Below are 68,376 nucleotides of genomic sequence, written 5' to 3'. Positions count from 1 at the left end.
AGAATTCATACAAGAGCCATTGATATTTCAACAGAAAATAAGATCCTCTTTCAAAAAAAAAAACACTCTGAAAAGGCAAATGACATACTGCATGTATGCCCGAACCACAAATTCTGCTCGCAGAACATTACGGTTATCATCAAATTCAATTGTCTTATCTTTAATTTCAAAGGATAGGTTGAAGTAAAAAGCTATCTTCCTCCAACCTACAGCAGAAATTTGCCACTAAACAAAATCAGTCAAGCATGGCTGACATATAGACCAAAAAGAAATAAAATAACAAAAATTGGATGCTTTGATGGATTACCTGACTTTTTAATGTAACGGTATCCAGAAATCAGGGTGTAGTCATTTTTCTCGAGAATCTGTAGAGCAATATGATTAGTATCATTTAATCATGCTGCACCACACATTTTAAACCAACAGGAGAACTAAGTTTCCGGCTTGGTAATTTATTCTGAATTTATACACGTCCATAATGCCCATTAGCTCATCTTATACTTCAGAAATCTGCTTCATTTGAAAAATCTGTTGTAAATTTAGAAGTTGAATGCCAGTAAAGACAGTACTGACGCTTTTTTCTATGCTTGAATTAAGCATAAGAAATTACACAACAGGCATCCACGGGAGTTAAATTGTTCCTCAAATAAAAAAGGTATAAATTATAAGGATATCGCTACAAGAGTAACAGTGAAATGTAATGGAATTCGTCAAACTATTCAGCAAGTCCACTAGTATATAGGGGAGCTTGAGGAGAGTAGAGACCGAAAGAATACAGAGCAGCTCAGAAAAAGGAGAAGCAAGCATTGTATATATGACCTAGAAACTTAAAAAAAAAAAAAACTGATGAAATTAAAGCTTTAAATTTACCGCCATAGCTGCATCTTGATATTCTTTGAACAGTGAAACAGTCGGAAACCGACCAGACAAGCTATGCCTCGTGAAGCTCTCTGTTTCTCTGTCCTCGTGATAATCCGATCCAGAGGGAGTATTACCACTGGTATTAAATCCCGTGATTGCACAGCTTTTGGTCTCGGACGGGGAATGCAGCGGAGGCGTAGTCGGCGTGCGCTGCACGTGCTTCACCAGGGCTAAAGGCTGCGGACTCATTTCACTCAGCTCCGACGCACACCGAGGGTGCGATCTGGGGAGTTTGTGCGGCCTGTGGTCGTGTTGAACCCAAGGCTCCTGCAAAACCTCTCCGTCGGAGTAATTCTGGTGGCTCCTGGGGTTTTTCGGGAGTTTAGTTTGAGGTGAGGGAATTGGGAAGGGGATGGGGGAATTGTGCTTGAGCGGGAGGGATTTGCGAGATTTAGAAGCGGAGTAGGCGGAGAGAGAAGCGGCAGCGGCAGAGTCGATGACCGCCCATAGTGCGGCGTCGTCGAGATCCTTGTCGGCGTCAAAGGCGCAGTTGTTTGGCGACGCCATTTATTTGAATCTGGATAATCCTATTAGAGTAATCAGGTTGCTAATGGGCCTTATGCAAACTTATTGTAATGCAGCCACTCTAGTTGCCCCCCGATTCAACGGATCACAATCCCGCCTCATGACAGTTTGAATTTTAGGTTAAATACGGCGACGTAGCAGGGGGCTTTGAACTTGAAGCTCCCAAGCCAAGCACAGCATTTTCAGGTAAATTACATAGTCCTCCCTGAGGTTTAAGTAATTTTTACAAACGTCCCTTTAAGACTTGTGCTTTCTCCAAGGCATGGCAACCAGAGTGACAAACATCCTACCTTGCCCCCGCTCCCGCTCCCGCTCCCGCCCTATCTCGTTTCCCTCCACGGACGATAGTTTGATCATTCGAGTCCAAATATCCTCCTTTTTTTTCTCATAATCATTTGTCAAATACTGTCTGCTAAGCAAAAATTACATTAAAAACTAGAGTTTGATGATGCATTTTGATGAGATAATCTCTTCCAATTTGCACATCTAAATAAATAAAGATTGGCAAACATTGAGGCGTCATAAGTATGCCACAGAAATTCTTCAGTTTTTTTTTTTTAAAATCATTAAGCATTCATTTTTTGGTTTTTGGCAAGCAATTGCATAGTATTTCACTACAAATTGTGGAAGTTCTTTAACCAATTAAAGCCTCTTAGTACATAACAAAAAACAGATCAGAGTATACCTTCAACTTCTCGACATGGCAGCCTGGGTTGCCCATTTGAGTGGCAGGCGAATGGATGAAAAACAGAAAAGAGAGCTGTGGAAGGAAGAAAAAAAAAAAAAAGGGAAAAGGGTAAGAATTTGGTAACTTAGGCTTCTTCATATAGGTGTTTTATGTTTATTTAATACAACTAATCGATATTTTACGTTTATGACTCCTATTATATTAGATATATATATTTTATTTAAATAAATCAATTTAAGCGGGGGATGGGACAAGGGTATCCTCTCCCATCCTCATCCCATTACTCCCATGCGGGACAGGCTCCTACTTCGCAACGGATCTTCTGTTTCAAACCCTGTCTCACACCCTATCTTCTGTTTCAACGGAACTTCGCAACGGAAGCAGCAGCTCTTTAGGTGCTTGAATTAAGGAACTGGTTTGCTGAGCTAGAAGTCTGACTTCTTGCTTCATCATTGTTGTTGTAAAAGTCTCGCTAAACAGAAAAAGAAATTGCTTATGCTTGCAGGGAGAGAGAAAGATATCTGTTTTGATTGTTTATGATAATACACCATAAATGGCATAAGTGGTTATAGAGTTTATGATAATACACCATCAACCAAAATCGGTAAGTTTTATTTTTGTCAATGACCCAGTACGCAAACAACAAAAGCTAAGTTAACATAGCATCCAAAAATAAAACTCCATCTCTCGAGCGGAAGTACCCATTACCCAGGACTCAAAATTTCCAGAAGCGGAGTGTTTGTGCTTCCGTGTTTGTGCGGGAAAAATCTTCTTGGTGGGTATGCAACGGAAGTGCTAAAGCTGCAGGTTCACCTTGTTATCATATGGTGAAGATGATGACGAGAGGACTTCCGTTGTGCACTGAGTTTTAGGGCTTTTTTTAATTGATAATTGTGATTTTATGGGGCAGTTTTTATTTTAATCGGTTTTGGTTGCAGAGAATTAAGGTTTTTTGCCCGGTTAATCAATTAATCAATTTAACATGGTTCGGGCTGGATTGTTTGATAGTTTGGTTTATTTTGGGACACTTGTCAAGATTAGAAGAAGTAGGATAGGGTGCGAAACAGGATTTGGGACAGAAGATCCGTTGTGCTCCTACTTCCATTGTCATTCCTACTTTTTCATTACAACTCATTGCAGGAAAATGATTACTCATGAAATCCAGCAGGAATATATTGCAGTTGAAGTTTGAGAAAAAAAAAATGAAATCCAGCAGGAGAACGCTTGGAATACTGATGATATAACCTGGATCCTACCAAAAAAAAATGATATAACCTGGAAACTGGAAAGGAGACTCGGATTGTGACAAATTGTTTTACAATCTTTAACCTATAAAACTGGTAGTGGAAGATTATCGTTTATCTTTCCATATAAAACAGGAATGCCATAGCCTGTGGAGATTTCACCTTTATAGACATGAATATATTGGACTCACATGAGCATTTCAAAATCGTTTACGGGTTTCAAGTATTTGCGTGACAAATAGAAGACGGCCTCGCGTCGGACCCGCTTATTAGTTATTACACATTATGATGCAATTGAGTAGTAGTCGATCGGATAATTTAAAAAAAAAAAAAAAAAATTTCCTCGTGTGTTCAATCAAAAAACAAATGACTCTCCTACCTGTGCTAGTTCATCCTAGTAAAATTGTATAGCCAGTGTGGCCACAAACATCAGCGCTGCTAATACCTTTCCCGTATTTAAAGCGAACGCTGAGGAAATATCAGGGGAGTTTACGGAGTTCACATTTCCTGAAACTTCGTCTTTCACTTTGATGCTCGAAGAACAATTGTACCTTGTCCATCCAATTTTCTGGTTTTCAAGATCATACACAACAAGCTTGTTTGACAATATTGTGTCTCCCAATAAAATCAGTTCTTGTCCATCTTGTGTCTGCAATCCACCCCTCTGAAAACCGATACACCACTCATTGTCTTGAAGGTGGACGAAATATTCATGCGGCAAAACTGGCATGCTAACTGAGCCGGCAAAATGAAAAGTTATGGTTGGGAAACCATCGTCAATGTTGCCATTGAAGTAGAAGCATTTGAGCTGCTGCTCAACAATGTGAGTCTTGAAATTAGATTGCCGTGCGGTGACCTTTTCCATGATCAGGTCGTAGACTTCAGCAGGAAAATAAGCCAAGGTTGCACCGCTGTCGATCACCGTCTTCCGTCCTGTGTCAAAGAAGCTCTCAGTTGGGATGTCAAAAATTTCACCCTCTATCTCGGCTTTTTTCATCATCACATTGTAATGTTCGAGTAGGTCATCACCATCATCCGCCACCAAAGCCGTCGAATTTACCATGGGATCCACCACTTGTCCTATAACAAATATCCCTCCCCCATTCTTGGCATCCAGGCAGTGCGAAAATGTTTTCTTAACCTTTCCGGACTCAGCGAGCTGGGATATGATGGAGGAATTGGCTTGCCCGAAACCGACTATCCCGCTAACTCTGTCCGTGGATGTATCCTGTGTCCCTGATTGCTTAACTGAGCACCCGAAAGATACAATCCCGTTGGCGTTGGGATGCGTTTGAAGGTTCCCGGTGACCTGATCGAATCGGATGGTGTCCGTGACGAAGAAACCCGACATTGTGCTCTTATCAGCATACGTAATGGAATATTCACAGGGCTTTGGATCCTTGCAAGCCGAATACTGGTTGTTGTACATAAGAGCGCAGACATCTTGATCGCAAGTCACCTGCTTCCCACTTTTGGAGTCGTTCAAGTCATACACCGCCAACTCTATGCCGAGGCTGCTTTTCTTAGGACAGTTGTCGCAGCCGGCGCAATTCACCCACAGAATGTCGCTTCCGGTATCCACCTGGACGTAGAAATTCCTCGGGGGAGTCCCAATTGCAAGCTTTGTGTAATAGAGGCCGGAGCCGGTGACACGGCCATCACCGCCCAAGGGAAAATCCAGGGCGGCGAGTTTTCTTCGATGACGCTGGACGTCGTGGGCCTTGAATGCCGTCAATGTGGACCTCCTGCCATGCCCAAGCCCTCCGTATCTGTGTTGCACCTTCAACACTAGATTACCGCTTGCCAAACCGCTACGGAAAAGCAATGCAACGACCAAGCCCAGCCCCAACAGCAACACGCCATTGCTCCTCCGCAAATTCATGGTCAATAATGGGATTTTTTTTTTTCCTTCTTTTTCTCTCACTATCAAATTGGAAATCCCCGCTGGAGACAATGACAGAGGGCGGGAATTTGCCAATTATTAGTGGGGCGGCAGGCACGGGTGGGGAAGAGGGAACAAGTGGCAAATGCTGCTTGGTAAAACTTACAGATTAGAGAAACGTCGTGGAACCCTGGGGAGGGGAGAGATTTGAGTCAGAGTCTCCAGTTTCGATATTTCTATGGTGGGGCTGATAAGGAGAAGGTTCGTTTTTTGACCAGAAAAACTAGCGAATATTTGATTGGAATGCAACCTGTGGTTCAAGACAGAGAGCCGGCAAGTGCGTGCACTCTTTATAGGATTAATAATTAATTGCCCATCTCAGGAAAGAAACAAACGCTCCTAGTAGAGCCAAGAGTTGGGATGAAAATTAATTTCTTAAGGACCCCAACAAAAAATAAATAAATAAAAGAAGAAGAAGAAGTTAATTAAACCATTGCTTTTTATTTTTAGTTTTGTTTTCTAACTTTGCTTCATTTTTTTGCTCTCCTAATTAACTATATCAAATGAATTTGTTCCTGAAATGGTAACAACTAACAAAAATAGCATTTATATGCTTGTATACATTGTCACCAATTTTTATTTCTTTTTTTTTTTTTTTTGAAGCACCAAGTTTTATTTCTTGGACTTGGAAAGATATATAATTAAGAAATCTCAATATTTGTTGACACAGAGAGTAATTTCTTCTTGCATGCAATGGATTATTTTTACGGTGTACCAGTCAGTACTGAGCTCTCAAAGAATACTAGTGTACTCTCCACTCATTTAAAGAGCATTCATTTTTGTACAGTACAAAAATGATGCTTTGGCAGCCTTTCCTACAAACGGAAATAGTCAAAGTATTTTTTTGTACGTGCATTTGCCTTCAGCGCACGCATCTCACCAAGGACGAAGCGGTTTCCAATTCACATCCTATGTAACGTTGCAATCATGCAAAGAGGCATCCTATCCTATTCCTATCCGGACACACCTATATAAATTACACCCATTTCAACCTCAAATCCGTTGAAAAGTCTTTCAAGCCTAAACATACATCGGATGAAGAATATTAGCCATTTCTTGCTGTTGGTCGGCTGTCCCTTTGGACATGCAAGCAAAGCCGTACGTCCAGTAATTTCCAAAGGAAGTTGCGTGGCCCATTGAAGCGGACCATCCACTAATTAATACCAATAAGTGGAGAACTGGAGAGGGAATCAAAGGAAAGAAAGAAAGACCAAAAAATGCAAGGGGAAAATTAAGAGACCAAACAATGTCAAAAGCAAACAACAGCAACGCAAAAATCATTTGTTACTCCTTCCTTCTGTTCTCTCTTTTAAGGAAGTAAATTTTTTTACTACTAGGGTTTATTATGTCTACTGAAAGCAACAAAAATTTGATGCTGACACGGAGATTTGGCAGAATGGTGGTAGCAAGTAGTAGTAGTTAGACTAGCAGTGTATATACGTGCGATACGGCCAGGTCAAACAAGCCAAAAAAAAACATCAAATCAGCAGAAGTAGGCTTTTCCCAAGAAACATAACAAATCCGTTGAGAAATGGTTGACTTGGTAAGGTGTCGTGTCACTTAACAAATCCCCAAAAAACCGTTTGGCAGCGGCGGTAGTTATTAGCCTTCCTTGGGTGGACTTTTTTTTTCTTCTTCTTTCAGATTTTTCCCCACCCGATATGAAAAGGACGTTCGAGTTTCCATCGTCCCAGAAATGCCCAGTGAAAGTATTGCAATTTCTGGATTATTATATGATTATCTTTTTACTTTTCATATATATAAAAGAAATATAGACTAGAAACGACATCTGGCATGTCAATGATACCAAAGAAATATTAAATGAATGGAATTGAGGTATGGATGGAATATAATGGAATAGAGCCACTTCGAATTTCACACAAAAATAAGGCATGGAAGGGAGCCACTACGAAAAAGTTCCGGAGGAGGTTACGAAGGAAGCTTCTATCAACACACATGTCTACAATGAAAGTTACAAGCAAATGCGGAGTAGCACTAACATATCGTAGTATGCCAATAAAGTACGTAAAATCTTAACAGAATTTAATCATATATAAATTTAGGAAATGCTGGTAGTATATACTATCTCAATAGTACTTACTGGTATGAGAAGTTAGGGGTTTGAAACTTTGAGTGGACAAAGAGATAGAAGCCGCTGCGGGGGTGCAGGCAGAGAGGCAGGCGCAGGTGCTATAAATGACTGAGAGTAACAAATCTGCACCGGCCTTAAATACTACTTATGATTTAATAGCAGCAGGCAAGGATGACTGCAGTGAATGTTTCTTGAGACTGAGAGTGGAGGAGCGGTACTGCACGCACAAACACGCGTGTCCTTCTTCTTCTTCTTCTTCTTTTCTGTTTTTTTGGGCCACTCAACTACTGCTAATTAATCATCTTGCAAATGTCATCAGCCTAGGATACCAGCTATGTACATGTGAAGAAAGTTTGACGAACCTAATTAAGCTCAGCAGCAGTTAAGCTCCAAATTTCTGCTTTCTTGATGCTTCTTTCCTGGCTTCATTCAACAGAGTTGTTCACCAAATTGCTAATCAAATCTCCCAGCATACATTTACATTGCGCCTTTGAGCAACAAAGTCCCCATAAATACACAGGTATTGCACGCTTCATCCAGTCTGCATGATTAAAAAAACCTAGTGGATGAGACTGAAGAAAAAAGAGAAAAAAAAAACTAGCTGGTGATTCTTCCCAGAAATCCCAGTACAGTGAGTAGATTGACTCATTAAGCAGAAGACAGGAAACCACAAATCATGGAAACTTGCTGCGTTGCATAATGGCTGAATAAAAATATAAGGACAACCATGTTTAACTTCTCAATTTTCAGATGCTATACTAGAAAACACAAGCTCATGACTCCCATAATATTCGTGGCGGCTCTACTATATTTTAATATCCGTCTGAGAAAAATCACGTACGGATCATGAGAGAGGATGTTTAATTTGCTCCCTGCTTTGGAAGAATACCAATTTAATTAGTTTGGCATCTCACATTAATTACATTCAAGGAAGATATAAAGGTCCCATGAACAAACAAGACGACAACACCAAGCATATATATCCACCATCCACAACACAAACAACATATTCCCAGAAGCTGAAAACAGTATCATCCAGATCCAACTCTATTTCGCATTACGCTAAATTACAACAGAAGAAATCTATTATTATTATTACTACTATTAATGGTACTATTAATGCCCAGATCTCTCCCCATAAAAGGTAGTATTACAGCTAATCTTGAATGGTGAGTTTAACGGCAGTCTTTTCAAATTAAAGAGGGCACCTCTTCTACACTACAGAATGCCAAAAAAAAAAAAATTAAATTAAATTTCCCAAAGATATTCCATCATTGCCTTTGCTTTCCCCTCTATGAAGATTTCGGAAATAAAGAGGAAAAGTGAATATCTACAGTGTCTTTGAAACAGCATAGAACCTCGATTGGAAAGGACGTGGGGTGCAATAAAGCAATTCTCCACGTCTATGACTCCAAATCCTGTGGGACTATAGCATACGAAATTTAAATCATTGATTCTAGGAATTTCAACCAAGACTAGGAAATTAAGTACTAGTAAATATCTGATATCTTTACGTTAAATTTGATTTCTTACCGCGGAAAAATAGATAATCAAAGTTTATTCGGCCGAATTATGATCATGATCTCTTCGAGCTTTCTTGGTCTTGCCGTCCGCATCATCATCTTGAATCAGTGGAGGGAACATTGACTCAACCTCTGAGGACAGATCAAGATGGAGGGCTCGGCGTGTTGCTGTTGGAGAACCTTTTCTTTTAATGGATGCCGGGTTTGATTTCTGTGTGGTTTTCTTGGGAGCCGGTGGGCATCGTGTGATCACTGGGATTTTGTGACTGGGGGACGTTGGAGTTCTGAAACCCTCATCGTCATCTGCTACCTCCGCCGTGGATGCCCCTACTGACAGTGGGCATGGCTTTTCCGATTCCGTTGATGAAACTGATGTTTCACCACATTTATCTATTTTATCATCATCATCATCATCGGCGTCGAATTCTTTCTTTTCTTCTAAAGGATTTTGTGGAATTGAGGAGGAAATATTCTTGGGTGCAACTTCTTCGAGCCCATCTGAATTTCGCGACGTGTCTTTTGAAGAAATCTTGGATTTTGACCCTTTCTCTTCTTCTCCTTCTCCTCCTTCTTCATCTTCTTTAAGGACAAAATATTGTGGCCTTGACATACCCAACGACGAGTGTGTATGAAAATCTGGGCACATCAATTAAGATAAAAGAAGCTCAAGACCGAATTGAAATAGGAAGGTTTTCATTTGGGACCCAAGTGGAGAGAGGGCTATGAGGCTGGCTGCATCTATATGTATGTATGTATATTGTTGTAGTTAACTTGGACGAGAGAAAACTAAATATCTACACCACAATCTAATATGGTATTTAAATTTTCAGGAACAAAAATTGATGTGAGCTTCTTGGAGGATGGTTGATTGATGTAATCAGTAGCAGTAGTATAAAAAGTTGGTGTATAAACAATACTGGACTCTATTTGAAGGCAAGAAAAACTGGAAAAAAATAAGATGGTGAAGGGAGAGGGATAAAAATTACTGCTAGAAAGAGAGAAATCCGTTCAGGAAGGAAGATGGGGGTTTTCAAACCGAAAGCCAAAAGGCCAGGCCGAAGTCCGCTGACTCCGAAACTCTCCTCCTCTCTCGTCTCGACTCTCTTGTTGGCTGTGGCGAAGGATCCGATGCAAAGCTAACTATCAACTCCCTTCCCTTTTACTCTTCATCAGATTATAAACCGTTTTATGTCCCTCCCTTTCTCGCTTTCTCGTTCAATATTTCCCTTCTGAGAAAAAATCCGGGGTGCAGCTGGGCCAGAATCGGGTACGACCTGCTGGAACCAAGACTACCGCTCGAGTGGACCACGCAGACCGAAGATAAAAGTGCGAGGATGACCCACCATCCCACGTGGCGTCTGTTGATTGGCAAAGGGCCACCAGGGACAGCCAAGCTTTTTCTCCCATACGGGAGAATTTATGTAAGCCATTTAGTACGAAATCTGGAGTGTGCTTGCTGGGAATTACTAGTTGCTTTTGTTTTCTGATCTCTACGCACTTTGATGCATCTCTGCACGTGCTGCTGCTAAATGGGGACCATCTCTGGTTCCTAAATCTTCCAATTTCTCCTGATATTTTCACCCACCATCATTTTCTCGGCTGCTTACTTTTTTTTTTTTTCTTTTTTTTTGATAATTCTGATGCTTGTTTTAATGTACTAGCAAAACCCCCCATGCCTTCCACTATTACAGCTCAGAGGACCATCAAGTTTTTGTTTTGTTTTTTTTTTTGTGAATTCCCCAAAAAAAAAAAAAAAATTGCACCTATATATGGAGTGTACTTTGTACCACTCAGCTTTTCTTTCTTTCCTCCCTTTTTTCCTCTTTCATCAGTGGGTCGAACAAAATAAAAGCAAAACTATTGTAACGGCAACTCTTATGGAAAAAGGATGATGTTTTGGAGAGTATTTGGAAAAGTAATATTGTATCAATTTATTGAAAAAAAAAAAAAGTGTGCTTGAAATCAAATCATATGATGGATTGTTAGAAAACAAGCCATTTGGATTGTTAATTAGTTTTCTATGAAAAGTTTTAAAAATATTCTCTTGACACATTTTCTCCCTACTTTTTTATTGTACATACGTCAGTAATTTTTTTACAAAAATTCCAATCTAAGCGAGCTTAAATTTATAGATTGAAAAAATTCTTCACCATCTATCTTTTCATTATTATAAGTGAATGGCATTAAATTGCAATGCCCAATCACTTAAAAGAACTCCATATATCTTTATCTATCTCTTTGTGTTTTAAAGTACACCGAGCATATTTAAATTTATAATTTCATGTAAATACATTTTTGTGCCATGTTGCAATATGACCCCCGACTCTTACAAAATTATGCATGTTTTGTCCTAAACTCACTTTTAAATAGGGGTTCTGAATAAATTGGGGTAGATTATAGTAAGAGGGTGAATCTTTGCCGTCTGGCAATATGACACGGACTCTCAGAAATTGGTGAAATAAATCATTAAATCCAACCCATGTGTATATGCAGGCTGTTGCCTACACAGTCAAAGGATCAATTGAGTTGCGACTAGAGTGGCCTTAACGTAGATAGTATATATTGTTGATGTTATCCAATTAAAATTAAAATTTTGCTTTTTTTTTTTTTTTTTTTTTTTTTGAAGTTTCACTAGATTAGTTGCAACTCAATTTGAACCGCAAATACAGACCACTGAGGTTAAAAAAGCATACAACTTACTGTGTTATTAATTCTGGATTGAATAAATTTTTTCAAGCTTGTTCACTTTGTTTGCTGTGAAATGCATGCCGTCTATCAAATTTCTTTGCCATCAAATGTTTGAAACATTTCAAATTTCTTTGCTTTGGGTCCAATTGGGAAATGACTAAGGTTGGGAACTAATGAGTTGTGAATTTTGTCTATCTTTGTATTAGTGTTGATGTCATCATTTATGGGTTAGTTGTATGTAATCTTGAAGAGGCATGTTAGCTGGTATTGATCTTAGTGTTGTAGGTTGCTTATCTATTTTACACAGGCTTGGGATCTAGTAACCTAGGATTCTTCCTTGATAGTAGCAGTTGTTGCAGATTTGGTAAACCTTCCAAACTTATCTACGGAGTTAGTACTCCAATTTTTTTTTTTTGTCTACAAGTTATTTTAGGTATTGAACTGTGTAGGTCTAGATGGCCTTTCTTCCTTCCAACCCCCATATACAGGTACAACCTGGTTGAATTCCTCTTGCCGATTGACCCCTAAAAAAATGAGGAAAAAAATATAGATACTGTAATAGCCACTGATGCAACGGGCCAAAATATCGCGATACAAAATATCTATGACTCGAGGTGAGGGGCGAACATGAGCGTAAACTAAAGCAGGGAAGTGGTGTCGGAGTGCCATGGTTTTCAGCATCATCATAAACAGTACAACTTGTAGGAAACACCAACCCAGCCCCACAACCACCCATCAATGCGTGTAGGAGACGCTCGGATGATGAAGGCTTCGTTGACAGTAGTGAAACCAGCCGGCATTTAATTAATTGTGTTGGTGGTTTTTTAATTTCCCCAAAATCGTAATATTAGCAGCAGATTTGCTCCTCAATGCAGGATCAAGCGGTATCAACAAAACAAAACACGCACATGCATGCTTCATGATCATGATTTTAGCTCGCCTCGCATTTCCACCCACCGCGTTCCCCCGTCTCTCGATTATCTCGCTCTCCCGCAACTTCCCCAATTTGAACCCCCTTTACTTTTTTTCTTTAAAGGGAAGAAGCTTCCCCTTGCCGTCTAATCCTGTCAAGATTTTTGTTGAATTACCATCTAAAACTTAAAAAAAAAAAATCAGACCCGCCAGAGATTCTTGTACGTTAACATGCATTTCTTATCTGGTAACCTTGTCAGAGGATTTTTTTTTTTTTTGGCCAATAATTAGCTTATAATTTTTATGTCAAACATCCAAAAAAAAAAGAGTTACCTCTAGAGGTTTTCTCCAGAACCTGCAAAATTTTGTGCAGCGTGCGGCTGTTAAGTTCGTCCAATGAGTGACTTTCGTACTTTCATCTGAGTTTGATGCAATCAGATGAAAGTTAGGTGTCAAATCAATCTTCCCTCCTTCTATACTTTTGATGATTACAACAAGGACAAGTAGTATATGTATGCTGCAAATCAATTCAAGCTTTTCACTTCCGACGAGTTCTGCAATTTTTAGTTATTCTGGCATCCTTTGTAAACTTTCTTCATGGTTACATATTTTAGTTTTTCTTTCCCTACCAAATCCTGAGAACATTAGCGTGTGCTAATATGCTAAATGTCGATCATGGGCACCAGATAATGCTGAGTCATCAACCACCATTATCTACCACGCGGTAATGAAGCTGTTGAAATGAAGCTGTTGAAGTTTTGGTTTGAATCGAAAAATTGGCTGAACTACATTCTGTGTACATTTTTTTTTTTTTGGGTGGTTTCTGAGTTCTTCTAACTTACTTCTTGTTCTTTTTTTATTAAAAAAAAAAAAGTGATTTTTCCTCCTAATTTCAAAAAGAGTTGATTGTTCTAATGTATTAAAAATATACTTTTCAAATATATATAGATATATTACCATACTAATGCAGGATTTCATTTTAAGAAAAAAATATTTTAGCCAGACGAATGATAAAATGAGTCGGGGTTTTTGGTTGCATTTCTTTGGATTAAGGGTTCCCATTTCCCCATCTCTCATTTCATTTACTTCTTCTCTGTACAGTTCTCGAGAGTACAATGAAGCACAGCAGGAGGAGGAGGACGACTCTGATCATGTGTCTAAAATAATGACTTGCCAACTTGGTATGTCAGAATACCACCACCTGCAACAGTTCTGTGATCAGTTCCGTTAAGGTACAGAATACTACCTTTCGGAGGCTGGATACATTGATCGTACAAAAGTTTGCTGCCACTATTTTCATTGTCAAGTGACGCCTGTGTTTGAAAGTCACCCTTCTAAAGTCCAAACTGGATAGCGATCAAATTGTATCTTTGAGCCCGGAAACCAAATCTACTTGTTGACGGACTATGCCCATTCGTTTTATGCCTTCCGCCTGGAATACTCAAATACTAGCTATAACATAGAATATTGATCAATATTTTCTGTACTAATCCAAGGTTTTTTTTTTTTTTTTTGACTTTCTACGTTGCATTTTAACATATTTTAATAAGGAGGGCAGTTGAATTCTATGATCTCACACTCACAGATGCTGGTATCAATCAATAGTTGCAAGGCCTCCAGAAATTCTGGCCATTCGCTCTATTTCCTTCCTGAAATGTAATCCCCTCCTTAGTCCTTTCCACTCGTATATGGTGCCCGCCACCTCGCTCCCACTTCTGTACCGTCCTTGCAAGTCCAAAGCTCTGCAATTCAAAAATGGCTATCTCAGTCAACGCTGATGTTTGTAGGGTTCTCCATGTTCAACCGGACGATTTTGGTCATTATCAACTGCGCGTAACTTTCTTTGTACATCGTGTAACTTTTTTTGCACGTCGCGTAAGTTTAGAGCAAATTTTTGTGGGGTTCACACGTGACGTGGAAATCGAGTTACAACTTGTAATCTCAGTCGCACAAAATTTTGAGGCCAAATCATGGCCATTAACCGCTCAGGACGGTTGCACTGCCCATTTCCTGTTCAACCGGACAAATTAACCAGTAGCCCTCTACAGTCTACTCCCCCCTGCCATCTAAAACTTAAATCAATCAATGGTCAGAAATTGTCGGCAAGTGTAGCCTAGAATTAGATGGTGTTGGCCATTCCGCATTCTGTTCGCGCGGAATCATTGTGTAATTAATTAAATTCTCCTGCCACCAATGACGGCGGGTAAGATACGATGGATGGATGGATGTGTAAAAACAAAACTGGGAGACTCATTTAATAGCACTAATATTTGAGGGTCCAATCACCAATGCTGGTAGGTTCTGTTGCGGCGGGGAAACCAAGCATTTGGATGCTCGGGTCTGGATGCTCGGAACGTTAAAGCCAAGGCAACAACTTCGCAGACGTGAGCACAGAGACCATTTAATTGTGTTCTTGTGATCCTTCTCTCGTCCTTCTTCAAACTCTTCTATACTTACTTATGAAATAGGTTATAGAATAAATTAAGATCTCAATCTCCTAAAGACCACCAGAGGATGGACGGACTAGTTGTCCCTTGTTGACGATGCGTGAAGATAGAAATCCAGTCCAAAACCCACTTGCAACTCCAACTGTGGAGTGCTATATGAAATGGGCTGGGCCTAACTCCAAAGTGAGACTCTTCTTCTTGACTTGAAGCATATGACCATTTTTCATTCGACCTTTCCCAGAAATACACTGGTCTATAAAGTTATTTATTTAATGATAAAGTGATGTAAACATTGGTTCGTGGTTGAAGTTTTTAAGTAAAGCAACAAATTGTGAAGATTTTTTTTAAGTAAAGCATAAAACAAAGGAAATTAAAAATTGTTGCTAGTGGCTAGCAATAACCAAAAAGGGATAAAGAAGAAGAAGAAAATGAGCAAAGAAACAGTTTGAATAGTAATATATTCGTTTGCGTTATTAACACATTTTTCTATCACCGTCACCATAAAATAGCGTTATTATATATATTTTTTTCAAATAATAAGTAGCGCAAAAAAAAATATATATATATAAAAAAAAAAAAAGAATAGAGGCGCACAGCACAGCTGTCTCCACGACAGTGAAGGAAGACAGGTGAGGCGTGATCGTCGATTGATTCATAAGACACGGGCAAGGGAAGAGAAGAGAGGAATGGAGAGAGAGTGAAGTTAGTGGTCACTCATTATAAGTCGCATTTCGTTTGTAACAATTTATATTTGCTTAGCTCTTTCTCCATCTCCTGTTCATCCATTCCCTTCTGTTGTTTCCTTTTCTCATAGCGTCCTATTTTTGGAATCTCGGGGAAGTGATCCAGGCTCCAGAGCTGAGACATTATCTACTCGCACACATACAAGAGCGACAAAACAACATTCAATATTAACCATCATTCTCTCTCAGCTTCTCTCTCATTCTCGGGATTCGCAAAACCAAGGTCACCATTCAATCATTCTCTCTTTTCAATTTCAATCGATGACGCTTATTGTGCTTGCTCTTGGTGCTATTTCACTGATCTTGCAAACGCAAATCTTGAATCATCCCTGCTTTCTTTCTTTAAAGATCAAGATTTCATATAATGCACTTTTGTTTGTTTTTGTTTTTTTGGTGGCTTCTTTATCCGTCGATCTGCATTTTAGTTTTATAAGTTGTTTGGTTTCGTTATTTAACTTCTTTTTTTTTTTCTCTAATGCAAATCTAATTCAATCAGACGTGATGTGGAGCCAACGTGTTTGATCCGACTTTGCTCAACGTGGGCGATTGCTGAATTTCTTTATTCTAACAATTCTGGATTAAATTGCATTGTGCATTCGATCTCTTTGTTTTGGCTATCTTGTTTTCAGGATAACTTTCGGCCTAAAATATCCTGATTTTCAACGTTATCGTTGTTGCTAATCAAATCTTTAACCTTTTTCTATCATTGGCAATTGTATTACCAGCTACGAATATTGATTACGCCCCTTGCTGTAAATAGAGTATTATGTTCTCTGGAATTGTCTCAATCAGAATTTGTTGGTGGTAGGTAGAAAGAAATGGCAGAAGCCGAGGACATTCAGCCACTCGTCTGCGATAATGGAACTGGAATGGTTAAGGTAAACTTGATTTGCTTAATTTTTGAAGTGCAGTGCTTTTTTCGCTCCCCAATTAGCTTATCACTTTATACATTTGAATGGATTTTTATCTTGCTTCTTCCAACATGCATCTGGGATTGCTATTTCTTCCAACCTCTTCTCACCCATTTGTTTTGTTCAGGCTGGATTTGCTGGAGATGACGCTCCAAGGGCAGTCTTCCCTAGCATTGTTGGTCGCCCACGTCACACCGGTGTGATGGTTGGCATGGGGCAAAAAGATGCATATGTTGGGGATGAGGCTCAGTCAAAGAGAGGTATTCTTACTTTGAAATATCCTATTGAGCACGGTATTGTCAGCAATTGGGATGACATGGAAAAGATCTGGCATCATACGTTCTACAATGAGCTTCGTGTCGCCCCTGAAGAGCATCCCATTCTCTTGACTGAAGCCCCTCTCAACCCCAAGGCCAATCGTGAGAAGATGACTCAAATTATGTTTGAAACCTTCAATGCTCCTGCCATGTATGTTGCAATTCAGGCTGTGCTTTCCCTCTATGCTAGTGGACGTACAACTGGTAAGCAATTATCTGATTATGGACAGTCAACTTAAGTATTTAACCATGAAGGATTTTACAGCTAATAGAAATGCAATGCGTAGCTATGAAATTGTTGGGTTCTTTTGAAAAGTTATACCACGTGTCCTAGTTAGCTTGGAAACAGGATGAAGAGACTTGCATGAGATTGGGTTATCACATAGTTTAAATACTTAAATTTTTGGGAAGTATGAATAGTGAAAGTACAGACATCTTTCAAAAATTCTGTAGGAAAACTTGAGTGCTGCTACGGTGAATCTTATTTTTCACTTCTTATGTTGTCTTGTGTTGCTAATGTATGTTGTGGGCTACGCTGAAACTTGTGAAACGTATTTTCCCTCCATATAGTGTTCAAATTCAGGCAAATTTTTTTCAAGTGTTCAAATAAAGTACCATTCAGTAATAAACTACATTTCAAACGATGGCAAGTAAAACACCACATGATGGTAAATTATGCTTCCTACTTTTGGTTGCTTGTTGTGCAGGTATTGTACTGGACTCTGGTGATGGTGTTAGCCACACAGTTCCCATCTATGAAGGTTATGCACTTCCACATGCTATTCTGCGTCTTGATCTCGCTGGTCGTGACCTCACTGATTACTTGATGAAAATCCTCACTGAACGTGGTTACTCATTCACCACCACTGCTGAGCGTGAAATTGTCAGGGATGTCAAGGAGAAACTTGCATACATTGCTCTTGACTATGAGCAGGAACTAGAAATTGCCAAAACTAGCTCAGCTATTGAGAAGAGCTATGAGTTACCTGATGGGCAGGTGATTACGATTGGGGCTGAACGATTTCGTTGCCCTGAGGTACTTTACCAGCCTTCCTTGATTGGAATGGAAGCTGCTGGTATACATGAGACTACATACAATTCTATAATGAAGTGCGATGTCGACATCAGAAAGGATCTTTATGGCAACATTGTTCTTAGTGGCGGTACTACTATGTTCCCTGGCATTGCTGATCGAATGAGCAAGGAGATCACTGCACTCGCGCCTAGCAGCATGAAGATTAAGGTAGTTGCTCCTCCCGAGAGGAAGTATAGCGTCTGGATTGGAGGCTCCATTTTGGCATCCCTCAGCACCTTCCAGCAGGTATGGTGGTTACAACAACATGAATCTCTTAATATATTTTGATTTACATAATGCTTCACAATTTTGTGAGCGCGATTAACTCTGACTTATTTTTTCTGAATATAGATGTGGATTGCAAAGGCTGAGTACGATGAGTCAGGCCCTTCAATTGTGCACAGAAAATGTTTCTAATGAGCAGGAGGGATGGATGGATCCAGATTTTTTTTTTTTTTTTTTATAATTTGGAAGAAAATGCTACTTGCATTCGTATTCTAAGGTTATCATCTTTTGTCATTGTCTATTTTTATCTACCCCTTCTCACATCTCTAATGTGTTTGGAGAAGTGCTTTTTGTGGCCAGAAAGTTATAGTACTTCATTTTTTTCAAGGTAGTTTTCTTGGTGATGAGTAATGTTGCCCTGAAAAACACTTAGCAGCATGCTTTTCAGTCATTATTGTATCTTTATGTTGCCATCGTTAAAGATTTGGAGAACTCATATTCACCCTGATTTGTCTTATGATTATACAATGTTGAGTAATGTTGATTGTAAGTGGTCTGCTTCTTGCGCCTGGATGTCAATCTACTTCAGTTTTGGTATATATATATATATATATATATACGGAGCATAAACCTTTTCAATACTGTAACGTTGCTGGGCCTTACTTTAAGAACAAACAAATTGGGAAAGCACTTGTGATCCTCGGTGACATGTTTTCTATGCCAATCCAATGCCACCAATAGTGTTGTGTCAAGTGTCTTGTTATTATTTACACTTTAATTTTCTAATAATTCAACTTGGCTTGGTTTAATACAAGTTTAAATAATAACATGACACTTGACGCAACACTATTGATGACATTGGATTGACGTAGGAAACATGTCACTGAGAATCCCAAGTGTTACAGTTGCCGTTCCTTTAATCAGAGTCATTCTGCTGGTAGCGCTTCGCGTACACGCGTTCATCATTTTTGCCGCTGCAAATATGCTCACTTGTTAGCGCTGTCCGATATTTAGCAAAGTTGGGCAATGCTGCAAAAATGTTTTCAAGATTCATTAGTTAATAGTGTGCATGATGCATGCCACTCGGTACTCCCAAAATATTGTGCTTATATGTTGTTTGGCTAGACTAACCGGCAGGCAACATGTACTGAAGCTATTTGTTAGTAATTTATCCAACCCTTCCAAGCTACCCTCTAGGTCGCCAAATCAAAGTTAGTTTGCACTCTTGCAACACAATTGCATTTACTTTTGTTTTTCCAACTTCGTCTGATCTCCTGAATAGGACTGTCAATGGGGCTGGGTCAGTCCGAGCTCGGCTCATTCGGTCCGACAGAAAATCCGATGAGCCCGATCATTTAGTGAGCCGGTCTGAACTTGAGCCTAAAAATTAGGTCCGAATTAAATGTGAGCTGAGTTTGAGCCTTATTTATACCTATATATATAATATTTATATTTTGATATTATGTATAATTATATATCAAAATATATTTTTACTAAATACTAAATATATATATATATATATAAATTACAAAACACAAAAATACATCTAAAGACTTTTTCATGAGCTTTCTTGAGAGCCAATATTAGTAATGCATAACTAAATCTCTAATTTTTCTTATTGGTTAAGTAAATTTTTGTACTAGCATATTATTGGTTGATTTTTTTTTGGTCTACAAACACAAAAATCATTAAGCATATTTGGATTTAAATCACAAGATTATAAAAAAAAGTTTCAACTTTTAAAGATGTATTGGCTTATGATTGCATGTTTTATTACTATTTTTCATGCATTTTAAATGGATTAAATATAAATATTGTTGAAAAAATTTTTGGTTTATATACTTTTTAAGAACTATTATTTGTTCATGTTTAGTTTTAATATTATAGTCTTGTAAATGTTAAATTAGTTTTACAACTTAATAGTTATAGTAATTATATTAAGAAAATTAAAGAGTAATAAGTGAGCTTGGGCTAAGCCCGATTAAGGCTCACAATCCGAATATTATGTGAGTTGAGTATGAGCTTCACATTTACGAACCCGAAACTCATAGTTCGAAACTCGAAAATGTTTCAAATTAAATGAGCTGAACTTGAACTCATCAAAACCCGACTCATTAGGCCCGATTGACAGGCCTACTCCTGAACCTACACTTTGTCTATACCAAATGAAATGACGACTACTTCTACTGCTACTAACAATAATTGTCCACTAAAATTTGTTTTTTGGTCAGAAATTTACAAGAGAAATGGGAAAAAAAAAAAGGAATTTGAAATTTCCAATAACTCAGGAGAGGGACATCACGAATGTCCAACTAACTCGCTTGACCGAGGTCTAAATTGTTAGGAAAGAAAACTTGGTATTAGCTGCTACTGTAATAAACCATGATGAGGAACAGTCAGAGAAATTTTATGTTGGTTCGCACCAATTACATTATTGTAATTTCAATTGGTCTTGGACCAATCTCATGTTGCCAGTTGGATGGATACTTCAATCTTATTTAGGTTGCGTTTAATAAAACTAAAGTCTGAAAACTGAAGTCCGAAATCTGAAATTCAAATCCATTAAATTATTGAATTATTAAGTGTTAAATCTAATATATTTGAGTACATATCACATTCAGTAATAAGTGAATAGCTTATCACTTAATTTTAGGAACAAGTTTTATTTAGAAAATTCAGTGTCATTTAATTAATTCAGATATTTAATTTCTGGTTATCAAACGATTTAAATATCTTAAAACATGAATCCATTAAGTTTAAGTGCTGAATTAAGTTATCAAACAGGGTCTTAGATTGTATTTGATGTGAAATTAATGGGTTTTTACAATTTATTTAAGCCCCATTTAAGTTTCAGTGCTTCTAATAAAAAAATTGGAAGACTAAAGTACTTCTAATGGGTTTAGTGACCGTTATTATTTGAATTTAGAAATAGAGCTTTTGACTAATAAAGCGCTCTTGACTTAAGTTTAAAATTGGGGTTTTTATTCCAAAAAATAAAAAATTAACTTTAACAATTTTATTATAAATGTTTAAAAATTTAAAATTACACATTATCAAATGAAAAAGTAATTATGCAAGTATATATAAGTGGTTTTTTCGATAACTGACCGTAACCCGGACCCTTACCGCATGTTTTTCATTGGCTAAAGCTATTAGTAGTAAATTAGTAATAGAAGTCGGGACACTGGCGATTGTGAACTGCGAAGCCGTCTCCTCCTTCCCATCCCTTCCCATGGTCGAGTCCTCCTTGAATAAATTCTACCAAAAAAATTGAGAAAAAAAAAGAAGAAGAAACAAGAAGGGAAGAACAACGGCAAGGTTTTCTTTACCTATCCATTTCTTTTGGGCTGCCTTCCCGCTGCTTTTAAAATCCGTCCGAATCGATCCATAGATCAACGCATGAGCGCAGCTTTGCAGACCTGGTGCTTTTACTGGTAGTAATTTGTCTCTTTCTGAATTTTTTTGATCGCGGGAGAGAGCTGAGAATGGGTCGGAAAGCAGTTGCTTTGATTGTTAGTTCGTGGATAGTACCCATCTCCATCCTCGTTAATCACATTGTTCCTGAACCCTACATGGTTAAAACCAGTACTCTACTGTTATAAAATATTCTTATTTTACTACTTTCCTTGACGAACTCTATTGACTATTCAAGTACTGAGATGGAATGGTGATTGATTTGGTGTAGGATGAGATATTCCATGTCCCTCAAGCGCAAAAATACTGCAAAGCCAATTTTACCAGTTGGGATCCCATGATCACCACCCCTCCTGGCTTGTGAGTCTTGATTCTCTTCTTTTCTTCTAATTACTACTGGATTGTTTTAATGTGGTATATCTGATTTTATATTTATGGCTTGTTAGAAATTAGGTGTAGCATAGACTGAGTTTTGGTCTGATGTGGTTTGAGGAGTTAGCACAGTGATTTTTTTTTCTTTTTTTGTTTGCAGTGGTTGCATTTTGTTTTTGTTTTTCGAGACTTTCCGGGATTACTTGTTGGAAGCCTTAGAAGATTTTAGTTGTTGATAGATGTAAATCTTAGTTAAAGAACAAGGTACTGCTGGATGCAGTCACTGTCATACTCTTTGTCAGAATGCTATTGATATACTGTAGTGTTTTCTTGTGGTTCGAGAAACTCAAACAGCTACTGGCTGTTTTTCGTTCAAGCATTGTGGGTGTGATATATACATTTAAAACTTTTGCAGGTACTTTGTTTCACTTGCCCATGTTGCTTCTTTGTTTCCAGGAATTCACTTGGTGAATAATGCCTCGTCATTTTCTGATGCTTGCTCCGTTTCAGTTTTGCGCTTCACAAATGGCGTGTTAGCTGTGTTTTGCAGCATTTTAATCTACGATATAATCACCCATCTGAGGCCAGCTCTTACTGACAGAAAGGCTACCTTCCATGCGCTTGTTCTGACCCTCTATCCCCTCCACTGGTTCTTTACTTTCCTGTATTATACAGATGTTGCATCACTGACAGCAGTTCTTGCTGCTTATCTTTGTTGCTTGAAGAAGAATTATTGGATTAGTGCATTGGTAAGATTAGCTTTCTCTCTCTCTCTCTCACACACACACACATGCACATTCTTACACTCTCTCACACACAAACATATCCATGAGTTACTGGATTTATATATACAATTAGGGAAAAAAAGATTAATAATGAACTATTCGTATAAGAATTTTCAGGAAGTTAATTTAACAGGTATTGTATCTTGAAAAAGATTCCTTTCGCTCTTACAATGTTATGTTATCAGTCTTTTATTTTAGTTTTCACCAGTTTGTTTATTGCATAAAGATTCGAGCTTAGAATTGTGTGTCATATACTATCTTGAAAAAGATTAATTTCGCTTTTACAATGTTATGATATCAGTCTCTCTTTTTATTTGTCACCACTTTGTTTATTGCATAAAGATTCGAGCTTAAAATTGTATGTCATTATACTATCTTACATTTAAGGTTAGAGATACTGTCTCAAATATAGTGATGGGGTTAACAAAGTAGAAGCAGACAAGAAGTGATTAGGTTCCTAATATGCGACAGTTGCCTTCTCTCACAAGCATGCATAGGATGATGCAAAGTTATATTACTTGTGCTTAGGCTTGGATAAAACCAAGTTCATTTATAGTGCTAATTCCTTCATAAAGGGTGTTGTATTCAAATTCATTTTCTTTAAGTTGATTTGCCCTTCTTCTACTTTAAGTTCATTGACAAAAGCTCTAACCTTTATTGACCATCTATCTGTAGCTTGGTGCAGTTGCAGTATTAATGCGGCAAACCAATATCATATGGATTTTGTTCATTGTGTGCTCTGAGGTTATAAAACTGACACTTGCTCAGCAGAAAGATGATCTTCTTCCAGAAAAATCTAGTATGTCAGAAGTTAAAGTTGCTTCTTCTACCTCCCGTAACGGTGCAACCAGTGGCTCTAACTTGAGAAAGAGAAGATCTGGTCATGTTGATACTGTCAACCATTCAGTTGCGCCAACATCTGTCCATGCCATTCCTCATTCAGCAGGTTCTTTCTCATCCATGAACAAGTTTTATGATTCATCCTCCTGCTGGTCTTGGATACTGTATCTCTTTTACCATTTCAAAGCAGTGATCAAATTGTAAGGCTATCTGAAGATGAAACCTGAATGATACGACTAGTAGAATTAGAATCCAAATGGGGATTACCTATGCTGTCTCACGACCTTTGTTCATAGCAAAAGTGCTTAGTTAGGATTTTTCCTCTGTCCTGTGGGCTATATGTCCAATTTTCAACAGGTTTTCTGCTTTGCAATTTGTAGGGAAGTCTGTAAGATAGCAAGTGCTTATATACTTTTTGTTAGGTGTGTTTTTCTAACAGATGATTTGCTAACAGTGTTTCTCTTACAGGATTGTGCGAAGAGATGCAGAACATGCTTTCAAATATATGGCAGCTCAAGTGGGAGCTAGTCTTTTCCTTCAGCCCCTTCTTTCTAATTCTAGTGGCTTTCCTGGCATTTGTTTACTGGAATGGGAGTATTGTTCTAGGTACCTCCATCAGACTTTTGTCTTTTGCCCACATTTTCTTGTTATGAGAAATAGTATGGTTTTTCCTTTTTGTATATATTAAAACCAAATGTGAATGGAATGATAAGTCTGAATATTAAGAAACTAAAAGACTTGTGAGTCCAAATTGATTGTTTGTTTGAGACGGACTTTGCCACCGGTATATAAAAAGTCAGATTATGATAAGAATCTCAAACTCAACTCTCCTTGTGGCATTATTAAACTGTACATTGAGGGATTCACAACCCATAGAAACTTGAAACTATCAAGAATCAAGCAAAAAGAGGATCTAAAATTTACAACTTTTTTAGTTTTTGCCTTCAAAACAAGCATGAATACAACATAGTTCTGAATCCTCTTCCCTGCTGTGCAGGTGCAAAAGATGCTCATAAGGTGTCTCCACATTTTGCACAATTGCTTTATTTTAGCCTGGTGTCTGCCCTGTTTATGGCTCCTGTGCACTTTACATCAGGTCAATTTGTAGCTCTAGTCCAATCATTATGGAAGAAGAAGCCTTTTAGCTTTTTCCAGTTGGTTATTGCTTTAACCATCAGCTTCCTTTCAGTTCACTTCTTCAGGTTTGTCCATCCAACACTTGAAACTATTCTAACGAGATGTATAGAGAAAAAGCCCTTTTGGATGAATTTCCTCCATTCTTGCCTTTTCTTAGCCCTTTTGGTTAGAATTATTTTTCTCATCTCTTGCCAAATTACAGCATAGCACACCCATACCTTCTGGCGGATAATCGGCACTATCCCTTCTATCTCTGGCGGAAAGTCATTGCTTCTCATTGGATAATGAAGTACCTGCTAGTCCCGCTTTATGTTTACTCCTGGTTTTGCATCTTTAATACCTTGGGTTAGTAAACAATTGAAAGCATGTAAACAATTTATGTTTCCCTGGTGCAACTCTTAAATATAATTTTCTTCTATGTTGACAGTGAAAACTCAGAAGAAGATATGGGTGATCGCATATTTTCTGGCCTCAGCTGCAACACTAATTCCCGCTCCACTGATAGAGTTTAGATACTATACAATTCCATTCTTTTTCTTAGTCCTGCACTCTGACGTCGATGATACAATAAGTTGGCTTCTGATGGGGTTGCTTTATGTCGCAATCAATCTCTTTACAATGTCGATGTTCTTGTGGCGGCCATTCTATTGGAACCACGAGCCTGGGTTACAACGGTTTATATGGTAGGCAGTGAAGAATTGTTTAAAAGCTTTGGGGTGTTCGGGGGTTGATGCCTGACAGAGGATCTTGCCTCCGACAGCCGTTGGCGTTGGGAGGGATATGTAAACATGAATTTTGATCAGGTTCCGTTAAAGGGAACTTGTATGTTAAGTTCAATCTGAGAGAGAGAGATAAAAATTGAAATTATCAGATGTTGGGTTTGTTAGGAAATGTCATTCTTATTTCTTTGAGACTGCGGTTGTACGTGGAAAATCAGAGGATTTGCTGCCAAGAAATGTCATTCTTTTCTATGTACTTAATATAATAGAAGCGGGACTGTCACGGCTCATTTGCTAACCACGTGAGTCGGCGAAAATTTTCTTTCCTCAAAAAAATAAAATTAGTGAGATCCTGACAATGCGTTTAAAACGACGTCGTTAAGAGCGTGCCACCACAAATTTAGTATTCCTTCCTGGGACAAAAAAAAAAGGGGGGCGGGGGGGTGGTGGGGGAGCCAGAGCTAGCGCTAGACGAGAGCTGCGGCAGGCAGTCAGCAGTAAGTAGGAGCAGTAAAATGGCAAATCAAAATCAGCAGAGGTCTCTTCATCTTCCTCATCTTGCTGGTCCTCGTGGACTAGGCTCAGGCTGGTCCAAGAGAGAGTTGATCTTCCTAGCAGCCGTAGTCATTGTAACCATCCTCATCTTCTCCCATTCCTCACCCAAATATTCTTCTACCATCGTTGGTAATCACACCGATAAATCTTCTAATTCAGCTCCACCGTCTTCAGCATCTCGACATTCGGATTGGATTCCCTTCACCCCTTTAACCAATGCCCATCATAAAGCCGCACGTAAGTAGTATGTCCGTCTGTCTAATTTAATTCTCCGATAACTCGGAGACATTTATGCTTATACCATGATTGATCCAATAATTAAATGTTGAATGCAGTTTGCTTGGATGGAAGTGTACCGGGATATCATATGGAGAAGGGTTTTGGATCTGGTTCCCACGATTGGGTTCTTCATATCGAGGTTATTCTCAGTTCTACTTCTCTTTAATTCTCTGTCGTTGATTGCTATTAACATTTGTTTCAACCCATTTTCTTTATTATTTTTTTTTATGGGTCGTGTTGCAGAGTATGTAAATCTCAAATTTTATTTTGTTTTGCATGGGATTTGGTGTTCAAAATTAGGGTTCTTTTAGCACGACTTTTCTTCCATTCAAGTTTTTTTGTCACTTTGAAGTTCAGATTCCAGTCTCTGGCAAATTACCGCTTTCTTGGAGCATTCCTTCTTGCTACTGAAGGGGCTATCTGCATTCTGCAATGGGGTCAAACTAGCATTCTTGACTGTAACTTGGCCATCGGAAGAATAGTGTTTTAATTAAATTATGCTGGATTTAGCTTGAACATTCTTGGGGAGTGGTGTTCTTTCTGTATTTGCGAATTGTGTATCTTTAGCTTTTATTGCCTATAGGCCGACCTGGCTATCTCTCTTTATCTTGTTTTGATACCTCGTCCAGGGTGGAGGTTGGTGCAATACCATAGCTTCATGTTCATCTCGTAAGAAGACAGCGCTAGGTTCTTCAAAGTACATGGATGCTCCAGTTCAGTTTTCTGGGATCTTGAGCCATGACCCTTTACAGAATCCTGGTAATCATCACCTGTTGCTTCCTCTTCTTCTTGGAGACTTGTTAACTTTGGGAATGACTTTTCTATGACATTTTGACTCTGATATTATGACATTGTTCATGTTAAATTTCTGAGCTCATGCAAATAGACAGGCGTTGAGTCTTTTATGTGTAATTAGTAAAGCCTAAAAAGAACCAAACTGCTTTGTTGGGTCAATGAGAGTTTCTTTTAATTCCTTTTGGGTTTTTTCAGGATGTTAGGTAGGTGGGGGTGGGGGTTGGGGGCCGACATATTCTTTATCTAATATGACGAGAGGGAGGGGAAGATCAAGAGAGGAGAGAAAAGTGCATATGGATTATATAAAACAATTGTAAAAGATGATCCTTTACCTTCTTTCTCAGTTTTTGGTCTACTTTTTTCATGCAGATTATATAAAACAATTGTATAATGCAACAACTTTGTCATTTGAATTTATTACCTCCTCTGAGCCCTCCATTTTCGGAGAGTAGTAAAAAGTGGCCGGCAAGAAGTTGTAATTTCTCAACCTTTGTTCAAAAGCACTTTCTTGCATCAGTAACATTAAGGCCAATTTTATTAACACTTTCCTGTCACTTTTCACCAATCATGTAGCTGGAGGGCTGTTTTACCGGTTTGTGTGGAGAGGACATCTCAAGAGAGATGAGATAGAACAAAAATGAAAGAATAGGCCTTGTCCATGCTTTGCCAAGGTTACAAAAGTTACTTGTTATTTTAAATGGTTTCTTAAAAAACTGTGTGCTTTTGTTCCTTTGTTGTGTTCATTCTTAAAAACCTCATGCTTTTGTTCCTTTTTCTTCTTTTATTTTATTTATACTCCTATGAGCTTGAAATTCTCTTCGTAGTTGGTGCTTTCCTTGAATTTCCCTTTTCTTGTACTTGGCTACATATGTCATAAAGGATTAACCATGTCAGGTGTTTTCTGGGTTTCATGGAATTTTCAGATTTCTACAATTGGAATAAAGTCAAGATCCGGTATTGTGATGGTGCATCCTTTTCTGGGCACCCTGATGCTGAGTCTAAAGTAAGTTGTCCAACTTGTTTTGTATGCTTGGAAACCATAAAAAGATTGTGCATACTTCTCTTACCCACTTGGAGATGAAGAAAGAATGGTAGGAGAAAGGCTTCAGTGTGTTGTGTGTTAATCTCTATTGCAGAATGGACCAGAACTCTTCTTCAGAGGTCAGCTTATCTGGGAGGCAGTTATGGATCAACTGTTGTCACTAGGACTTTCAAATGCAAGACAGGTATTCTTATTTTTGTATTTATGCAATTTTATATTTATTGCTCAGTCCACAGCTTTTATTTAGCTGACTGAAAATCAGTTCTGAACATCCTTCTTTAATTATAAAGCTGGTGGTGTAGTAATAAAACAGATTATAACAGGAATGTGTCATCAGATACTTATTATCGAAATTGACAGGCTCTTCTTTCTGGGTGTTCAGCTGGTGGCTTGGCAACCCTCCTACACTGTGACAATTTCCAAGGGATTTTGCCAAAGGGTGCTACTGTCAAGTGTCTTGCTGATGCAGGTTTTTTTCTCAATGAGTATGTTTCAATAGATGATATCACGCCTCGAATGATTTTATATGTAATTTCATTGAACATTCTTTCCTTGTTAAAGTACATTTTGTTCGAGTGGAAGTTTCTATCTTTAGTGAAGCCATTCGTAGAATTATTTTGGGAGTGTAATGAACTAAAAACTGCCCATTTTGGTTGAATAACCTGAATGATTTTCTTAGAGAAAAGAGATGAAGTTTTTGCTAGCTGTAATATCAACTACAAATTACAGGATGAAATGCATCAGAACAGAGATTAACCTATCTGGGAGAAATTCCTTTAGATTTTATTTCCAAGCGATGCAAATGCCTTTACGTGGTTAGTGATCAGAAATTCCATGTTAACAAAAAGAAGAATTTGGGAACAAATTAAGAATTTCATATTCCATGTTAAACAACAAAAAGAGGAGCTATCTCTGACACAGTTAGATCTTTCTCAATCTTAGGCAACGTCTCAAGCATCCTACTTATTCTGTTGAAAACCAGCTCATAACCTTGTCTAAAATATTAGAGCCTGAAGAATAAAAATGAACCATTTGATGCTCAGTCTAACATAAAAGAAGGAAGAAGATGGAAAAGCGACAATTTTGCTGCAAGAGAACTCTTTTCTGATGCTCTAGTGAAATTTTGGTTGTACTCATTCATCCTAAGAACATTTATAGTTAGCCTGACCTTCTTGTTACATATACTAGGCATGAAACAAGAGTTTGTGAAGCCTAACTTCATTTGAGCATTTCTTAATATATCTAATAAAATGTGACTTTTGTATGTCTTCTGTTCCAGAAAGGATGTTGCTGGAAATCACACTATTGAAAGCTTCTACCGTGATGTTGTTAATCTCCAGGTATGATCCAGTTTTATACGTCAAGATCATGAGTCATGTTTTGCTAATATATTATGGAAGGACATATTTTAGCAGTTTTTCTACACATTAATTGAATGATCAACTTGTTTTTCACATTTGCGGTGCTTTTGTACGATTATATTGGTTTATTACTTTCATAGACTTAGCTATTGGCCTTGTTGTTGGTTGGCATTCTCTAAGTTTCAGTTGGATATGTGTATATTGTAATGCTTTGCTTGCGATGGATCCAGGGCATAGCAAAAAGTTTGAACAAGGATTGTCTTTCAAAAATGGAGCCTCATAAGGTGTGTTGTAAAATGAACATGTTTAATTCCTTCCGAATGGTTGACGCTGATGGTTTTACTGCCTTATGAAATGTTATCTTGATTAACATGTTTTTACTGTCTGCTTCACAATCCAGTGCTTTTTCCCTCAAGAATTTATAGAAAATATAAAGACTCCATTGTTTCTTGTCCATCCAGCTTATGACTTTTGGCAGGTACTTCAACTTTAGGTAGTATTTCAAGTTTGGATTTGTATTTAGACAAGCATTCAGTTAGCAGTAACATTCTCCTCTTCCAGATACGAAATATATTGGCACCTGATGAATCAGATTCTCAAAGGACCTGGCTCAGCTGCAAGTTGAACATTTTCAACTGCAATCCCAGCCAGCTTGAAGTACTACGAGGTGACCAATTATGTGTCTATCATTGCGAGATCAGAATGATTTTTTACTAGGTTTATTATTGCATTTGAGTCACACTGAATCTAATGTAGGGGCTGAAGTAGAATATTTGTTGTAAATCAATATGCAGAGTTTCTGGGGGAGTGGGCCTGCTCGTATTGGGCCTATGCCATTATTGAAACTAAAACTGCTAGAAATTATAAATCAGCTACATACCAAAGAGAGTATGATGTAAATGATTACCTCTTCTTTTCTTTGTGCTAATTAATTTGTCTATGATGCACAGGCTTCCGAAATTCATTGCTCAAGACGCTCGGCAAATTTCAGCAAAATAAGGAAGGAGGCATGTTTATAAATTCTTGCTTTATCCATTGCCAGACCTGGATGGCAGAGACATGGCACTCGCCTACTTCTCCTAGAATTAACAATAGAGTGAGTCCTATTATTCTCTTGACAGTCTAGTCATTGTTACCAAGTATGACTTGAAGATAGTTCTTGTGGGAAAGCATGCATTAGATGGTTTCTTTTTCTTTTTTGTCCAAAAGAGAGAGATTAAATACAACTAGAATTATTGGGGAAAGAAAAGAAAATTTGTAAGTCAGAGTAGGGAGTTGATGAGTGCATGGTGTTCAAGCCTTGTAAATGCATTTATTTCCACCTATATGGAAGCATGGGACTACCATAAGGGATGACTTTTGGCTCAGTCATATGGTGACAGGATGTTACTAGCAATAAACAAAATCTTCAACTTGATGTTGTTCAGTTCGTGACAGGAATTCATTACTGAGCCCATCAGCATCTTGTCGAATGAATTGTGATTCTAGTTTAATCTTCTCCTTTGCAATAGTCAATGTGGCACTTGAATTCCAATGTGATCTGCTAAAACTTGAAATTGCATTGACATGTACTAAATTAGCTACAACAACATGGAACTCGGTATGATACTAATTGACCTTTGTCAGACTAATTTCCAATTCCTCTTTTATGCTTCTGGGGTTGGGTAGATGGGCAATTGGGCTATACACTACCTGTAGAAAGTCCTATGCATGTAATGCATGTACTGTAGCATCAATGCCTGCAATGCACATATCCCAAGTTGCCGCCACGTGATAAGAATCATTGTATCACTTCATGTCACTGAAATTTAAGTGTCTGTGTGGAGGCTGCATCTTGTGTCTTTGATTTGATGCATGTTTAAATGCAATATTACATTCTTTTGCGCAAAGTGCACCAATGGTCACTGAACTTTCCTAAATGTCTTATTTTGGTCATGAATTTTCCTAAATGTCCAAATCTTTCTGTTGAATCTTTCAACAGAGGGTCTGCCATCTGAATTGGTTTCCTACTTCAAAGACACTACTAATATTGTCTAGTGACTTCACCGATATGCCCATTTATGTATAGAAATGAAACACATTGCTGAGAAATGGTATTTGGGTAAGGCAAAGAAATTTTTTGAAAAAAAAAGCCCTAAAATATGTAAAAAATTTAGATGTAGGGCCTTAAATTAGCTGAGTTAGCTGGACAAAATTGGTAGAACGTGGGTGACGCGTGCGATAATTGGTTGAGACAAAAAAAAATAAAATAACAAGGTTGAGGGACAAAAAGAAGGCATTTGTGAAAGTTCAATGGACAATGATGTACTTTGTGATGTTATTTTGCATTAATATCAACAAGTTGTGGTGTTGATTTGAACTTTTGTTCTTTGACTTGTTGCTGCTGGATGGATGGTTACATATTTCCAATTTGGTGGTGATGCAGACAATTGCGGAGTGTGTCGGTGATTGGTACTTCAACCGCAAGGAAGCAAAGGAAGTCGACCGCCCATTTCCGTGCAATCCTACTTGCTATAACATGGATTTTACTCGGGGTTTGTAGCCTGATGAACGTGCGGAATCCCTGGTAGTTTAATCTCATCGTTGAGAAGCTGCTCTTAACTTCTTCAGCTGATCTTAATCACATTAATTGTGCTGTTGATGATTGATGGTCCGGTGAGGTCCCATGGGGGAGACTTGATGATGTCCTGTGCGGCATGTTTGAGTCATCTTTTCACCCGATAAAAGATCAGCCGAGGTGGTGAAATTGTTTTCATTGCAATATAGGTGCCTGAGTAGGCAGAAACGGAGCCTTGCTCTTCTGGTGGTTAATTGCTGGAGTGTTATCTAGTTACTGTACTGTAAAGATAAAGAAGTTAAATCACTAATTTAAACTGTGTATTTGACTAATCTGCAATCGGGTCATTTATCATTTATCTCAGGTCAGAGAGGTTTGTTCATTCATTCATTGTAGGAAAAAAAAAAAATAGGATTAGACGTCCGTTCTGTTTCGCTTCGGGTCAACTCTTACGCAAGTGAGATGCTAAAAATTCCATTTGTAAAATACGCAAATCAACAACCTACTTCCCCCCCGCCTGACTTCCCAAAACAAAAGATCAATTTTTGTTGCCCCTTTGCTGTATGGAACGAAAGGCGGCAAATTGATAAATAGCAGTAGTGTCTTCCTCTAGACTGTGGAGGTGTAAAATGTTTAGTTTCTGACGGTGGGGAAGTTTTAGCAGAAAATCTTTTCTTTCCTGCTGAATGATCGATCAGCTGTTGGTTTCTCATTCCCGCTGCTTTATCATTTTGGACCTTATTTTTTTAGTTGAAATCGACTCTTACTTCCATCGAACCTTTTTCCCACACTCTCCCTCTATATTATTATTCCATGCGGAAAAATCAACTACTTGAAATGGGAAGATCCAGATTGGTAATGATACCCGTTCAGAAGGAGAATTAAAAGCAAAAAAGAAAGTCCGTTCCGTCCACAAGCAGCATCTGGTAATCAATCAATCAGTCCGTCGTAGTAATTAAAGCTGATGAAAGTGAAGATGCCCATCTTTGATCGTTCATGTCAAAGACAGATTTGATTCTTCCATCTTTGATCATTCATTTAACAGATCCTACTCTGCTGCTGTGGTAATATCTTTCTGCACCAGGTCTTTACTCCTCATCTACCACGACAACATGCTGACTGATTCAACTCTGGGCTTTTAATTTTTTTTTTTTTTTAATTAAAAGAATTGAATCCCATCAGAATCTAGAAATCATCAAGTCAGCGGAAGCCACCACACCACTTATGGACAAGGCAAAAACCATTTTTAGAAGAAGGGGCCTCTGCTACGACATTTCAGACTTTCACTTGTGTTCTGGATGTAAACCCAGACTTTCACTTGTGTTTACAAGTAATGAGTAGGCTTTCTTGACTCCTCCCCCAATTTTTCTGGTTGAATTTTGCAGGAAAATTATGAGTTCAAACTTCCCTTTTTCTGTCCTGAATTTGGTTCCTTTAGAAGAAAATAAAATGAAATATAAGCATCACCAACCAATCGCTTTTACCACTTGACAACTAACTTCTGCTACTGGTTCCGACATTTGATATATAGAAGAAGAAGATAGATAGATAGATAGATAGATAGATAGAGAATGGTACTGTATCTTCCAACTCCAACTAAACCCTTTCCACATTAATTGGTCAGTTTAACAGGTCACGAGATGACAGAGAAGTCGTAAACATACCAAAACCACAAACCAAAAAAACTAAAGTGGCAAGTAAACCAAACTGTCCCAAACAAAAAAACAGAGAGAGAGGATTTTTTTTTAGTTGTTTGTTCGTCTTCGTGACATATGGTGTGTTCTTGAACCCTTGATGTCAACTGTCATCTTTCTGCGGTTGGTTTCTGACTTTGACTTCCCCAAAATCATGTACTGCTAACATGTTCCTTCTTTACTTTTCATTTTTAATGGGCAAACTGTTTCCTTTTCATTAATTAGAAACCTACCCAACAAATCAAAAATCTTTTACGTTATCCTCTAACCAATCCTCGAATCAAACCCACAACCCCCCATGTGCAAATATTTATAGTAGTATTGCTCTCTGTCTGCCAGTGGCGGTCAACCCTTCCTCTTCCTTTGCATATATGTATGCTTTGGTTATGGTTCGATTCTTTCTGGCCACGCAGTTGAATATTTTTAACTAATGTCACAGGTAATTTGTCTTAGTTTTTGATGTGGAAGAGAAAATTGTTCTGCTTCTCTGAAGAAATTCGTGCAGAAAAGTCACGGCTTCTGACCTTTTCTACTGCGCAGAAAAAGTCTGTGTTACTCACTATTAGCCCTTGAGTTTGACCGCTGGAAAATAGAAGAATTAGTCCAAACGGATCTCCTCTCCGGCTCGGCTGTGTTCTCCGGCTTTCAACGCAAATATGAATTACAATTCCCATTGCATTGACAATGATAATCATAACAAAAGTCATGATAAGAACGCGTGAATGGCTAATGCCAAATGATGAGATTAATTGACTATCACCATCCTCCCCTGACAACTGCATCCGACTCAGGATGCATTAACACATTATTAGTAATTACTAATTAATTAAAATATCGACAGCAGCATTTCTAGGCTTCCCCATGCGGCTGGTTGCCTGCACAACATAAAACGTATCGAAATGGTTCTTGACACACAGATTAACCGAGTCATACAAATATCCCGAGATGGCTTTGGCTTGAAAGATAGGATAGCCAAAACCAAGAACAACCAAAGTGGAATGGCACCCAAAATTTACCAACGCTTTTTTCTTTACTCAATTCATTTTCCACTGGATTCATTGAACACGAGATAAAAGTGATAGTAGCCGCTACATCCAGATGCTTGATCGTGGCCAGGAATAGCAATTTGAAGCAAGGAGGATGCTGTAAAGGATTCAAATTTGATGGGGTAACCAAAAAATGAACGAATATATTACTCTCTACATGGATGCTTATACCAGGCACTTCTCCAGAAAATGCAAACCTCAAGGCTATTCATTACAAAATTTCACAATCGTCCTATCACATTTTAACAGGGGGAGAGGTGTTGATCCTCCTATACATTGCCCCCCCTCTCTTCCCCCAAGTAGATACATTTGGTCTGCGAGCCTAGCCGTATATTATGAACACTAAGGAAAATGTGGATAAAAGAATATATATAGCTTCTGTACTTTCTATACGTGTTTCTAATTACACGGATGAACGCCAAATCCTTCCTTCGAAGGATATTATAATAACGGAGACATCATCGTGGTACCTTCTTCGATCCCCTTGTGGTATATCAAGCAATTCATGAAAGTCCATGCCTGCAGTATAACAAGATAATTGAGATTATCAGAAATTTTTTTTTTTTTTTTTGGCTTTTTTGGGATGCTACATAATGCCATAAAGATGTCTTTGTGAACAAGGATTTACCAGCTTTCTTAGCAGCTCGAAATAACACTTCTTCAACGAGATGTTGTGCAGGATCCCCCTCAGGAAATGAAGACATGAAATTCTCAACTTCAGTGACAGCTTCTTGGTTGGTTAAGTACTGGTAGAGGCCATCTGAAGAAAGGATCAGAAATCTGTCTCTTGGGCAGAGTCTATGGTGAAAAAGAGACGGTGAACAGGTGACGTAGGGCGAAGTTCCAACATAGTGGATTCTGAACATTTGCAAAAGTGCATCATTCCACTTGGGCTGCAGAGTGACAGAACAAAAAACGGATTCTCCGTGTTAATTTGAAGTTTTTTCTCAAATTCGTGTTCGAGTTGAAAATTCCACTGGCATTGGAAGTTGTAAAGTATAAAAAGAAACACTGTAACAAAAAAAAGAAAAAAAAAAATGAACCACACATCAGATTGCTAGAGCGAACAAGACCGAATTGTTCACCATCTAGATCTTTTACTCACTTAACTGCAGAACTATGCAATTAGAAACTGCTCCTCATCTTTTGCAGATTTCAAGCTTGTATAAATTATAGTATTCAACACAGCCTTTGCAGGTCACAGAGAATTAGTACTAAATTGCAGTATGCGTTAATATGGGTGCATTAAGACTTAAGAACACTGGGAGACAAGCGTATAATTTGTAACCAGAAGTACCTGCTTGAGAAAGCCAGCTCCAAAAGCCCGAGTAACCTTCAAGGAACCCTTCACTCTATCATTCACGATCGCCAAACCATCATCTGGATGCTCACTTCTAATTCTCTGAGATTCCTGAAAATTCGCATGCTAGCAAAATTCAGTACATGTTCGAAACAATTGACTAAAAGGAGAATCATTTGTACCCTCTCTACGAAGCATGAACAGAATTTTCACCTCTTTTACAGAGGTAGCATGATCCACGGTGAGTTGGCGAGAAGTCAAATGATGCAGACTGCCGAATTCATCGCCATCAAATGCTTCAAGATCATTCTGATTTTCCTCCCTTATCCTTTCCAAATCCTTCCGTACCTTCCCAAACCATGGATCAGGTTCGCCATTTTGTGCTAAAACTGCTCGGCTGTCCCCGACATTCATCAAGTAAACATCATCACCCTTCATCAGCATCGCCAAAACGCAAGATCCCATCAGAGCCAACTCAGGATTCTCCACCAACATCATGTCTGCTATCTCCAAATAGGACGCCTCGGTCTTCCTCAGAGCCTCCGACAATGCTTTCAACACATCCATATGATTAATACCCGCCACACCATCTGGTCCCAAATTATTAAACATCTTCAAGTCACCACCCGTATCAATAAATCCATTAACCTCCATTCCTTCTGATGGAACAAATTCCCGATAGACCCCTTCTTCCCGGCCAAATGACTCTGACTTGTCATTCCATAACAATCCCTTGAGCTCCTTACAAACATTGGAGTAGAGATTGTTCAACAGAAAGTCGGTGGCATCGGGGCCGTTGAATCCATCATAAATCCCAACAAAAACCCAACCCCGTTCATCGGAAATCACAATATGGACCCTATCCTCGCCAGCCTTCCCCTGAGCCCATTGCACGTTTTGGCTCCCAAAAGATTCATTTCCATCATCAAAATTGTGATCATCAGCTAAACTCAAACGACAGCTCAGATTATTGTTACTAGTACTGCTATTACTACCGCTAACCGTGCCATTCTCGTTATTTTTCTCAACCCAGCTCAATTCTGCAGAACTCCAAAAAGATTTGGACATGACTTTCTTGAAATTTCTAATTAAAGCCCATTTCTTGGGTTTAGGCCTGTACCTCTGAAACTGATCCTCCTGATTCTCCAGGGGCCCAGAAATGAAGCTCCGCTCAATGGGGCCGGACAAGAAACCCCTTTCGATGGGGCCGGAGCCGGGGCAGGCGACCCGGGGAATGGGGCCGGACCTGACCGAGGAAATTGATTTCCGGGGAATGGGCTGGAGGGGAATGGAGGCAAACAAATTAGAGCTCTCGAAAGCAGCAGCCTTGTCGAGGGAAGCGTTGTAGGGGCCGAGGTCGATGAGGGAGGTGGAGAGAGGCGTGGAGGTGTTGGCGGAGATGGAGGCCCCGGAGATGGTTCTGAAGGCGGCGCCGAGGCTGGTGGTAGTAGAGGAGTCGGAGGAGGAGGAAAGGATGGTCTTGGAAGAGGAGTCGGGCCTGATGTAGCAGAAGGAATGGCCGAGGCCTTCGTCCAGTGGGTCGGAAAGGTAGACGGCGATGTCATGATGGCGGCGGGATATCTCTCCAGCATCTCCGGCGAAGCAGCGGTTTAGTTTAGCTATGCCGTTTCCCATCGTGATTGACTAGTATGTCTGTTGAGAAGAACCCAAACGCGTCGGAGCCGAGGACCCTTTCACACCATGCAGCCAGCGGCGAGAGCTGATTGAGCTTAGGAAGTAGGGGAGTAGACAAAATCGCTGCTTACTAAAATTACTTGCTTTGCTTCTTCTTCTTCTTTCTTTCTTTCGCCTAGTTTTATGAATTTGAAAGAGAAAAGCAGAGAGCTGGAGGTGAATTTGAGCCTTTGAGAGAGAGACGACTTTTCGTTTCAAATGACAGAGAAGGACAAAATTAAAGCGTTGGGGATTGGGACGTAGTGAAAGGGGTGGTGGAGAGTTGACTTTGGGAGCTAAAAAATGATGATGACAACAATATATAGGAGTCGTAATATAATAATAGGCCGTATTGCTAAGGAAGGAGGAGTAGTAGTACTTTGGCGACAAGCATATTTGTTTATTCAGATGCTGCAATTGGTGGGCTGCTCAATGGCTTCTGAACAGCAGGAGTTGACTCTGAGTTTATAAATTCATAGCAGGAGGTGGAGGTGGTGGTGGTGGCGGCGGCGGTACCGCTTTTCAATTGTAGTGGTGGTGGGAGGAGAATAAATACCACTCCTCCTGCCACCGAACATTTCTTAATCAAAAAATAAAAAATTCAGCAGTCCTAATGAAAAAGATTTTCAATTCGGGTGGCTACAGCAAGGATTTGCAATTTTCTTGATTGGATTGGATTGGATTGGGGAGTACTTTGTATTTTTTTGGGAATTGAAGCAGAAAAGTAAGCGCTTGTTTTCTTTTGACCCGAACACCCCTGCATCGATAAGAAAAAAAAAAAACGCCTGCTTCCCTGCTACAATGTCAATAACAAGCCGTGTGGGGTTGAATAATCAAATACTAATATTATACTGTCTGTAATATATAGATTATAGTGGTGGTGCTGCTGTGCTGACTACTCAAATATACTAGTAATATACTGCTGCTTGCATTTAAAATTAAAACAAATATAAGTAATTAAATGTTTCCCTCCGTTGAGAAAGTTGGAAAACTGGCAAGCTATTCAAAGTCAAAGGGCTACAATTCGCTCTGGCCCTCCCAACTCCCCACAAAATCCCCTGACCACGAGATACATTAGATGGGATAGATGAGAGAGTTGAAGAGGCAAGATCCCACGTCCAAACTGCAGTCGAATCATTCGATGCCACATCAGCCTCTTGACTTTGTCATCTGGAATCCTGGTATTACGCGTGGCCGTTTTAAACCTGACATCTGTTAAAGTTTAAAAAAATATCTAAGAAAACGCACATACGAAGGAATAATAAACACGTAACAGATCATCAATCACACGAGAGTGCCCCGCATTTGTGTGACTGCGAGTGAGCCTGAGAATTTGACTTAACATCTTGACGTGTTTGCATTGTTTTATCTTTTTTTTAAAGCTGTTTGCGAGTCTTCTTTTTAAGTCTTCTCTTCTCCACAAATATGAATTAATTTCCTAAAGTGTTTCTATTGTAATAGTGCAGCACGACGAAAGGGGCACTGTAATTGTGTGTATAATCATATTATAATTATATCTTTTGCGAAGGTCGTTGAGTTTTTTGCATTTTTTTTTTCTTTTTCTTTTGGAGCTAATAAATTCATTTCTATTGTCAATGCCTGCCTCGCCTAATTGCCGTGAAAACCCCAAACACTTCCTTTGGAATTGTCGTGCTGGTCCCTCGTATCCAAACACACGCAGATTCCGACATGAAAATTAGGGGACCCTCTGTGAAGAACAATTATCCATGACTGTTTCTGCGGATTATATCTATTATGATATTAATATTATGTGAGAGTATAGTTATGTAACACTCCCTCCGTTCATTATTAGATGTCCTAATCCATTGTTTCTTTTTATCTATCATTTTATGATATCAATAAAGCATTTATGAACTTTTTTCCAAATTTACCCTTGCTTATCCTTTCAACTTTCTTGAATTGGAACTCTAAATAATTAAATGCAGTATTTGAATCTAAATCATCCATAAAATTAAAATAGTAGGGGAAAATAGTCCATTCATATTATATTATTACGGGAGAGTAGGATTACATAATTATAAGAGTATAAATTTGTATTTTTTATAAGGATAAATTAATCTAAAATTTTATCATTCTATCTGTTAGTCATCTCGGGATGACTAATCCCATCTCCCCCATGAGATTATTTTATCCCATGAATAGGGAATTAATTTGGTCAAATAGGATGTGCCATTTCATATATAAAATATAATCAAACATGGGATGACACAGGATGATTAATCTAATTCTAAATTATTTCATGAACCAAACCAACCCTTAGTTCATATACCGATGTGTATACTGCTAAGAGTCCTGTGTCGTACAAGAGAGGAGTAACGGGTTGATATATAATTTCGAACCCATGTGTTATTAAACACTCATTTGAACCTCCATGCGATAGTGGGTTTGTTTGGATAGTGTATTATTTGAAATATTATTTGGAATAATTACTGTAGCACTTTTTGTGATATGATATATGTGAGATAAAAAGGTAATTGGGAATATAAAAAGGTAGGTTGGATTGTAAATTATTTGATATATTTTTACTGTAGCATTTTTTGTGATGTGATGTGATGTATGTGAGATAAAAAGGTGTGTTGAAAATTGTAATGATGATGTAAGCAAATAAATTTTGGCTAATAATTCTCTATCCAAACAAACCAATTATTTGGAATAATTTTGGTATCCAAACACTCCCAGTGTTATAATTTCGACCATGCCAAAAAAAAAACAAAACAAAACGATCAGCTAGGTGTCAGTCGGGCTTAAGCGCCACGTTCAACGGCCTAAGAAACGAAAGAGTTGATGCCGAATGGCGTGTTTGTTGAAGCCTTTCCTTGGATTTTAAGCAAAAGAGCTGTCAGGTTCAGATTTCAAACGTGGATCGAATTCAAAGAACGTACAAGAATAAATCTCTTTGACATTGACAATGGAGAGACAGCTGAAGGTGACAAAAAACATGAATGCATTGTTTGACTTTTAGGTTTAAGGCAATTATTTTCACTAGCAGTAGTACTACTACTTATTAGTATTACTATAAGATTTGGGAAATTAACAGGTGGTTTCCCGGTCAGCAATCAATCGTGTTTGTTTAACCAGTCAATCTCTCGGATCATTCATTAAACATTTCTTAGTAGTGTAGTATATTAACAGTTGGTGCTTTGATCCATTCTCCCGGAGAAATACACACTATAACAGCCGCGGATTGAACAAAAGTGAAAAGTTTGAATTCAACTGTGTGGACAACGGACCGACAACAGCAGAGTCAGAGAGGAGGCACTGAACCAAATTTATTGGCCCTTGTGACTTGTACTCTTATTAAGCAGAATTAATCAATTCACGTGCAATTAGTAGTTCTAATATCAACGGACAAGGCATCATTTTCTCCGGCAGGCATGAGCTGGCGTAACTTCCTTTACGTGTCGCCTCCCCTCGTTGGGTGAGAGACGTTTTCCATTGCACCAACGATCTGCATGGAAGACCAAACCAAATTTTCACATTTGCTTTTTTTCCCCCCCCTGTTTCTGAAAGTCAAAAGAATTTTTAAACGCTCAAGTCCAAGAACTTTTATCCCGAGTCAAATAACATTAAAAAAAAAAAAAAAGTTAAAGGACTCACCAAAAATTTCAACCCTTTTTGTGCATTGTTGGGCTTGGAATGATAGAATACAGATGTACAGGTCTTGTAAATAATGCTGGCCGCTAATAAATGATGGACAAACCGGTAAAACCCCTTTCTGTATGTAGTCTTTCTAATTTTCCATGGAAAGATTAACTAAACTACCCGATATTCGAATTGAGTACAACTTAATAAAAATTTGTTCGAACTTAATTCGCCAATTAATCAAATAAAATTTGAACGGTGTTTTATATTATATAATATTCAAACTTGATAAAAAAAAAATTAGTTAAAACTTAGTTTGACAAATAAACAAATCAAATTTAAGTAAAATTTTAAATTCGTTAAAATAATCAAATAAATTTGAACGGTAAACATATATTCCGCTATGCACATGCTCTAAATCCGAACCATGAGCTTCTATCTGTTAAATCCCAACTCCATTTGCTTAGTTCGACTTTGGAACTTCCACCCCAGACTACTACTTGGTAGGGGTGGCAATAGGGCGGGGGATCCTTCCCCCACCTCCTGCCCCGTTGTCAAATAACTCCTTCCATCTCCCGCCTCTTGCCCTCCATCCCCCGCTCCGTCCTTGTCCCATTTTCCTTGCGTGGAAAAAATCAACTTATCATAAATAATAATACAATTGTAAACAATGTTAAATAAGATTAAAAAGCTGTCAAAATGGAAATAAAGCATAACAAGTCAAGTTACAATCAGTGCGCAGGAAGAAAATCAATCAAAATAAAAAAGGGTTAGGAGCAAAACAGATTGGAAATGGATAGCTTAGTCTTTGGGGGGAGGCATTAGAAACAAATCAACAATAGTCCAAAAAAATTTTTCAGTTGTTGCGGCGGCCGTTGACACTAACTAGCGTTGTACTTATAAGTAAAGGTGCAATTTAGAAAATTTAGAATTGTATTATATATATATATATATATATATATATATATTTTTTTTTTTTATTGTATGCGGGCAATGAGGCGGGTGTATGTTTTTCCATTCCCCGCCCCGTTTTTAAGTCGGGGGAAATATTTTGCCCCCGCCCCACCCCACCCCATTTGTCATCCTTACTACTTGGTGTACTCTATGTATGCTTACGCAAACAGTAATCCGCAAGAAAAACACATATAGCCACATCTGCAAGAAATATATATATCCATTAACGAGGATTACAAGTTAATCTTAGCTCCATCTACCGGTTTTTGAATGCTAAGTGTTTTTTTTTTAAATTATTTTATCAACACAATTTTTGCTAACCTGCTTCTAAGGAGAACCTACACAGAACTAACCCGCTCTTATGGGCTAGAACAACTCTATATAAACCGTAAGTCATGAGATTTGATGCCCCAACTTGCAGCTAAAAAGTAACTTAAAAGTTCTAGTCAAAAAATGTATCTGTCTATGACCTACGTTTAGATCATATGCGTTGGTCATGATAACATTAGAACTTCTTTTTTTTTTTTTTTTTTGGTTTGGCACCATATATTGTAACGACTCTTTGCTAACATTAGAAGTTTTTTTTTTTTTTAAAATTATATCTTTCCAGAAAAGTTTTTACAAGAGATCGCAGCTCAAACGGGAAGACTTTCGATGGGCTACTCCTACTGCTTGTTAGGGGTGGACAAAAATACCTGCTAGCTTGAAAATCTGTCATATTCGATCAAAAAATTAGAATACCCAATTAGTATTATTTGATCACGTCAAAAGAGAGTCGGATACCCACTTAAATGCGGAACGGGTTAGGGTCACATAATTAAAAATCTACGAGTACCCGACCCGTCCAACATGTATACATTTTTATTTTTATACACATACTATAAAATAATATATTTTTAGAGTTAAATAAGCAATTTTATTGAACAAATTGCATTACAGATATGGAAGACTATATTTTATTTACAAAATTTATTTGTAAAGGTCATGATCTTATATTTTTTTAGAAAAAAGTTTAATTAATGTGAAATACATCTTAAAAAATGTGCTACTTATTTTAAATTTTTATTGATTTTGAATTTTTTTTAATTTTTTTTTCATTTTTCTTCACATGTTGGTTTCTTGGTAGGAGACTTTTTTGAGAAAAATCTTTATTAAATTTTAGATGAATATGTAAAACATAAAATTAAGTTAGTATAAATAATTTTTTTAAAAAAATTAAATGATAAGTCGGACGAGTCGAATACCCGTTGATCTAATCCTATCTTAGCGGGTATTTGATAACCAAGCATCCGCTAATATTTGAGGCAGATAAGGATCAGGCTGATCCCTAAAAGTGTGGGTCAAATCAAGCAAATGCTCCAAGGGATGGTTACCCGACCGTGCCAACCCTAGTGCTTGTCAGCTTCATCTCAGAAGAGTTTAAGGCCCACCCGAAGCCCAACATTGACACGGCAACCAACCCACACTTGTCCACAAAATCATCACAACCTTTGTCAGCCCCCTTAGCAATAATCTCATGGCCCGTTCTTTTTTTTTTTTTTTTTTCCAGTTACTCGTAGAAAACAATTATAGCGAAAGTTGCTTAGAAAAAGGTGCAGTATTTTTCTTTCGAACGTTTTGAAAAATCAGTAAATGCTTTCAAAAGCATTCTCATGGCCACTATTGACGATTATCTTTCTTTTAGCCTATAAATAAAATAAAAGCAATATTTTAAACAATTATAAAAACAACAATAAATTAATTCTAAATAATCTATAAAACATATAATGCCAGGGAAGTTGTTGTTAGTTTAAATAATTTTGGTCATTTTTTGAACTTGCAACTCAATCCTTACAAAATTTTCAATTTTACTCTAATCACTTCATCATATTTTGACATTATAACTACTCATAACCACCTTAGTCTAACTATCAAATTCTTATGACATTATAAACCAAAGTTCTTTAATGAAAATTTTATATCAATTTGATTTACGTAAAAAAATTCACATAAAATTTATATGTTTTAATTATTTTTAAATTGTAAGCATAGTGGGTGTGTCATTATCACTAGTTTAGAATATACCTTAGTATGTCGCAAAGTTTTTTTTTTTTTTTTAGGGTCAAATAAGGTAGAAACTTTCTATTTTTAGTCATTTGAAAACTCATTTGATGATTATAATTACTTTTCAATGACGTTCACTATTCAAATATGGACGGAATTGAAAAAAAAAATCACTATTCTACATCTAGATTACAAAAATGCATTAAAAAAAGAGAGGGTGGACAGATGGCAAGCGACATGAGACCGAAATAGGCGACTGCGGAGAAGGGCGGTTGACGGGTAACTGGCGCCAAATTTTGGAAGCCCAGTAGTTTTAGGATCTTGGGAAGGCAATCAGTAGACAGGAAAATGGCCCTAGACCATTTTTTCTCCCCCGATTTACTGCTACTTGGCTAAATATCCCCGGCTTATTTACTTCTTAAATGTCCACCAATCAATAAACAAAAACAACCTCATATTCTTTATTCGTCTTCATTTCACAGGTATCCCCAAAAAAAAAAAAAAAAAAAAAAACCCCGGCAATTTTTATGTCTGAAAGGCATCTCAATCTGACAATTGATCATCTGGGAAAGGAACGGAGCCTCTTAAAGGTTAATTTTTGTAGTCCCCAACCAATATGTGTTTAATCCAGTTTCCATTGCTTTATGTGCTGTGTACTATGGCATATCATTTTGTGTTTTGATGAATGCGGTGACTGTTCAACAATGCTTATATTGTTCAACGCAGCCACGTTTTGGGGCAAAAAAATTGCAGCACACCCTAATGGCAGGTTTCCTCTGTTTCCTGGGAACCCGCTTAATAAGACATGATAAACCGTTGGATGCATTATATTGATTATGGGCCATTAACAATGTGATTTTTTTCCCTATTGTTTTTATGTTCGACGATTATCATGATCCATTTTCTGGTGGTTAATGTCGGTTTTCATAATTTTCTATCAGGTTCTCAGAGCGTGCCAGTACAACTGTTGACCTGATCATTTTCTAACTCCAAGCCATTTCACCACTAAAGCTGATCCAATTGTAATAGATGGGAAAGAACATTCCACAGCAAGAGCCTTCCATCACTCTGAAGCATAGTAATCCAGGATGTATGAAAGGCATACTTCATCATTTCAACAATCACAAGTGGCACCATGTCAGGAAAAGGCTTGTACATAAAACAAGCAGCGGTGGCAAATTGGCAAATGGTGTAGGTACTTAGTTCTGCTCGTTCACTTGGCTCTTAATTGCTCTTTTTTTGCCAGGTTACTCGTGTAGTTTTAGATAGGCCCCCGTCTTTCTAAGTGCTCTTTTCTCATCACTTCAGTCGGCATGCATGTTTAACTATGTGACCTTCTGCGACCATAGCATCAGTACATATGCAAGTGAAGTTGCTATTGTGACAAATGTAACGTCTCATGTTTGAATATACCATTCGTGGCCTTATTGATGCTGGCAATGCAGCTCTTACTACGCAAATTTTAGTGCATGGGATCTGCACAATTTCATGATCTTGGCGTGCAAAGAACGTTTTAACTTTGGTCTTGCTATTGAAATTTATGTGGATTGCTACTTTTCAGTGGTTGAAGATCCAGGAAGTAAGCTGAACACAACAAATGCCGGGCAACCGCAAGAAAAATTAGAAGCTGAAACTGCTAAATCTTCTGTACGTACTATATATCTTGCCGGGCAGCAAAATTTGAAGATAGATTCGCAGTCTTTTTCTCTACACTTCTATTTTAATACATAAAATTTTAGTCGTAGGTACTTATAAATGTCATTGCTAGGATTAGGATAAGGATAGGAAGGTTGCCCATTTTTGGAAAATGTTCTAAGAGATTTTTACTTTCAGGATCATGCAAAATCTTCAGACTCTAGTTCAGGGCATAAAAGTTCAATGAAATCTCGAATAAAAGCCTTGATTACTGAAGAGGTCTACAGAAGAAGAATACGTCATCGCCGAAGCTCTTCCTATCCCATAAGATTGCCATTGGAGCGGAAACCTTCTATCCATCATTTAGATGTCTCCAGTATAGATCCTTGTGCTGAAACTAGCTTCAACGATGAGTCCCTGGATCACCAGGAAAATACACTGCATTCTTCTGTTTCCATCTTACTGGATCCGCTTCCGCCACAGTTTTGTGGTGAATCAGTCGCACAGAGCAGAACATGTCACTTGTGTGCTGCCATGCTTACTAAGAATTACTTGAGGCAGAGTGAGGTTAATGAGCATGGGAAGCAACCAGTTAAAGATCATACTCTTCTTCAGGACAAGTTTATATGTGCAATAGAGCCGAGTAAAATTGCTTCACTCCAAGAGTCAAAGATCTTTCTGGATGCGCTGGATTTGCTCAACTTAAGGGAGGAGTTATTCCTGAAAGTTTTACAAGATCCAAATTCATCATTGTCGCATCATTTACACAACCATAGGGCATCCACTCTAAGATCAGGGTTAACGAAGTCTGTGTCATTTCCTGTGCCTGGCTCCTCGGGCGAAAGACCTTCTGCATCCAACAGTCCCAGGTGCAAGAAGGAATTGGGAACTTGTAAAGAAGGGGAACGTAAATCTCAAACTGAAGAGGACCTAACTTCGAATGCATTAGCATCTCAAGACCTGGGCCAGATTTTGGCAATTGAAAAAGGCAAATGTACGGAGGCGGAAGATCCAAAACAGCTCTGTCCCCAGGATAATGCTTCTTTAGATTCACTGAAGGAGTTCAAGAACCATCATATGAATAAACTTATCATGAAACGCTTCAAAAATCTTAGGCAAAAAATCAAACATGCAATCAAGGAGAGCAGAAAGGAGAGGCAAAGAATTGTCATGGATGCAGTCCTCCATAAAATTCCTTACGGGTATCCAAAAGATACTAAGGAAGAGGATGACGTAAACAAGGATGTAGTTACATTGAATTGGAATAAATGCATTCCTCGGAGTTGGAGTGGTTCTTGGAACGAGCAAAATTCTGCAGTTGGCAAGATTGGACTGCACGGCATTAGAAGAATATCATCTTTCAATGAATCATTAAGTAGATATAACCCACTACTTGAGTTATGTTTTAACAGAGAAGAAAACAGTCGCACGCCCGATCGATCAGAGTTGAAAACAACAGGGACCCATTCACCTCTGGATGGCAGTCCTGTATGCCTGGGAAGGATCCTCTCGTTACCGGATCTCAGGTCATACTCCTTTTCTCGGATTGAGAGATCTGCCACGACAAGTTCTTTGGAGATGCCAATCAGGCCTCTTTTAGGTGGAAACCAAAATACAGAAAAAAGTAGTATTTCTGAACAAAAACCTGTAACTTCAGAAAAACAAATTCAGTCAGATGGCCTTCTCGAAAACGATAGTGAGGAAAAAGTCCCCGAAGTTGGTGACTCTTTGCCTGACTTGGCTGGCTCCAAGAGAAGGGACAGAACACTGGACCATGACGACGTTATTCATCCCACAAGGGATTCTGGACATGACTCTAAGTTCGAGGAGGATGCAAATGCTTCTGAAGGTATGTTTTGAAGGTTGTTCCTTTTCTCAAGTAACAGCTTGAAATGTTTTTGATTGTGCTCAGTTCTGCCCTTTCTCTCACCCTTTAGAGCTTAAAATTTATTTTTTCCATAGTGAAGACCATCTTGTTTTCATCCAAAAAATTGGGCAAAAGTCTGATTGCCCTTACGAAGAGCACCCAAATTTAACTGCATCACTAAATACTAAACCTATGAATAGTGGTAGAGTTTAACTATGAGAAGCACCTGGTTAAAGTAATTATCATACGTATAGACTGGATTATGAACTTTAATTTACTGTCTGACGCGTTCTTATCTGTTTTTGGTCGAGGCCAGATTTAGAACCTGGGCCGGCGGTCCCGATTCCTGGGGAAGAGGATTCTTTATTAAACCTGCAGAATGATCTCAGGATGGATCCCCTCGGCTTGAATGAAAGCAATATTAATGTTGAGCAAGTAGAAACTTCGCTGAAGCAATCCTACAATAATCTATTGCACGTCCAGGTTGACATGAAAAATAAGGCTGAATTCAATTATGTTAGAGATGTGCTGGAGCTGTCTGGCTTCAGTGGAACCGAGTTCCTTGGGAAATGGCATTCTGAGGAGCAGCCAGTGGCCCCGTCAGTGTTTGAGGAAGTAGAAGGTTGTTTAGTAGCTCAACCTGATTGTTCTGGAAATGAAGAAGGCGGCAGCTGTAAGCATCTGCTTTTGTTTGATTTAATCAACGAGGTACTGTTAGAAATCTACGAGAGAGCATTTTCTTACTGGCCAATGCCTTTAACTTGCCGGTCTCATGTCCATCCGATGCCTGTGGGATACCACGTTCTGGAGGACGTTTGGACAGATATAAACTGGTACTTAAGGCTAAGGCCCGATGTGGACGAATCACTTGATAGTGATAATGCGATAAGCCATGATTTATCAAAAAGCGATGGCTGGATGAACATTCAGTTTGAAGCAGAATGCGTGGGGATCGGGCTGGAGGACTTGATATTTGATGATCTAATACAAGAACTTGTTTTCACCTGAACGTTCCTTGGCTGGATCAGGTTCTCATCTCGAGCGGCAGTTTTGATTTTGGTTACCTATACAATGTTCCTCCCATATATTTTAGTATTGCTGTCAGTTTTCTCTCATTTAGTGATGCGACAAATTTGTGGGACACAAATTCAAGCATGGACTTGTGTGCTTGCTTGGAATAGGTTCTTGCGTGTTGTATGGCTGAGTTTGACAGTAACGAGTCGTAAAGCGCAAATATGGATATTTTTATTTAGACGAAGATTAGATCAATGCTCTAGATTGTCGCACGAAGAATTTCCAGCACCACGCAAGCTTGTTACAGGAAGAAGACACAAGCAATCATGGCACAAGCGACACCACCAGGAGAGGGAGCAAAGGGGATAAAGGAAATGCAGATTTTTGTTCTGAAATCTATGCTCGACATAAATTGCTGTCTCAATGCAAATTTCCAGACTTACATTCAGGACTGATAACGGAACCAAGATTCAAGAGTCCAACAGCTACCTATATCAAAGAACTAACCAACCGAGAATTAGTGTGGGAAACTTGGAGAATCAGGAATCATGGTTCAGCCATACCGGAATATACATCTCATTGTTCACAATTCATGGCAGTGCTGGCCGTGAATCAGGATAACTCTCGCACGTAAATGCAGCCCACTTTCTTTTTAGCTCTTCTGGACTAACAGAAATGAAAACGCAAGGATTTTCTTTTCTTGTTTCTGAAGGGGGTAGCCCCGCCTGAGATTAAAATAACACACGCACAATCAAATATATCTTTTCCAACCATTGGGCCTTGATGCAATGGTCAGGGAAAGCTCTCTCATTTACTAGTTCAAACTCCACCCAGTACGTCGCACAAGAAGCATAGTGCTTCTTATTTTTTTAAAAAATTCAGAGGGTATAATAATGCACTCGTCGCCTCTTTAGGCTCACATATCTTGATTCTGATTTCAGAAAAAAAAAAAACATTGACCTCCTTGCCTCCATCACTTTACACTTTTCCGCCACCTCTTCCAAAAGGCGATCCCTATACACAGCCCAAATGAACCATTGAGTTTGGTTCAGTGGCCACTGAAGAGGGGCTTAAAGGGTTATAACTTTTAGGTGGGAATTCAAATCCTATCCAAAGCATTTTTTTGATCTAATCAGGTCTGTACTCTAGAATAAAATAGATTATACAATTATAATCGTTCTTGTTTGAAGAAAAAAAAAAAAAACATGGCCCACTGGATTGACAATCAAAGAGCAATGGCGTCGGGATTTTGTTGGCTTGTTGCATGTCAGCATTTCAAATTAATCACTGCCACTAACTAGCCCTTTCCACCTTCAATGGACAATAGCATCACAAATCCAGAACGAACAGAGAAATCTTTTTCTCAACTCCCTTAATTTGGGTCCATGTATGAATTTTGCTGATTAAAATCTTCATGGCCCTAATCTTGCCATCGGGTTTTTGTGCAGTAACATTCATACCATCTAAAACTAAAGAGAGGGCACCCGAGTCTTGAGAGCCCGATGGATTATCCATCCTCCCTCTAACATGTGCCGCCTATTAAACACTCGTTAATAGACTCGTTCACATTGTAGACGGAAGAACAAATGTGCGCGTCTCAACTTAGATGACACATTTATCCATTTTGACTTTCAGCACTTTTCCCACTTCAACTACCATTTTTACAAACGCATGACACCTGCAATACCTGTTACTGAGTGCTCATCGGAGAATTAGGGCAAACCATGATTGATTTCTCCCGTAAGTGAGTTGGGCGCATAAAAAAGAGATTCTGCTCCATCAGTACTTCCACAACCAATGGAGTAAGTTCATTTATGTCCCACCAATTATAACTTTTGTAATTTTCTGTTGTTTAGTCTTTGTGCACAATGGTATGATAGAATGGGTCATTTCATGTGCAGAAAGCTGACGAAGTAGGACCACGGGCATTGGAGACGCCATGTGGTGGGAGAGAGAGTGTATTATTCTTGAGATTTTAAAAGTGAGGGTTTCGGAACTGTGGGATTTTCTGATCCTTAGTGGGGTTTGTTAATGGCCCGGATGGTAAAGGGCGAACCGATTTGATGCCAATAGAAGCAATTCACTTCGCTGATTTGAGTTTACTTTCTTCTAAAAGAATGGTGTGCGCGTGATCTTCAAAAGAATGGTAGTCCGTTTTTTGCCTTTTTTTTTTTTGGAGAAGTTTATTCCAAATTGTATGTGTTCTCCCTTTGAGGAAGAAATACCCACTGATTATTAGGTAAGAAACAGGAGAAGTTGCCGAAAGTAATCTGAGGTTGTGTTTGATTATTCAATTGAACATTTAAATTTAATAATGAATCAAAGAAGTTGCCAAAAGTAATTTGTGCACGTGTTTGATAAATTCAATTGAGCACTTAAATTTAATAAATTTAAATCTTAACATGTTTAAAAGAATTTCATAACAAAAAAATTAAATATTTGAATTAATTAAGTGTTACTGAATTTTTTGGACAAAACTTGATTTGAAATTTAAGTGATGGGCTATTCACCGCTTATTGTGATATACACTCAACTGTATCAGATTTTGCCCATATTTTATAACGCAAGTTAACATTTAAATTTAACGGGTTAAGATTGGGTTCAGATTTTAGTATATTCAAACGAGTTTGATAAAAAAAAAAAAAAAAATTTTGAACGTCTATGGTTTTAAATTTTCTAGACAAAACTTGCCCTCTGAATCTTTCGCAAAACTTGTTTTAAAAAATAAGTGATAAATTATTCACTTATCATTTGATATGTTTATATTCTATCTGGATTTAATATTTAACGATTCGATCACTTAACATATTTAGATTTCAAACTTCAGTTTTCATATTTCTATCTATCAAACACACCCTTAGTATTTATTGATTCAATAATTTAGTAAATTTATAGATTTTAGATTTCAATTTTCAGATTTTAAATTTGTTAAAGCACCCTTTTAGTATTTGCACTCGTTCAACTTTACAAAACCACTGAGAGGATTCATGCGCAGTCATAATCAGTTTTCGATCTAGATGTTCTCTGATCTTTTGCATGATATCTACTGCGTTATGATATACATTACCTTTTTAATCAACTAATAAAAACATCTACTAGAGATTAATATCTAAAAGACAGACATGCGTTTAAAGAAACTAGTCCATGCATATCTTGCCACTCTTTCATCTAAACTGATACCTTCGCCACAGTAGTTGCTTTTCCTGACGCAGTGGGGATAAAGGTACTACTGTACTAGTAATGGGCGGATGTCAATAATGTAAATTGACTCGTGTCGAATCTTTGCTACTCCTTACTGGCTGACAACCCCCACTGCTGAAACACAGCTTTGTGTGGGAGCATTGTGCCGCTTGGAGCAAGTGTGGTGGGTGCCTGGTCCTAGTAAGGGTGGTGGGTGGCAGGTCGTGCTCGTAGTCGGAAGGTTAAAAACTTCCTGCGAGATTGACGCACCCTCCCCTTTCTTCCTTTTCAGTTTTCACCTCCCTCTGTAATCTGTCCGTTGAAGCGGATGTGACTGAGATATGTAACCTGAAACCGTCAAGCTGTTTGATGTGTTGAGTTTCTCAAGAAAAGGACCAGCACCTTTGCTTTATGATTCTACTAAAAGCAGCAAAGAGGAAAATAAAAGAAGAGGGAAAATAAAACCCATCAATTCAGTGAAGTCAACAGCAAAAAATATTCTGTGTAGTGACCTCTCCTTTTAAGCAGTACCTTGGACGCATCGATCCTCTGAAATTAGTCGTCCAAGCGCTTATTAGAATACAGATTAGGGTGTACATCGTTATAATTTAAAATTTGTTACGAAACAACTAAAATGTGAATGTCCTTTTGTATTTTTAAGAGAATTAATTCATGATTTATTGCTACATTATGTATAGAAGTTAAATCCATAAATCTATTCATGTAGTGGAGAAATTGTTTCATAAGTTTCTTCACATTATAGTAGTGGGTGTTTAATAGGATTAATGTACTTTTAATCTTGTAGTACCTATTTATGAATATACATTGACACCCTTTGTGAGTACTTTTGTATTAGTTAGAATAATAAGATAATCACTCTCTATTTCTTTCTCTAATATCTCCTATATTTCACTTGATATTATAGTGATTTATTTTATTAATTTTACAATACGTTATCAGCACGAGTCTCTACTTTTGAACAAAAGGTGAAAACGGAGACTTTACCTTGAGTAAAAGTGAAACACGAGATTCTACCCATGTTTTTTTTTTCACCAACATTTGTCTATTTATTGAGGTAAATTTCTAACCTATAAATTTATTTTAATTTATTATGGTTAACCTTTGAATGGTTGCAAAATACAAGTGTCTACTATTGAGCAACTACTAAACAAGATCATATACTCTTTGACATATTTGAGATAATATTTCATCTTTTAATTCTACTTATTTATCTTTAGAATTATTTGTTATAAATACTTATATCTGATGCATTGAGTTTTGGATATGCTATTATAGAAAATCAATTATGCTTAAGGATCCACTTGTTCTTTGAAATACTTAAAGAAAAATATGGTCATTATTTCAAAGTTTGGTATGATAAATTTACTTATGGTTGCAAGTATATAGTTCTGCTATGTTTAGAATTATTTCTTAGTTGAAAATAATATTCTCTACATATTTTTTAAATATGCTATTGTAATAGCAATATTGAGAGAAATTTTGAGAAATATTTTGTACTTATTGCATAATAGTTCTAGTCCATTCCTAGAAGTGAATGCGACTAGATTTCAATTTATTAGTTATGGTTACTACCATGACTATGATTTTGGTAAATATATATTTTACCATGACAAGAGAAAAAATTACCACTTGAAGTGAGATAATAATGATGAGAACAAAAAAGTAAGGATCCTAAAAATAAGTCTCGAAGTACATATGAGGAATCAAAATTATAATAGCATTTTCATATGGCTAATTTCTTTAAACACCCTGAAGGTGTATGATGCTTGATTTAATTTATGATAGTAATTGACTTTTCTTCCTAAAGAAGAAATGGATGTTAAATATTTGGGATCAAAGGATTATGGTGATGATATTTGTCCCATAAGAATTATGGTGACAATGATATGTGTCTCATTAATAAGTGTTACTATATACACTATATTCCAATAAGAGAAACAAACACAATCAGTTGTAGTGTTTAAGTGATTGAAAACTCCAGAAGAGCCACTACTATATTTCTCCCTGTAGGAGAAAATTTATCATAAATAAAGCACTACTTTTTACTATGTCTCGAAAAAATTATTGAATTTGAATATCCGTTAAAACAACTAAAATGTTGATGTCCCTTTGTATTTCCAATAGAATTAATTCATAATTTATGGCTACATTGTGTATAGAAGTTACAATCCATAAATCTATTCATGTAGTGGAGAAACCGTTTCATAGGCTTTTTCATATTCCTGGGTATTTAATAGGATTAATGTAACTTTAATTTTGTAATACATATATATAAAGGTACATTGACACCCTTTGTGAGTACTTTTGTATTAGTTGGAATAATAAGATAATCACTCTCTATTTCTCTACTTCTTTCTCTAATATCTCTAATATTTCACTTGATATTATAGTGATTTATTTTATTAGTTTTACAACAAAATTTAATTTTTATACATATATTATAAATTTAACGATGATAATGGAGTAGTATATATTATTGTTGTATATGATTTACTTTAATATATATATATGTGTGTGCGCGCGCGCGCATCACTAACAGTTTCATTCTAGAAGTAAAAGAGCTTTTCCATCCGAAAACAAATTTATCCATGTGACTGTAAATTTTGGTTCTAAGTAAATAGTAACTATTAAGTTCATCCTACGTTTAAGAACCAACATGCCTTCTCACGGTCGTGTTATGTAATAATTTTTCCTCACCTGGTTGTTGATTGGACGGACAAAGTCAAGAAACTACGAAAGTTCCTTCATAAGCATGCAATTTGGAATTAATGAGTGCGATATTATCCATAAATTGAAACTAGGCTTAATTACATAATATCGTCCCTTGTAATTAGGTATTAATAGCAAATCGTCCCTTGTATTCATAAAATTCATACATTACCCATAGATGATACTAGTCTAATGTATTTTTCCCCCCTTCATCGCTGCCTTAATGGTCTAATGTGTTTGGTAGTAAAAAGATAATTACGTACGGAATAGAAGAGAAGATCAAATTTTCTCCAATTTTGCTTCGTTTTGCTGCTGCAAATTAAGGATCAGATTATTATTATTTTTTTATCCTTTGACTGGAGCGTATGTTCTACAGTGATGACAGATGTTTCTCCTTCATTCCCTGTGCTTTCGTGGAGAAAAGGGAAACTTTCACTAGCTTAAATTAAACTTCCATTGCCGATCTGCAGTTGGTCAGAATCAGATAAGTAGTACATTTGTTTCCTTCGTAGACAAACTGGTCTTTGACCCGCTTCAAATTATGATCAGGCTTTAGAACAATTATGATGGCAACGAAAATGTCCACCACCATGCAAAGATAAGATGGACGAAATCAATAAAATTTTACTGTCACATTATTATGATATCTTAGAAGATAGTAGGATTATTGCAGTCTCATCCTGGGTACAGATAAGGCTCTAGAACAACCGGGATCGTGGACAGAATTATGATAGCAACAAAAAAAGTCTACCACCAAGGGAAAAAGACGGACGAAATTAATAAAATTTACAATTACTCGCAGAAGTTAGGTTCAATTTGAATTGGCAATACAGATGTCAACTAGTAACATCTAACAACACTATGGTCCTTAATTAGCAAGCACATGAGCAGACGACATTTCAAAATCGTGTGGCGGAGATTTGTTGCTTCATTCATTCGTTGTACTCGCCGTTAGCATACACCACTTCGGTCCTACTGTCCGTCCAATTACCAAACACTCGTGGTTTCACTTTTTAATTAAAAAATATACTCCCTCCCGTCCCACTTTGATAGTCCTGTATTCTTTTTTCATCCGTCCAAATTATAGTTCACTTTCTAATTAAAGAATATAGTTGTATTTTAATTTTTCTAAAATATCTTTATTCAATGTAAGTAGTTGTTACTATAAATCTATTACATTTAATGAGAGTTGATTCTTTTTTTACCATCAATTCAAGTTCATATAAAGTTGTACCATATTTAATGTGAGGGTATTTTAGAAAAATAGCAATCTAAATTTACTTTTCTAACAAAATTAACTATTTTTTCTTAAACTATGTGAAAAAAGAAACCTTAACTATCAAAGTGGGACGGAGAGAGTAATTAATACATAATTTTTTAAAAATATATTATTTAATGTAGGTTATTATTGAGTGTAATCTAATTTATTTAATGCAAAACTATTTAGTCATACTCTATTTAATGTAAGTCATTTTAGAAATTTAGTAAATTAAATTTATTTTTTTTTCAACAAAGTTAACTGATTTTTTTAGTCATAACTTCACGAAAGGTCCGCAGAAATTGTTTGACGGCGAGGAGGGATATGTTTTTTTGTGGAGTACGTGCACTTCCAGAACACACTCAGTGAGTTTGTTTGGATAGAGAGAATTTGGTTTGCTAAATTTATTCTCACAAATCCCAATCACCTTTTTATCTTTCCAATCATCTTTTTATTTCACATATATCACATCACAAAAAGTGCTACAGTAAATATCTCAAATAAATCATCCAAATAAACTCTTATCCAAACAAACTCACTAGCGTAATAATTTGCCCTCGTCCTGGCTGCATTTCGTCTAATCCGTTTACTGTTTAATAGCAATAATTTGGTGGCCTTTCTTTCTTTCTTTTTTTTTTATATATTCCTTTAATAATCTTCTGAGAGTAGGGACTAGGGACTGTACAACTTGTTTGGACGTTGATGAGACCATGAGAGCGGAGACAGCTTAGAACCACAGAAAACGACAGATACGTGGAACCCAGGTGAATTGATTGCCGGATCACCGCGGGGGGGGGGGGGGGGGGGGAGGGGGACCGACTTTCATGGGGATAACCATCATGTATCATACCACGTGGACGGTCCATATCCATTCCCTTATTTCCACTCCTCCACTATAAATTTTTGTCATGGCTCATTCGGTCTCCTGCATTGGAGGGTTGCTTGTTTTTTCATCTCTCTTCTCAACTCTCGTAATAATCTCCCAATCTCTTTTACTAAGAAACAAAAAAGAATGTCGTGCTGCGGAGGAAACTGTGGCTGTGGCGCTGGCTGCAAGTGCAGCGGCGGCTGTGGCGGGTAACTTTCTATTACTTTTCTTCCTTCAAGCAATTGCCTTGGACGTGCGTGCATGCTTTCTTTTCTTTCTCGGGTTAAAATTCCGGATCAATAGCCTCGACCGGTTTTCTCGTGTAGGATCTATCATTTTCATTTTGGTTTTGATCTATCAAGCCTTCTTCGCTTGTAAATTTGATTTTTTTTAAAAAAAAAAATAAATCTGTTTTTTTATTATCTTTGACGGTGGTGGAAAATTTGTCGTCTAAAGCATAAATCAGGACGTCCTGTGGGTTGTGTGCCTATCTAGCTGCTATCTCTAAATTAAAATCTGGAGTCAGTTAATTGTCTTCTTTGTTTACGGACTGATTGCGTGATGGTGTTAAATGATGATCGCAGATGCAAGATGTACCCCGAGTTGAGCTACACCGAGAACACCGCCGCTGAAACTCTCATTCTCGGTGTTGCACCACCCAAGACGGCGTATGTGTCACTATTTTCTTTTATCAAAATTATTTCAATTTATTACCCCTAATTTTCTATTATGGGGCACCTGTGAAATCGGATCTGAAATCTGACTTGATATGTCTTTTACTTTGGCATGGGCTGTGACAGATACTTGGAAGGGGCCGGTGAGGAGGCTGCAGCTGAGAACGGAGGTTGCAAGTGCGGACCTGACTGCAAGTGCAATCCCTGCAACTGCAAATGAGGCGCTGTTTTAACAAAACAAGCAGAGATGATGACTAAATAATAATCACTAGCAATATTTAGTGTGTCGGTTGTCGGTTTGTCAGCATCTGTCCGGGGGACGTAGTAGAAGTAGTAGTATAATATCTCCTGTCACCCTATCATCATCTGATCTTTATGATGATGATGGGTCACGGGAGTTCCCTGTAATAAAGTGGCCATGGATTCTCCGTGGTTGCTTTGGGCCTATCTTCTTGTGTGTGTATTAATTTTAAGGTAGTAACCTGTGCGTTTGCTGGTACTGTACCTCTGCTTGTCTGTATGTTGGTGGTCAGGAAGAGAGTTTTTGAGTATGATCATAGCTAATGAAAACTCCTTTGTTTTGTTAAATTAAAGAAAGGGAAAATTCTGTTTGTTAGCGAGTATTCAATAGATCTTGTGCTTTGTAGATAGATGTATGCATGTCGCGTCGCACGCACCGACTTTGAAATCGGCAATCTGTCTGATTCGAAGAATCGCTCAAAATGCAGAAACCAGTGAGTACATGCTAGTGTGACCTCAAATCGTCGGGGATCCATCTGATTTGTAGCAAGTTAATAGCATATGGAGTAAGTGGTCAGGATGGTCTCTTTTGAGTGTGGGAGCGGAGGAGAAGATAAGTCACTAAATCATCTGTGTGTGTGTGTGTGTGTAGTGAGTGGGGGGTAGTTGAGGAGAAGGAAAGAGGTAGGGGATGATGTTGTTAGTGATTTTTTTTTTTTTGTTAATTGCATTTACTTCCTATGAAGTTGGGTCAAAGTACGGATTAACCTCGCAATAGAATACGGATTAACCTTGAAAGCTTGATTTTTCTTGGGAGAAAAATTGTGTCAATCAAAATAAGATATTTTTACCTTTAAAAATCCAAAATAGTGGGTCAATTTTTCTCGATTGATTTACCGGCTAAATTGGTGCAAAAGATCTTAAAAAGGTTTGTTTGAAGGGTTAAGAGATCTTTTTGGTAAAAAAAAACTCGTGTTTGAATTTTTTTCTTTCAAATATGAGAGTTAGAGTTGTGTTGGTGAGTGATTAATTTTTGTAAAAGATGTGTTGTGAGTAATTTATTAAGTGGATAGTCCGTCGTTTAACTGTGAAAGATGTGTTGTGAGTAATTTGCCAAGTGTTGTTATCAACGACTTGTGGTCAAAATCCCTCAAATACTTTCTGTTCATCAATTTTCTTTTTAACAAAAGGAGGAGAAATTAGTTCCAAAAGCAGCAGGTTCAGTTCATCCGCAACCAGAAGAAGACGAATCAGACAAGCCCGTAAACAAGTGTTCGAAACAGTAGTTGAATCCTTTTATATAAAACTGAAAAAAAAAATACAAAGTCTTCTTCAAATTAAAATTAAAATTAAAGGTGATAGACCATGGAATTGGTTAGTGTTCGTTCAGTGCCATGAAATCTGCTGCTGTCGCCCATCCCAGAAGACAATAATTACGATTTAAAGAAAAGGTTAATACATACCATGACATCAATTTGCGGATGCTACAGCTCAAATGCTGAAATTAGGGTAAGAGCAGGGCTGTTAAATAACTGTTACAATGGTTATGATGCTGGCTGAAATTTGTAAGCTATCCTCTTCATGATTTCGTGACTTGGTTTCATACAAGCTTATCCAAAAACACCTCTTGCAGCTCTGCTGAACATATTGTGTACCTATAAAGATCCAGAAAATAAGTATGAAACAGTGCACGTCTTCTGCTCGTAATTTCTCACAGGACAATACTCCTTGCAGTTATTCCAAAATGTTTATCCCATACCTGCTTTGATGAAAGGCCTAATTTCTCCAAATCGTTCAGCTGTAACAGTCACAGGGACAATAATGTTAAGCACTCAATTGTTTTTGTTGGGCAGGGAACTTTATTGACATTATGCTGGAAAATTCCTTACTGATTTTAAAGGACTCGTCTCCCTAAGGTCAGTAATGTACTCGGCCATCTTCTGCCCGATTCCCTATTAAGAAAGCAAAAGGGCTATGTAAAACTTAAATGGGAAAATAGTCATTTCCGATTCTTCCAAAAAAAAAAAAAAAGATTATTTCTGAATAAAAAATATGATCCTTTCCTCAATTTGATCTACCTTTAGCTCAAGTAGCTCTTCCCTGACAAGAAGCAAGCGCAGTTGTTATTAAGTCTGCGGAACGCTGAGAATGGAAACGGAAAATTCTAGGCCAGGGGAAAAAATTACCTGGTTGCTGTGTTTAAGAACTCGATATATTCTTGAACCAGAGTGCCCTGTCATTGATAGAACGGAAAGGATCAAACTCGAAGTTGTAGATAAAATACCTATAAGCATGATACAATGTGCACGCATACCTTCAAGTTAGTACTTCGAGTATGGAATTTTTCAAGGGGGTTTCCAGTGCCCTCAAACTGGTCATTACCACCATTATGAATAAAAGGTGTTTTGGGAGTTTTCAGGTCAGAAGAAACAAGAGGTTGATCTTCTGAAATTATGTCGTCAGCTTTTATATTGGAGTCAATTGGAGAAAGGACTTTCCTCAAGGGACTTTGTGGTGACTTAGTTTTAGCACTAACAGGGGATGGTCCTGTAGAACATTTGCCTGTTGCCATCTTCTGCTCTCTAATTGCAGGTTCATCTGTGCAATAACCAATTGGAGAAAGTAGTTTCATGTTTACCTCCTTCCCTGGATCTACAGGACCTCCATGATTAAATAAATTTCTGTGAGCCACAGAAGTTGAAGCACCCTGGTTGCTATCAATTCTTCGTTTTGCAGAACTCCAGCCTGTTTTTGGCTTTTTTAGAGAGCTCACAGAAGTAGGACTTTTTATGGTTACCGGAGATCCACATCTACCGATCATTTGAGCATTCTTTGTCTTGCTCTTAGATTCCAGCCACTCACGAAGCTTTGCCTCCATGCTGACACTTGGAGCATCTTTTTTCTGAGCTGAAGATACAAAATTGGATATGTGACGTGACCTGGAGGCCAAACTAACTGTGCGAACTGATTCTTGATACTCTCCTGGATTCTGATCAGCGGCAAAAAAGATAAGAAAAAAGAAAAAGGAAAAATGCAAAAGACCTGTACAAACTTCCATCGAACCTCGCATTAGTACACAAAACAACAGAACTTACCAGGCAAGCAACCATCAAAGCACGACTTGTTCCTCCGAGAGAATCCTGCAGTATCCGTGTCAATCTGTTTTCTCTGTAGGGTATTCGGGGTTTGTTGTTGTTTAGTGCATAGATAACATTGGAAAGTGCAAAAAGCGACTGGTTGATCTTGGCGCTTTCATAGAGACGAATTCCTTCATTGCATGTCTTTTTGTTGTCCTCATTTCCTGAATCAATAAAGAAATTCAGTTTTCCTTTGAATTTCATGGACAGTTATCTGACACTATTAGACACAGTAATGATTAAAAAAAAAAACCTGCTAAATCAATCAGGTTTAGCTTGCCATCCACAGATTTCCCACTATCATCATCACAAGGGGTCGAAACTGATATCACCAGCACACCGTGACTTCTACTAGAAACATCATTGAGGCTTGTCTGCCCAACCTTACGCCTCTGAATTGCACAAGAAAACACCTGATGGAATTCAGATATTGAGTTCACTCTAACTTGAGCTAATCCCCTAAGATGAATTTGTCCATCTTTGTCATCAAATATTGCAATTTCCCTTTCTTTTAGTTCCAAAAGATCATAGCATTTGTCCATGTAGATCTCATAGTATGAGATTTTTACTCTACTTTCTGTGTTGTGGCAAATAGAGAGAATGGTGGCCACAGCAAGCGGCATCAGACCTGGCGACTCCTCACTCCCCTGCAATGTCATCAATTAATTTACACTTATGCATATAAAGAGTAGAAAGGGAACCTTTCATTGACTTAATGTATGATATATGACAAGTTTATCCCTTTCTTCCCACTCAAACAAAGCAAGAATGCTGCTTTATATGTTACAACAGTCGACGCAGTTATCCTTAAGGCAAACACATATTTTCCACAATAAGGCAGATGGGAATTAAAATAAGACTGTGTGCAATGCAAAACACAAACTCATCCTACAAGCTCAATTAGCCACAACCTATGCAGCCACAATTGTTGAGGAATTCAAGGGATCAGGAAAGGACTAAATCTGTGTAGCCACAACCTGAATATGAGGAGGCTGTTGAAAAAGATACTTGCACGACAGTTAGGATACTGTGTTTCCTTTTAACCAGATCAAGGGTAGAGTACTGCTTCTGCTCTTATCACTTATTAGGTGTTCAAGTCAAACATAAAAACTCGAAAAGCTAAATGAATAACGCAAAACAATGAAACGAAACTAAAAAGGGAAGAACGAAGAAAAATGAAAAAGCAGTGCCAGCATGATGTGCGGGCAACCAATCTTCTCTACTGTTCAACATCATTCAGATTGTTTACATACAAGCAAAAGCTCATTAATTACAGCATTCGTTAACAAATTTTATAGGTAAAATCAAGTTACATCTTTTGAGCAAATACAGTAGCAGTAGTAATGCTAAGTTCCATACATTCAACAAATTCTTCAAACTGAATTCTTAATGGGGCCGAAAAAACAAAGATCTTAAAAAGTCCCTCGGGGGCAGAATTCTGGTAATGAAAATAAAGTGTCCAGAGAAAATATTAAACCTGCATAGTGTAAGTTTTTCCACTCCCCGTAGCACCATATGCGAAGACAGTGGCGTTGCAGCCCTTAAAAATACCTGAAATCAACGGCTTCACTTCTTCCTGAAAAATTTTACTAATGTTGTTGTCTTCTTGCCCGAAAAAGGCATCCAATTTGAAGCACTCGTTCCGACTATATCCTCCAACAAAAGATAGCACTTCAATCAACTAAATAGAAAGGTCCAAAAATAACTAACACCTCCAAAAAGGAAGGGGGGGAAAATGTAAAACGTATTTTTTTGGACTTGCCTAGTTTCTTGATCTTTGAGGTGCACAGTCACTTCATCACAAGACTTCAGTTCTGAGTCAAAAACGGAAATGCAGGACTCGGCATCGCCATTTTTTTCCGAAATTTCTCGGGGAAGGAAGGGTCTAACTCTTATGACGACTCTGACCTTGGATACCGAACAGGAATGGGAAGCTGATAATTTTCCATCTTTTCCAGGCGTATTTAAGGGCCCAATTTGAGTTGCCATTGGAATTGGATCAAAAACAGGGATGAAACGGAAGAGAATTGATGGATCTGGAGAAGTTGGAGAAAATGACGAAATTTTCTTTGATTGATGAAGCAAAATTAGGGAGAAGCGAGACCAGGACTGGACCGTTATATCTTATTATGGAGGCTATGCATTCAAAATTTTGAATTTCTTGCGCTTCTGGGCTCGAAATAAGGATTGAGCCACCTGCTCTCCCCCTGGTGTGGGCTTACTTTCCTGCAGGGTTGATTGGGGCTGATGGCCCCAGATGCAGGGTGTGGTGGGTCGGTGGGGGAGGGGTTTCTGGTGGTGGTGGTTCAGTCCTCTCCGGATTATTTTTAGACTTCTTTAGGTCCACCTCCTCCGCCTAATATAGGATAGATTAAGTTATACAATAATTATCGTTTTTGAAAAAAAAAAAGTATATCTCAGTCACGTCACCCATATATATATAACTATGGATATTAGATTATAACATATTTAATATTATTAGATATGGGTATTAGATTATTTATATGTAATATAATTAATATTATTAATTATACAAATAATTATATATTTATATTAATAGAAACTATTAATTAGTTATGCTAATATATTTATATTAAATTATTAATTACATTTGTACTAATTATACATTTATTTCAAGATTATTATCACTTTACCCCCTTAAACTATATCACTATTATCAATTTACACCCTAACGTTATCTTTTAGTCACTTTACTCCCATGAGTAATTCAACTTAACATGTTAAGAAATTTTGGACAAAAATACCCTTTTATTTTATAGCATTGTTACATTGTTATTATTACTTTATTCATTTAGATTATAGTGATACAATCACTTTAGTTCCTAACATTATTTTCTAAACATTTTACCCCATCGTTAATCTAACTAGTATGGTCACAAAATTTTAAATATATTTGCTTTTTTATGTATAATTAAAAATAAAAAATTTGGACTGGTTATTCTTCCTTTTTTCACTTTAAAAGATCGAAAAACATAAAAATAAAATGATTTTCTCAAATTTCTTTTTTCACATTTATTAACATTAGGAAAAGAAAAATAGATGGGAAAGAAGGAGGCAAAAAATTAGATTTTGCAAAAAAGAAAATAAAGAAAAATCTAACATTATCGTATTACTTTAAGGTTGTCGATATTAGAATTGGAATTTAATGGTAAACAAAAAAGTAAAATAATTTTAAAATAATAAAAGTATTTAATTATTTCTTATTTGTAATTTAAAAAAAAATTGAGCTCTCTCTCTCACTCTCCCCCTCTCCATCTTTTTAATTTTTTTCAATATTAATATGATTGCCAAAAAGAAAGAAATTATTATTCTGACTTTTTTCTTGATACTAAAAAGGAGAATAGCCATTTTAAATTTTTTATTATTTTTATTATGCAAAGGGGAGGGTATTTTCTTCTAAAATTTTTTAACTTGTTAAATTGGTTTAATAGTAGGATAAATTGTCTAAAAAATAACTTTAGGAGGTAAATTGATAATGAGACTAAATTTTATGCGAGTAAAGTGATAATAATTCTAAGGGTTAGACATGTCTTTTCACTTTAATTAACAAACTCCGTTAAGTTTGACCGTTAGTATTTGAAGTAAAGTGACTAAAAAATAACATTAAGAGAAAATTTGTTAATAGTATTAAACGTTAATGAGGTAAAGTGATAATAACCCTTTATTTTATTGTATGCTTTTTGTCTTGTGACTAGTTGTGACAGCCCCACCTTCCCCTAAAGCGAACCAAAGAGGTTAGCGGACTGCCTGCCCAACTCTCGCCAGGACTAACGGTGCAGTATAGAGCGATCTACCACGTTCCGGAACTTATAACGCGCGCAAATAAGGCAAAAGGGCAAAATAACCCAAAATAAAAGAAATAAAATCCGGAGTCGGCCATGAATAGTAACCGACTCGTCCGAACCCAACCAAACATCGAATTACATATACCACATAACATTTAGCCTTTACAAACCAAAATGACATTTAAAAGTGATACAAAAGTCACTACATATATGGTTTGCCAAAACAAAAGTGAAAACGGCCCTAATGATACATTTAGGGTCCCATTTTATATACAATACAAAAGAGTCATTCATCTAGTTCATTCGGCAACCATTTATCAAAATTCATTCCAAAAGAGTCATATTCCTGTAAGGAAAACAAAAGGAACGGGGTGAGCTAATTGCCCAGTGAGAATACAACTCAAGCAACCAAGTTCATGGATACATCAAGCTTAACAGTCCAATTTACCAAAATAAATAAAGCCACACATTAATAATGAGGATAAAAGGATACGGGTGGCTCTCAAGAGCCCTTTTCCTCGTTTGAATTCTTGATCAGGTCTCATTGACTCTCCGTCAATGTCTGAAAGGTAACCAACCGTAGACTCCTCTTAACTTCCATTCCCTTCCTCCTAACATTCCTCAACCGGGCCCGAAATCCAAACGCATGCATTGTGGTATTACTCGAGTAAACCGGAATCAAGAGTCTCTCATACTACAAGATTTCCTATGATGTTGCCCCAAGGCACATTAATTGGCACGACCAAGCCCTCGCCGGCTCGATTCAATCAATAACCAAGGGGGTTGAGCTCATGGATAATATTTGAAGTCATGTATTTCACTTCATATAACATTTCATATAACATTTCATATAACTTTCCAATAACATGCGAAACAATAAGTGAAAGTGATAAAGTACACTCCCACTTGAATCAATCAACATTCAACATCTCAAGTACAAAGATCAAAGCCATGTAATAGCACATAAGTGAGTAGTACACTCACCAAGCTAGCACAATGTGGTTTCAAACACTTTAGTCAAAAGAACGTTGTGCACCACCGTCACGCCCTAAAAACATGCAAACAAATACAATGAGACTCGATAACGAGTCATATAGCAATGCTAAACACAACCCCAATAGGGTTTCATATGCATAAATGAGCATAATAGCAAACCAGAAATTAGAAAATGGCCTTAGTCTTGGCCCCAAATAGAAAACTGTTTTGCCCTTATTATGCGGTAATGATGTAAAATTCTCTACGGTTATCGGATGGGGGTGCAAGACCCACCGTTTCGAAGCTATGAAACAGGGCTACAACAATATAGAAGGCCACTCAATCCAAATCCTAGCACAACTAGGTCAAATATGCCAAAAATACCAAACCAGAACCACTAAAACAGGTTCACAAATCCCAATATACTGTAATTGGTATAACTCGGTCTGTACAGGTCCAAATGCATTGATTCCAAAGGCATATGGAAGCTAAGAAATCCAGCTACATTTCATCAGAAGACACTAACATCCAAATCCAAAGCAATTCCAGTCAAAATGGCCAATTACCAGTGCAGTTTTCGCATTCTGATCAACCCAGAACAGCAACAGTAAAATCGACATATCTCACTCTACACTAGTCCAAATGATCTGAAATTTTACAGGCACTTCAAACTCATCAATACCTATAACTTTCATATTTTAAGCCAAGGCCAATTCGGCATCTAGCATGGTGCAATAAATTCGGACAGAATGTAGCTTCATGAACCCTAACTTTCCAAAATTTATTCCAAATCCAAAATTGGTTGCAAATATCAATCATTTCCATCCACTAGAGTCATAACCCCTCATTATCAATCATCATAAACAACCACAACACCATAATCCAATTAAACCAGAAAAATCATCAATAAAATCAAAACTTCACCAAATCACTTCAAACCAAGATAAAACCAGAAATTTCAGCACTTTAATCACTACTAATCATATCTTAAGCATCATTAGGTGTAGTAGGATGTTCAAGCATCACTTACCAAGAAATCAAGAGAGAGAGGGATGTTGGCCACCTTAGACCTTCAAACAAACTTCACTAAGACACTTACTAGCACTAGAAGGAAAGATTTTATGGAGTGGAACCTAGTGTAGGCTTTTGTTCTTGGAAGATTGAGTGAAATGGAAGCTTGAAAGTTGAAGAAATTTCCTTCCTTCTTGAGCTAGGAGGGGCCGGCCAACATGGAGAAGAAAATGGTGATTTTTGGGCAATTTTGAGATATTTAATCCTTTGGTCAAAAAAGTCAAGAAAGTGAATAGTAATTCTTAAAGTCCAACCAATGAGAATGTGACACTTGTCACCTCATTAAATGCATTCCTATCCTTTCTTTCTTCTCTCACATCAATCATTTCACACACTCTACTTATCTATTAACACCCGATAAATTTTACACAGTATCCGAAACTTAACCTTATTGGCCGAATTTTTCCGAACTTTTCGCACTAGTGGGTCCCACGTCCATTATATATTCTTAATTTTTCAAAAACTCGCCAATACTAGAAAAATCATCTAAAAACTATAATTACTCATAAAAATTCCTCAGGAAAATTTCCTAAACCAGGAAATGCAGAAAACATGCTATTAAAGGAAATAAAACCCTCGGAAAAGATTAGGGTCTTTACGGGTTCTCAAACTCTTTTTTTTTCGGGGCGTCACACTAGTGACTTGTGAGGAAGCCGAGCGGGGCAGGGAAATGTTTGGACCATAGTTATTAAACCCAACCCGGGAGGGAACCCGGCGAACGAGGTGGATCAACGGATTATTGGTTCAACCAGTGGGTGAGTGGTTGAACCGGTGGGTCACTAAATATATTTAAATATTATATTTCATAATTTTAAATATAAGATATAAGATATAAATTGTAATAAATAATGTCATAGCAAATACTCATATAATTTAATTTGCTATAAAATAATTAATTCATATAAGAATCAATAAAATATAAAATTATTTAGTAATACACCAAATTTTAAGTATAAAATTTTATCTATATTCAATGTAATTATCTAATTTATTTATAAGTTTTAAGTGCAAAAAAATATTAAAAATAATATTTGTCTTTAAAATGAATTATGTAATATGTTATTTTTGAAGTCTATTTTATAACTTATAGAGTTTGGGGGTCATAAATTTTTATTAAAAGATTCCAAATAAATTTGTTTTAGAGAAATAAAAAAAAGATAAAATTGAAAAAGGTTTATATACTATAAGTAAGAAACCTTGGCACCATATTGTGAAGTAGCGTGGTGGTTTTTGCGTTGTTGCAATGCTCATACGTCCAATATTCGAATCCCATCAAAGGCATAAATTTTTTTTCAGGAACCCGGTTTGTAGACAAAATCGGCCGGATTTTCGGTTTAATCCGGTCGAACCGCCGGTCCGTTGACTAGTCAACGGGTTGATTGCTTAAACGATCTAACTCGAAACCCAGCTCGGTCCAATGTCCGATTCACTGGTTTGACCGGTTCGACCGACGGGCCGGATCGGGTTTAATAACTATGGTTTGGACAATAAGGCAGGG

General features: G+C 37.6%; 9 protein-coding genes and 2 long non-coding RNA genes across 14 annotated transcripts in view; 5 read left to right on the top strand and 6 right to left on the bottom strand.

The window, feature by feature from the left end:
- Nucleotides 1-1,597, bottom strand: part of LOC113695358 (uncharacterized) — a 3,279-nt gene extending 1,682 nt beyond the window's left edge. The window contains exons 1-3 of one of the 2 annotated variants that reach the window (XM_027214416.2): nt 871-1,597; nt 308-365; nt 89-206 (exon numbers count right to left, since the gene is read on the bottom strand). In XM_027214416.2, coding sequence (XP_027070217.2) covers nt 89-206; nt 308-365; nt 871-1,428 — 734 coding nt within the window. In that variant the 5' untranslated portion in view covers nt 1,429-1,597. The remainder of the gene's footprint in view (nt 1-88; nt 207-307; nt 366-870) is intronic. The other variant, XM_027214415.2, reaches the window with a different exon arrangement.
- A 2,117-nt stretch (nt 1,598-3,714) lies between these two features.
- LOC140007944 (aspartic proteinase 39-like) lies at nt 3,715-5,735 on the bottom strand. Its single transcript, XM_072051600.1, has one exon. It carries the CDS (start codon nt 5,258-5,260, stop codon nt 3,773-3,775), a length of 1,488 nt encoding a protein of 495 aa, XP_071907701.1. The 5' UTR covers nt 5,261-5,735; the 3' UTR covers nt 3,715-3,772.
- A 1,435-nt stretch (nt 5,736-7,170) lies between these two features.
- LOC113694996 (uncharacterized) lies at nt 7,171-7,953 on the bottom strand. Its single transcript, XR_003449510.2, has 2 exons — nt 7,775-7,953; nt 7,171-7,675 (listed from the first exon to the last, which is right to left on the bottom strand). It is a non-coding gene; the product is annotated as an uncharacterized lncRNA (long non-coding RNA).
- Nucleotides 7,954-15,729: 7,776 nt separating this feature from the next.
- Nucleotides 15,730-18,803, top strand: LOC140008247 (actin-1). The gene is made up of 5 exons (XM_072052019.1): nt 15,730-15,948; nt 16,534-16,603; nt 16,764-17,157; nt 17,661-18,274; nt 18,380-18,803. Exons 2-5 carry the CDS (start codon nt 16,544-16,546, stop codon nt 18,443-18,445), a joined length of 1,134 nt encoding a protein of 377 aa, XP_071908120.1. The 5' UTR covers nt 15,730-15,948; nt 16,534-16,543; the 3' UTR covers nt 18,446-18,803.
- Nucleotides 18,804-21,379: 2,576 nt separating this feature from the next.
- Nucleotides 21,380-25,712, top strand: LOC140008245 (dol-P-Glc:Glc(2)Man(9)GlcNAc(2)-PP-Dol alpha-1,2-glucosyltransferase-like). Its single transcript, XM_072052016.1, has 8 exons — nt 21,380-21,828; nt 21,939-22,027; nt 22,455-22,788; nt 23,500-23,770; nt 24,133-24,270; nt 24,662-24,866; nt 25,004-25,146; nt 25,229-25,712. Exons 1-8 carry the CDS (start codon nt 21,739-21,741, stop codon nt 25,486-25,488), a joined length of 1,530 nt encoding a protein of 509 aa, XP_071908117.1. The 5' UTR covers nt 21,380-21,738; the 3' UTR covers nt 25,489-25,712.
- A 143-nt stretch (nt 25,713-25,855) lies between these two features.
- LOC140008246 (pectin acetylesterase 5-like) lies at nt 25,856-32,491 on the top strand. Of its 2 annotated transcripts, XM_072052018.1 has the most exons (13): nt 26,015-26,149; nt 26,235-26,312; nt 26,411-26,493; nt 26,984-27,113; nt 28,073-28,152; nt 28,286-28,375; nt 28,552-28,676; nt 29,471-29,531; nt 29,783-29,836; nt 29,953-30,030; nt 30,114-30,219; nt 30,503-30,648; nt 31,978-32,491. In XM_072052018.1, exons 3-13 carry the CDS (start codon nt 26,443-26,445, stop codon nt 32,092-32,094), a joined length of 1,038 nt encoding a protein of 345 aa, XP_071908119.1. In that variant the 5' UTR covers nt 26,015-26,149; nt 26,235-26,312; nt 26,411-26,442; the 3' UTR covers nt 32,095-32,491. The 2 variants fall into 2 exon arrangements, with proteins under 2 accessions (XP_071908118.1, XP_071908119.1); XM_072052017.1 differs by having other exon boundaries at nt 25,856-26,312.
- A 2,471-nt stretch (nt 32,492-34,962) lies between these two features.
- On the bottom strand, nt 34,963-37,917 carry LOC140008244 (probable protein phosphatase 2C 4). The gene is made up of 4 exons (XM_072052015.1): nt 36,363-37,917; nt 36,147-36,260; nt 35,478-35,742; nt 34,963-35,368 (listed from the first exon to the last, which is right to left on the bottom strand). The coding sequence occupies exons 1-4, from the start codon at nt 37,782-37,784 to the stop codon at nt 35,253-35,255; spliced, it is 1,917 nt and encodes a 638-aa protein (XP_071908116.1). The 5' UTR covers nt 37,785-37,917; the 3' UTR covers nt 34,963-35,252.
- A 6,829-nt stretch (nt 37,918-44,746) lies between these two features.
- On the top strand, nt 44,747-48,933 carry LOC113695666 (uncharacterized). Its single transcript, XM_072052014.1, has 5 exons — nt 44,747-45,013; nt 45,365-45,618; nt 45,985-46,070; nt 46,257-47,907; nt 48,242-48,933. The coding sequence occupies exons 2-5, from the start codon at nt 45,453-45,455 to the stop codon at nt 48,931-48,933; spliced, it is 2,595 nt and encodes an 864-aa protein (XP_071908115.1). The 5' UTR covers nt 44,747-45,013; nt 45,365-45,452.
- Nucleotides 46,052-48,785, bottom strand: LOC140008243 (uncharacterized). Its single transcript, XR_011815643.1, has 3 exons — nt 48,670-48,785; nt 47,312-48,574; nt 46,052-47,111 (listed from the first exon to the last, which is right to left on the bottom strand). It is a non-coding gene; the product is annotated as an uncharacterized lncRNA (long non-coding RNA).
- A 7,975-nt stretch (nt 48,934-56,908) lies between the features above and the next one.
- On the top strand, nt 56,909-58,272 carry LOC113697171 (metallothionein-like protein 1). Its single transcript, XM_027216655.2, has 3 exons — nt 56,909-57,184; nt 57,560-57,643; nt 57,776-58,272. Exons 1-3 carry the CDS (start codon nt 57,120-57,122, stop codon nt 57,867-57,869), a joined length of 243 nt encoding a protein of 80 aa, XP_027072456.1. The 5' UTR covers nt 56,909-57,119; the 3' UTR covers nt 57,870-58,272.
- A 1,019-nt stretch (nt 58,273-59,291) lies between these two features.
- On the bottom strand, nt 59,292-63,347 carry LOC140008242 (kinesin-like protein KIN-10B). Of its 2 annotated transcripts, XM_072052012.1 has the most exons (10): nt 62,789-63,347; nt 62,504-62,672; nt 61,280-61,673; nt 60,985-61,190; nt 60,204-60,878; nt 60,076-60,122; nt 59,968-59,989; nt 59,779-59,841; nt 59,649-59,687; nt 59,292-59,544 (listed from the first exon to the last, which is right to left on the bottom strand). In XM_072052012.1, exons 1-10 carry the CDS (start codon nt 63,013-63,015, stop codon nt 59,500-59,502), a joined length of 1,887 nt encoding a protein of 628 aa, XP_071908113.1. In that variant the 5' UTR covers nt 63,016-63,347; the 3' UTR covers nt 59,292-59,499. The 2 variants fall into 2 exon arrangements, with proteins under 2 accessions (XP_071908113.1, XP_071908114.1); XM_072052013.1 differs by lacking the exon at nt 59,968-59,989.
- Between the last annotated feature and the right edge of the window lie 5,029 nt (nt 63,348-68,376).

Source organism: Coffea arabica, chromosome 6c (genome assembly GCF_036785885.1).
Source record: "Coffea arabica cultivar ET-39 chromosome 6c, Coffea Arabica ET-39 HiFi, whole genome shotgun sequence".
NCBI classification, from domain to species: domain Eukaryota; kingdom Viridiplantae; phylum Streptophyta; class Magnoliopsida; order Gentianales; family Rubiaceae; genus Coffea; species Coffea arabica.
Note: the sequence above shows the minus strand (reverse complement) of the source record. Positions and strands in the feature narration are given on the sequence as shown.

Coding starts and splice junctions, on each gene's coding strand:
- LOC140008247 (XM_072052019.1), top strand. CDS start 16,544: ATGGCAGAAGCCGAGGACATTCAGCCACTCGTCTGCGATAATGGAACT. Junction 16,604..16,763: donor ATGGAACTGGAATGGTTAAG/GTAAACTTGATT, acceptor TGTTTTGTTCAG/GCTGGATTTGCTGGAGATGA. Junction 18,275..18,379: donor CCCTCAGCACCTTCCAGCAG/GTATGGTGGTTA, acceptor TTCTGAATATAG/ATGTGGATTGCAAAGGCTGA.
- LOC140007944 (XM_072051600.1), bottom strand. CDS start 5,260: ATGAATTTGCGGAGGAGCAATGGCGTGTTGCTGTTGGGGCTGGGCTTG.
- LOC140008246 (XM_072052017.1), top strand. CDS start 26,036: ATGGCAAATCAAAATCAGCAGAGGTCTCTTCATCTTCCTCATCTTGCT. Junction 27,114..28,072: donor TGACCCTTTACAGAATCCTG/GTAATCATCACC, acceptor TGGAATTTTCAG/ATTTCTACAATTGGAATAAA. Junction 29,532..29,782: donor GTGATGTTGTTAATCTCCAG/GTATGATCCAGT, acceptor CGATGGATCCAG/GGCATAGCAAAAAGTTTGAA.
- LOC113697171 (XM_027216655.2), top strand. CDS start 57,120: ATGTCGTGCTGCGGAGGAAACTGTGGCTGTGGCGCTGGCTGCAAGTGC. Junction 57,185..57,559: donor TGCAGCGGCGGCTGTGGCGG/GTAACTTTCTAT, acceptor TGATGATCGCAG/ATGCAAGATGTACCCCGAGT. Junction 57,644..57,775: donor GTTGCACCACCCAAGACGGC/GTATGTGTCACT, acceptor GGGCTGTGACAG/ATACTTGGAAGGGGCCGGTG.
- LOC140008242 (XM_072052012.1), bottom strand. CDS start 63,015: ATGGCAACTCAAATTGGGCCCTTAAATACGCCTGGAAAAGATGGAAAA. Junction 61,191..61,279: donor AAACCTGATTGATTTAGCAG/GTTTTTTTTTTT, acceptor TTATTGATTCAG/GAAATGAGGACAACAAAAAG. Junction 59,545..59,648: donor TAGGCCTTTCATCAAAGCAG/GTATGGGATAAA, acceptor GGATCTTTATAG/GTACACAATATGTTCAGCAG.
- LOC140008244 (XM_072052015.1), bottom strand. CDS start 37,784: ATGGGAAACGGCATAGCTAAACTAAACCGCTGCTTCGCCGGAGATGCT. Junction 36,261..36,362: donor ATGCTACCTCTGTAAAAGAG/GTGAAAATTCTG, acceptor GCGAATTTTCAG/GAATCTCAGAGAATTAGAAG. Junction 35,743..36,146: donor GAGCTGGCTTTCTCAAGCAG/GTACTTCTGGTT, acceptor GTCACTCTGCAG/CCCAAGTGGAATGATGCACT.
- LOC113695666 (XM_072052014.1), top strand. CDS start 45,453: ATGGGAAAGAACATTCCACAGCAAGAGCCTTCCATCACTCTGAAGCAT. Junction 45,619..45,984: donor CAAATTGGCAAATGGTGTAG/GTACTTAGTTCT, acceptor GCTACTTTTCAG/TGGTTGAAGATCCAGGAAGT. Junction 46,071..46,256: donor CTGAAACTGCTAAATCTTCT/GTACGTACTATA, acceptor TTTTACTTTCAG/GATCATGCAAAATCTTCAGA.
- LOC140008245 (XM_072052016.1), top strand. CDS start 21,739: ATGGGTCGGAAAGCAGTTGCTTTGATTGTTAGTTCGTGGATAGTACCC. Junction 22,028..22,454: donor ATCACCACCCCTCCTGGCTT/GTGAGTCTTGAT, acceptor AAACTTTTGCAG/GTACTTTGTTTCACTTGCCC. Junction 24,867..25,003: donor CTTTCAGTTCACTTCTTCAG/GTTTGTCCATCC, acceptor GCCAAATTACAG/CATAGCACACCCATACCTTC.